Source organism: Myxocyprinus asiaticus, chromosome 12, assembly GCF_019703515.2.
Source record: "Myxocyprinus asiaticus isolate MX2 ecotype Aquarium Trade chromosome 12, UBuf_Myxa_2, whole genome shotgun sequence".
Lineage (NCBI taxonomy): Eukaryota > Metazoa > Chordata > Actinopteri > Cypriniformes > Catostomidae > Myxocyprinus > Myxocyprinus asiaticus.
The window spans coordinates 17342158-17414246 of record NC_059355.1 but is presented as its reverse complement, the minus strand read 5'-3'; the positions used below and the strand labels follow the sequence as shown (position 1 = coordinate 17414246).

Sequence of the window (72089 nt, the reverse complement as noted above, 5' to 3'; positions counted from 1 at the left end):
CCTTCCTTGTTGTAGTATTTTTCAAAGTCTGGATTTCCTAGGAATGCCAGACATTCAGCGGGACAAAAGGACACTTTTTTCCAGTTCTACACATCTTTGTGAATAATATTGTGCACAATGCATATAATCATAACGATTGGGGACTACAGTGAGCTTCTTCATAGGTGATGGTGAACATAACACGCAACCAGACATTCCTGATTGTTTTACTGTGTATTCAGCCCATCTAAACCAGTCATTTTGGTGTGCATTTTCTAACAGTCTTTCCTTTCTTATTAGTGGGTCTGCATCATAAACTGTATCTTCATAAATCATTGTTAATGGCGGTTGTATAGGCTGGTATGAGGAAGGTGGTGGTTTAGTAGCCTGATGTTGCACTCTTATGGTCTGATCGTTTTCTGTATGCTTAGTCTTTGATTCTGTTGGCTGTTCCTCATAATCATAGTCATCATATGAGGGGTCAAAGGACCTCTTTTTAATAGATTTATTTACTTGAGTACCTTGTGTTGATTCAGTGCCATTATGGGGACCACTGGATTTGTGAAGGGGACCATTCAAGGTCAGCAGGGTTGAGCGTGGGAAACTCAACATTCCATGGGTCTTCTGGAGATTGTTCTCTGAATGGCCTTGGGTCTGGGGTAACTGCTGCATCAGGTGTACCAGCATTACTATCAGTGTCAGAATTTCTCTCACCTTCCTGTCCTGTCTCCACTGTCTGCAGTACATCTTCCTGCATCTGCCTTTCATCTCCTGTCTCAGCGTCTTCAGTTGTCCTAGAATGAGGTGTAACAACATTACTACCTTCTCCTTCCTGCTCTTCACTTCCTTCTCCTTGTTCTTCCCTGGCTTGGTCATGAACTTCAGTTTCTCTTTCAACCTCAGGGGAATTTACATCTGAGTCTTCCTGTTCTTCTTCTGCTCTATGTACCTGGCCTTGTGGTAGTGTTGGCATATGTGCTGTGATGCAGTGATTTAAATTATACCACGTTGTGTTACCTTCTACCTGTACTGCTGTTGGGGTTGCCCTTACTACTTTAAAAGGTCCTTCCCTTCTGGGTTCATTCCATCTCCTCCTAAAAACTCTCAGGTACACTTGGTCTCTGGGCACTATTGGACAGGGCGCTTCTTCTTCTTGTCTGGGTCCCCTGTTCAGTTCCTGTGAATAAATGGCTTCATGTATAGCAGTTAGTTGTCTCATGTAAGCCCTTAATTCCATCTGCAACTGTTCTAGGGGTGGGCCTTCATAGGGACCTCTCAAGTACTGGCATGGATCTTCCTGTAAGCATTTCATGCGGTGTTAGGTTAGTGAATCTGTTGGTCTGCATGTGGTACTGCATTAATGCAAGAGGTGTCAGCACAAATCTTGAGAATCTTAGCTTTAAGAGTTCCATTTACCCTTTCTACCATTCCCTGTGATTGTGGGTGATAGACACATCCCAATCTTTGTTTGATCCTTAGCTGTTGTATCACTGTTTTCACTGTTTTTTGAATGAATGCTGAGCCATTATCAGAACTAATTTGAGATGGTATGCCAAATCTTGGAATTACTTCTCTGGTCAGAAATTTTATCACAGTTTGAGCTCCCTGCTCTGCTGACGGTACTGCTTCTACCCATCTACTGAATCTATCTATTATCACCAACATGTATCTTTTGCCTCTTACTGATTTTAACATGTCTACATAGTCCATTACCAGATGTTTAAATGGTCCTTCTGGAACTGGTATGTGACCTATTGGTGCAGATGTGCCCTTCCTGACATTATGTTTAGCGCAGATTTCACATTCAGCTAAAAATTCATCTACCATTGCCTGTAGATATGGGGACAAATATCCCTGTCTTTTTATTTTTCTAATCACCCCCCCCCCCCCCCCTTGCTCAGTGGTCAAAACCATGCGCATCTGAGATAGAATAGTAAGCAGTGCTGTTGGAGCAACCATGTGTCCTTCATGGGACCGCCATATACCATCTTCATCACTACTTGCACCTCTTTGTTGCCAGACTGTGTGTTCATAAGGGCCAGCTTGATGTTGCATTCGTGCAATATCATCCAATTGAGGTTGGGGCTGAATCAAAATTGTTACAGGTGCCATTACTGCTACTTGGCATCCTGAGGCTTTTTTGGCATATAAGTCAGCAGCATTATTACCTTGGATGACAAAATCATTGCCTTTCTTATGTGCTTGGCATTTAATGATGGCCAATCTCTTTGGATGCATCATTGCTGAAATTAGCTTAGTTATCTGATCACTATGCTGAATTGGAGTCCCATCACTCTTTTTAAACCCGCTTTGTTACCAGACTGCCCCAAATAGATGGCACACTCCATGTGCATAGGCTGAATCTGTGTAAATGTTTACAGTTTTGTTTGTAGCTAGCAGACAGGCCTCAGTGAGTGCTTTTAGTTCAGCCAGTTGTGCTGAGCATGGTTGTTCACAATGCTGGACCACAACTGGAAAATTATTTTGTCTTCTCTCTTGACAATGGCATACCCAGCATGATTCCCCAAATGGTCTCTAAAGCATGATCCATCAACAAAATATTCTGTGTCTGCATCATTGATTGGTGATGATTCTAAGTCTAGTCTTAAACGAGTAAAAGCTAGGGACTCAATTACACATTTATGAGGTGTTCCCTCTCCTTCTAGAGGAATGTAATTGGCTGGATTTACTGTTGTGCATCGCCTTATGGTAACATCTGGGTAAGTTAGCAGTGTTGAATATGTCAAACACCTAGCTTGAGTTAGAACAAATCTTCCTTGTTCCAGCAATTCTGTAATTTTATGGTAAGTGTAAATCACTACTGGGTACCCCATTAGTGGGCATGTAATGCGCTGTTTGTATTTGGGCAGTTCACGTGTGAGGTTTGCTTTGTTAAAATCCCCAAGAATAATAATAACTGAGTCGGGTATTGTTGTTCCATGTCTATGATTTGATCAGCCAGCTGTTGCAGCGCTGTGTTCAAACACGTGTTTGGCACGATATACACACTCACCAGAATAAACGAAGAAAACTCCCGCGGCAAGTAGAAAGGCTTACAGTTAATAAAGAGCGCTTCCAAATTAGGACAGCACATCCTCTTTAACGTTGTTACATCTGTACACCAACTTTCATTGATGTAAAAGCATGTTCCACCGCCTCTCGTTTTCCCCGTTAACTCTGCGATGAGATCCACTCTGAACAGCTGAAAGCCCGGCAGATGTAACGCGCTGTCTGGAATGGCTTCACTCAGCCAGGTTTCTGTGAAGCACAAGGCAGCAAAGTTTGAAAAGTCCTTGTTTGTGAAGGTGAGGAGATGTAGTTTGTCCGTTTTGTCAGGGAGAGAGCGGAGATTTGCTAGATGAATGCTCGGCAGCGTTGTTTGAAAGCCGCACCGACGGAGCCTGACCAGCGCGCCTGCTTGTCTCCCTCGCCTGCGTCTCGTAGTACGTTTAAACAACACAGCCGCGCCTACTAGAATGTCAAACAAAATGTCCGAATATTCAAAATCCGGGAAAATATTGACTGGTGTATGCTGTCGAATGTTCAGCAGTTCGTCTCTGGTAAAACTGACTGAAAAAAGATTACTAAACACAGGACAAACAAACAAAAATAACAAAACAATAGAAGCGCTCCACACTGAGGCGGCCATCCGCGGCGCCATCATGATGTATAATTATTAGTGGTGCTTGCGAAGCAAAGCATCACTATTGTAATCTCACATACTTATTATTATTATTCTTATTCCATACAAAACTTCGGCACCTAACTCATCCCTCACCGTTTGTAGTAGACCCATGAATTAGGTGTCAAATCAACTGGCCTATTGACGACACCTGTGCTATGACTTTTCTAAGGGATTGGGGGTATGGTGCACCCCTGGGGGGCAAAAAACGTCCCAAAAATTTCCCATAGGCATACTATGGCAAGGGTCTCACCCATGAAAACCTTTTTACCCCCTACTATGGCAGTCAATGCAAGAAAACTCTTGGGAGATATGATTTGACAACTGTCAAATCATATCTCCCAATCATAGAGACATGGGGGCAGGCTCATTTCAATCGGGCTACCAATCAGTCTTTAAGGATCATCTTGGAAATGGTGTAGTCATGCCCTAGCAACCATTTACGGCACCCTAGCAACCACCCCCATGGACTTCCATTCAAAATGGCTCATAAGGATATCTTCAGAACAGAATGTCATAGACTCTTTTCAGTCAGATTAGTAATCAGCCAGTAAGAATCTCTGTGGTCACTGGCTATACACACCCTAGCAACAATTTAGAGCACCCTAGCAACCAGCCCTATTGACTTCCATTAAAAATGGCTGAGAGGGATATCTTTGGATCAGAACATACTACAGACATGGCAGTTGGCTTATTTCACGTGGGTGAGCAATCAGTCTTCATGTATCCATTTGAAAAACTACTTAGCCACACCCTAACAACCATTTAGAGCACCCTAGAAACCATCCCCACTGACTTCCATTCAAAATGGCTGAGTGTGATATCTTCTGATCAGAATGTCCTAGACACATGTGGGTGCTCTCATTTGATTCAGGCTAGCAAGCCGTGTTCGAACATACCCTGTGTTTGGGGGTAAAATGTACCCCAGGGGGTAAAAAGGGGGGCAAAGAAAACGTACCAAAAAGTCCCATAGGGTACTATGGGAAGATAATTTTTTTCCTACTATGGCAGTCAATGCAAGAAAATTTCCAGATAATATCTGCCAATCAGAATGACATAGATACATGGGGGCGGGCTCATTTCAATCGGGATACCAATCACTCTTTAAGTATCACCTTGCAAATGGCATAGCCACGCCCTGACAACCATTTATGGGACCCTAGCAACCACCCCCCCATTAACTTCCATTCAAAATGTCTCAGAAGTATTATGTCTTTTAAGTATTAAGTATTAAGTATTATTATATAGTCTTCAGAACAGAATGTCGTAAACACTTGGGGATTGGCTCTTATGAGTCAGGTTAGTAAGCAGCCAATAAGAATCTCTCTGTTCACTGGCTAGCCACGCCCTGGCAACCATTTAGAGCACCCTAGCAACCAACACTATTGCTTTCACTTAGAGTGTGATATCTTCGGATCAGAATGTCCTAGAGACATGGCAGTTGGCTTGTTTTAATTGGGTGAGCAATCAGTCTACAACTATTATCATGGGAACTACTTAGCCATGCCCTAGCAACCATTTAGAGCACCCTAGCAACCAAACACCATTGACTTCCATTCAAAATCACTAAGATGGGTATCTCAGGATCAGAATGCTGTAGAAACTTCTGGGTTGACTTATTTCACTCAGAATAGCAAGGAGCCTCATTAGATATCACTCTGGTAACTGCCTAGCAACTACATGGGGTTAGAGGTGGAGTGGTGGTGGCGTAGTGGGCTATAGCACATAACTGGTAATCACCACCATTGTGTCCTTGAGCAAGGCACTTAACTCCAGGTTGCTCCAGGTGTATTGTCCCTGTAATAAGTACACTGTAAGTCGCTTTGGATAGAAGTGTCTGCCAAATGTAAATGTAAAAATGTACAAATGTAAATTTCACTCAGGATGGCAAGTAGCCATGTTAAGTAGCATGTTAAGTAACACCTTGGTAACTGCCTAGCAACCAGATGAGGTTACCCTAGCAACCAAGTAACAAATCACATATCTCTGCACCAGAAAATCGTAGAGACTTCCGGGTTGACTTATTTCACTCAGGATAGCAAGGAGCCTCATTAAGTATCACCATGGTAACCGCCTAGCAACCAGATGGGGTTACCTCTGCAACCAAGAACAAATCACATATCTCTGCCCCAGAACATCGTAGAGACTTCCGTTTTCATTCATTGGACTCAGGGTAGCAAGAAGCCTTTTGAGTATAATCTTAGTAACTTCCTAGCAACCAAATAGGGTTACCCTAGCAACCATGTAACAAATCACATATCTCTGCACCAGAACATAGTAGACACTTCCGGTTTCATTAATTTGCCTCAGGGTAGCAAGGAGCCTTTTGAGTATCACCTTGGTAACTGCCTAGCAACCAGATGGGGTTACCCTAGCAACCAAGTAACAAATCACATATCTCTGCACCAGAACATCATAGAGACTTCCGGCTTTGTTCATTTGACTCAGGGTAGCAAGGAGCCTTTTGAGTATCACCTTGGTAACTGCCTAGCAACCAGATGGGGTTACACTAGCAACCATGTAACAAACCACAAATCTCTGCACCAGAACATCGTGGAGACTTCTGATTTCGTTCATTTGATTCAGGGTAGCAAGGAGCCTATTGAGTATCACCTTGGTAATTGCCTAGCATCCAGATGGGATTATCCTAGCAATAAAGTAATAAATCACATATCTCTGCACCAGAACATCATAGAGACTTCCGATTTCATTCATTTGACTCAGGGTAGCAAGGAGCCTATTGAGTATCAAATTGGCAACTGCCTAGCAACCAGATGGGGTTATCCTAGTAACAAAGTAACAAAACATATATCTCTGCACCAGAACATCATACAGATTTCCGGTTTTGTTAATTTGATTTAGGGTATCAAGGAACCTTTTCAGTATCACCTTGGTATCTGCCTAGCAACCAAATGGGGTTACCCTAGCAACCAAGTAACAAATCACATATCTCTGCACCAGAATATCACATAGACTTCCGGGTTGACTTATTTCACTCAGGATGACATGGAGCCATGTTAAGTATCACCTTGGTAACTGATTGGCAACCAAATGGGGTTACCCTAGCAACCAAGTAACAAATCACATATCTCTGCACCAGAACATCGTGGAGACTTCCATGTTGACTTATTTCACTCAGGATGGCAAGAAGCCATGTTAAATATAACCTTGTTAACTGCCTAGCAACCAGATGGGGTTACCCTAGCAACCAAGTAACAAAACATATATCTAGACAGTTACCAGGGTAATACTGAAATGGCTCCTTGCTACCCTGAGTCAAATGAAAGAAACCGGAATTGTCTACGAAGTTCTGGTGCAGAGATATACGTTTTGTTACTTGGTTGCTAGGGTGAGCTCACTTGGTTGCTAGGCAGTTTCCAGAGTGATACTAATGCTTGCTGGCCTGAGTAATACGAGCCAACAATGAAGTCTCTATGATATTCTGATCCGGAGATATCCATCTAAGCTCATTTTAATTGAAATCAATGGATTTTGGTTGTTAGGGTGGACTAAATGGTTACTAGGGTGTGGCTAAGTATTGTCCAGCATGACATTTAAAGGCTCCTTGCTGGTCTGAGTCAAATAAGCCAAAGTTGATGTCTCTACGATGTTTTGGTGCAGAGATATGTGTTTTGGTATACAGTTGCTAGGGTAAGTCCATCTGGTTACTAGGAAGTTGCCAGCGTGATCCTAAAAAGGCTGCTTGCTGGACTGAGTGTAATGAGACAAACCTGAAGACTCTATGTCATTCTGATCAGGAGATATCCATCTAAGCCATTTTGAATGGCAGTCAATGGGTTTTGGTTGCTAGTGTGCACTAAATGGTTGCTTGGTTGTATGCAGTTGCTAGGGTGTTAAAGTGATAGAGTGAAAGAAAGAATAAAAAGAGTGATGTAATGATAGATAAAGAAAGTGATGGAGTGATAGACAGAAAGTATGAGTGGTGGAGTTATAGGGTGTAGCTTGAATCCTCTAAAGCAGAGGTTTTCAACTGGGGGGAGCCAGAGAGCCCCAGGGGAGGCGAAGCGCAGGGAAAAAAAAAACATAACGGTTCACATCTGTACACATCTGTCCTGCTAGCTTGCATGTTAAAGTGTGTGTTATGCATATGCGTGTTACAAAATGGATCGCTTTGTAGTGTCTACAATACAAAAGTCTACAGGAGAGGAGGCAGATTCCCTTCACCTCCACTTACTTATGTGAGTGTGGGTTTTCCGCTTTGATCCTGCTTAAAAGCAAATACCGATCAAGGCTGCAGGTGGAGGATGATTTACGTTTATTCCTTTCTACTGTGCAGCCCCACATCGATCACCTGTGTGCATCAAAAAGTTGGACTCATTGTTCCCACTGATGTAGGGCGATGAAAATGAAGAGGCAAAATCGGCAATCAGATTTTTTTCTTTTCTTTTTTTTTTTTTTTTTGCTTAACGTAGGCCTATATGGAAGTGATTTTTACGCATTTGATACTGTGACAAAACAGCGCTGTCCATCTTGCTGATGTTGTTTGATGTCTGATGTTGATGTTTTCAAAGTTGAATTGGCTTAAGTAGCCTAAAATCTCCAAAATAGCTCTTATTCAATTGAGATAACATTAGTAGCCTGTGGCTGTTAATGAACATGTTTCCAGTTTAGTTATTTGACTGTCGAGGGTTATCTGTTCAGTGATCAGAAAATAGAGCTGTCCATCATGCTGATTTCGTTCTATGTCTGATTTTGTTGGCTCTTTGGTTATAGGGCTGTTGAGAATACTTCGTTTAGTTTTTTGACTGTGGAGGATTCTGTTCAAAAGGCTAATTTTAACAGTTTCCCAATTGCTTGAATGTGGTAAAAATGTGTTGCAAAGTATGTGTTCACAATATGTTTTTAAAAGAAAGACAAACGTGTTTGAAATGTTTTGAAATAATATAACCTATTTCAAAATGAAACTGAATTTAAAATGGAATGTTGATAGCTTAATAAAAAAGTTTATCTTAATAAAAAAATAAAAAATTATATTGATGAAATAATAGTATTACTACTACTACTAATAGTAGTAGCCTAGTAGTACCTATAATAATAGACTAATTAGTGGTTGTGGAGGGGGGGGGCATGGCTGTCTCGAAAGGAGTTATAACAGGAAAATGTTTTCATACCTTGAATGGAAGTCAAAGTGACATGAGGCCATTTTAGAAGTCTGGAATACTGGATACTGGAATACCATAATTCCGATCAGTTAGAAAAGATATAGCACACTATTTGGGATTAGTCTGAAGGTCTGTGCCGAGTTTGGTGCATGTAGCTTAAAAGTTCTAGGAGGAGTTACAGTCAGAAATTTTAGTCTCAGAAGCGGAATAATAACTAGATAAAATGTGAGTGGTGCTTGCCGTGGCAAAATTTCTCACGAAAATGTCCCACCAACTGCCCCAAGTTGAAAGATGCCACCGCCATGAGAGCAGGATGTTCTGGTGCAGAGATATTGGTGTTGTTCCATGGTTGTTAGAGTGTTCCATCTGGTTGCTTGGCAGTTACCAGGGTGATAATTAACATGGCTACTTGCCCTCCTGAGTGAAATAGGTCAACCCGGAAGACTCTACGATTTTTTGGTGCTGAGATATGTGATTTGTTACTTGGTTGCTAGGGTAACCCTATCTGATTGCTATGAAGTTACCAGGGTGATACTTAACAAGGCTTCTTCACGTTGTTCACAAGAACAACATAGAGACTTCCGGCTTAGTTCATTTGACTCAGGATAAGAAGGAGCTTTTTGAGTATTACCTTGGTAACCGCCTAGTGTTGTGGAGTATTGAAGACTATTCTTCCTTCTCAGTAAGAAAACTCTCGAAATCAGGAGTTCCAGGTGTCAAAGGTTAGAGTTTATTGAGCAAACCCAAGACATCAGCTGAGATCTGACTCTCTTGGTCCAAACCCTCATCCTTTCTACAGTTTGTTATCTTGCATTACCTCATTCATACGCCCATCTTATTATTTTTAGTGTTTCAATAGTCAATGGGTACCATCTTCCACCATTATTTCACAGAGCCTCTGATTTCTTTTTAATGGTGGAAACTTGACTTTTAGTTCATTTTTAAAAAATAACCTTTTAAATTCATTTATTGTAAAAGTATACATTTTGAGTAAATAGAATATAACAGTCTGAGCATAATACAGTCACTTTGACCATTGACTGTGTTAATCCTTAACTATTAGCTGTGTTTCCCAGTGTCTAGGAGTGCATTGTACCATTGTTTTTGCTACAGCTGAGTGCACTGTGTGTTTCTTGCAGCATAAGCACTATGGGCCTCATGTTCTCTCTCCTGGGTCACACAAAGTCCAGGCTATTCTATATAAGTACTTTTCTATGTTTGATATATAAAAATACACTATGGTATAGAAAAATATACTATATATTCCCTCCTTTGAGACTCCCTTAGAGTTTCACCCCTATCGCCCTTTCCCAGAGTGCAATCTCACAAGCCAGTCTACTTCTGTCCTTCCATGTGACCAATGTAAGTCACACATTCCTCTTAACAATGACTGCTCTTATGGAACTGCACTCCGGAGGAGAAATAAGACCAAACATCTCCTTCCACTTTGGCTAGAAAGGAGTAAAAATTCTCATCTCCCTAACTAAGTTCTTTAATTAATTAATTTACATTTTTTTATTTTATTTTTTATTTTATTTATTTATCACACATTATACATTTGCACACATACAGTGTAATTCTTTTTTTTCACATATCCCAGCTAAGCTGGGGTCAGAGTGCAGGGTCAGCCATGATACAGTGCCCCTGGAGCAGATGGGGTCAAGGGCCTTGCTCAAGGGCCCAACAGTGGCATCTTGGTGGGGCTGGGGCCTGAACCCCTGACCTTCTGATCAGTAACCCAGAGCCTTAACCGCTGAGCCACCACTGCTCCCTCTTTCTGGAGGGTAACAGCAATCAAATTCTTGGATAAACCATGTACGTGCAAAGTTTGCCTTGCGTTATGTAGAGTACATCAGCGATTAGACTTATTTCAGTAGATTAACATTCTACCGTGATTAAACAATATCAGTTGACTATGCAGCATATAATACGTCCCACAGTGCCAGAGGAACTCACAGACATTTCCAGTAGCCTGGCGCGCTATCTGGTAGTGTTGGAGCAGACAGCAAGTTTTTAAACCACCAGTAGAGACTTGCTCTTGCTGCTAAGCACTGAGGTGCTCGTCGATCCTCTCTTTATTTTGTTATGTTTTATCCTCTGGCCCTCCAGTGGCATTTCCAGTGTTTTTCAGAGTTCATAAATGCATACTATACTTCATTCAACAGCAATTTACTTGGTTAATAGTACCTTCAGAGATGATTCAAACAATAAATTATACAATTTAAAACATTTAAGAAGTGCATATAATCAAAGTAAACCTTCTTATCATTTATTTTTAATTCTGGTTACATTACCTGGTTACATTACCTCGTAACACGGATAATGATCTGCTTCAGACCTTCATCATTCCCTTTTCATTCACATGACTTGATTAAACAACAAACATAATTTTAAAGAAAATAATAACTTCAGGAAGATGTATATGCCAAAATAATAAACATAATAACCTCTACCTTCCTGCCTACTCTATCCAATCTAAAGTGCTACCTAATTTTATTATAAAAGAAAATACAATGAGTATGCTGACTCCCTTGCTATCCAAAAACAATAGAAAATTGAAAATAAAGAGTCAAAAAATAAGAGGCTCCCCTTCCCTACCATTCTTGTGTAATTCCAGGGTTTTACTAGAATTCGTCCAGCTCATTCAGTCCAGGGCCTATGGTACACATGGTGGCCCCAGTATCAATTCCAGATGGCTTTACAGACTCATTGGCCATCATTGATCTAAGGAGAGGCACAATACAACAAAACAACAGCACAAAAATAACAACAGCCACAGCTATTATTATTCCTACTTTATTGTTGGGCCTCATGTATTCAGATAGAAGACAAAGGCAGGCCTAACACAGTCGTAAATCCTAACTCAGGCCCACATACCAAGTCATAAATTTTACTGCTAAAAATCGCGACAAAATAAAACAAAGGGAGTGCAAAACAGACTACAAATCCCATGAAGCCTTGCTCACTAAAGGATCGAACTCTCAACTCCTATTGGATGAGGCACACGACAGAACGCACCTCAACCATGACATCATCAGGAGTAGAAATACCTCTGAAATGCTTCCGGGATTTGCTTCCAGCAACTTTGCTCGCCGTGTGTAGACACAGCTCATCGCTGCTCTCAGGTGTAGCCTCGTGGCACAAGGAAGTAACATCCGACTTGAAACTGTGGCCATACAATCTCCATCTCGCTGGACGAGCTAAGATTACTCTGTGTTCCACCGAACACTCTAACGGATCCGAAGGATCAGAGCAATCCGCATCTTCATCCATTTGCCTGCAGAAGTGAAGAGAGAAAAGATTTCTCTTCCCTCTTCAATCAAGTCGATGTCGCTGATTTCTCCGCCAGCCCACCGAGAATCAGCAGCCTTACCACCCGCCGACAGAGCGAGGAAACGGCCTCCCGTCATCACCCGAGCCTCGAGGAACCGAGTCGAAGTTAAAGGATGGATGAACACACATTCTGCATCCTCATGCGATTCAAGTAAGAGGTTTACGTCTGGGCAGAGATAGAATATTATAGTGTGTTTTTCTTGTGTATCAAGGTTATTGCTTGTACAGTTTATGGACCGCCGTGTCTGCTCATTGCGATTAATACTCAGGGTATTAATTATCACGAATGAGATACACACACACACACACACACACACATACACACTCACTCTCACACACACACACCCTAATGCATGGGCTGAGACTCAGGAACAACCTCTGTGGTCGTGAACATGGGCAGAGACTCGGGAACGACCTCTGTGGTCGTGGGCATGGGCGGAGACTCGGGAACATCCTCCGTGGTCATGTCCATGGGAAGAGACTTGGGAACGACCTCTGTGGTCGTGGGCATGGGCGGAGACTCGGGAACAGAAATTTTTCTTCTCCTTCTCCTCCTCCAGATGGCCGAAGTTGACAACACTGGCTCTGGGACGGACGAGGCTGGCAACGCTGGCTCTGGTACGGACGAGGCTGGCAACGCTGGCTCTGGGACAGCGTTGGCTCGTTGGCCATGGCAGGTGTGGGCATTGGCTCGTTGGCCGTGGCAGACGTGGCTGTTGGCTCGTTGGCCGTGGCAGACGTGGCCGTTGGCTCGTTGGCCATGGCAGGTGTGGGTGTTGGCTCGTTGTCCGTGGCAGGCGTGGGCGCTGGCTCGTTGTCCGTGGCAGGCGTGGGCGCTGGCTCGTTGGCCGTGGCAGGCGTGGGCGCTGGCTCGTTGGCCGTGGCTGGCTTTGAGACCACTGAAGCCGGGGTCAGCGTAGGGAGAGGAGGATTCTCAGATTCCAGAGTGTCCTGGGTTAACCTCACATATTCCCTCCATGTGTAGTCTCCCATCTCAGGCAATTCCCTCCACCGATAATAGGTTAAACCTATTCGATATATTGCCTTGAGATGGGAGTCCTCAAAACCTGTGAGGCTGGCAATGGCGCAGAAGAAACGGGAGTATTCCCTTATGGGTAAATCCGCCTGGCTCAATTAAGTGAACATGGCTGCTAGATCCATTTTTTGGTCAGTCTTTCTGTGATGAGGCAGGCAAGGAATGAGGATCTAAATACAGCTTTATTAACAAAAGGATAAACAAAGAAACTTGTAATATAAAAAACAAAACACGGGAAACTAAGCACAGAACATGTAAAGACTGAGAAAGAAACCAGGGGAAACAAGAGCTTAAATACAAATGGGCAAACAAGGAAACGAAGAACACCTGGGGAAAACAATCGGGGATAACCAATCATAAAAAGAAACTACAAAGGACTACAAAACTAACAGGAAACAGGAACGGGGAACTAAACAAGAATTTCAAAATAAAAGTCTAAGCAAAAACACAGGGAATATGTGACAGCTACCTTCTACCTGCACTGCTGTTGCGGTTGCTCTTACTTCTTTAAAAGGTCCTTGCCTTCTGGGTTCATTCCATCTTCTCCTAAAAACTCTCAAATAGACTTGATCTCCAGGAACTATGGGACATGGCACTTCTTCTTTTTGTCTGGGTCCCCTATTCTGTTCCTGTTAATAAATGGCTTCAGGTTTAGCAGTTAATTGTCTTATGTAAGCCTTTAGCTCCATCTGTAACAGTTCTAGAGGTGGGCCTTTATAAGGACCTCTCAAATATGGTACTGACATGGGTCTGCCTGTTAGCATTTCATGTGGTGTTAGATTGGTGATTCTATTGGTCTGCATGCGGTAAGTCATCAATGTAAGAGGTAGAGCATCTACCCAATTGAGTTTGGTATCAGCACAATATTTGTTGATCTTAGCTTTGAGAGTTCCATTCACTCTTTCTACCATTACCTGTGACTGTGGATGGTTGACACACCCTAGTCTTTGTTTTATTCTCAGCTGCTGTATTTCTGTTTTCACTGTTCTTTGAACGAATGCTGAGCCATTGTCAGAGCTAATTTGAGATGGTATGCCAAATCTTGGGATGACCTCTCTGGTCAAAAATTTGATCAGTTTTAGCTCCCTGATCTGCTGATGATACTGCCTCTACCCATCTGCTGAATCTATCTATTATCACCAACATGTATCTTTTTCCTCTTATTGATTTTGTCATGTCCACATAGTCCATTACCAGGTGTTTAAATGGTCCCTCTGGGACTGGTATGTGACCTATTGGTGCAGATGTACCCTTTCTGACATTGTTTTGGCCACAAATTTCACATTCAGCTAAAAATTCATCTACCATTGCCTGTAGATATGGGGACCAATATCCCTGTCTTTTTATTTTTCTAATCACCTCCCTCCTTGCGCAGTGGTCAAAACCATGCTCATCTAAGATTAGAATAGTAAGGAGAGCTGTTGGAGCAATCATGTGTCCTTCATGAGATCGCCATATACCACTTACATCTCTGCTCACACCTCTTTGTTGACATACCCCGTGTTCATAAGGGCCAGCTTGGTGTTGCATACATGCAATATCATCTAATTGGGGTTGAGGCTGAATCAAAACTGATACAGTTGCCGTTACTGCTATTTGGCATCCTGAGGCCTTTTTGGCGTGTAAGTCTGCAGCATTATTACCTTGAATGATAAAATCATTGCCTTTTTTGTGTGCTTGACATTTGATGATAGCCAATTTCTTTGGATGCATCATGGCTGAAATGAGCTTGATTATTTGGTCACCATGCTGAATTGGTGTCCCATCACTCTTTCTGAACCCTCTTTGTTTCCAAACTGCTCCAAATAGATGGCATACTCTATGTGCATATGCGGAATCTGTATAAATATTAACAGTTTGATTTTTAGCCAGTAGAAAAGCCTCAGTCAGTGCTTTTAATTCAGCCCAGTGCTCGAATTGAGGGGGGGCTGGGGGGATCCAGGACCCCCCATAAGGCATTAGGGACCCCTTATAAGAAATAAAAAATAGACTTAGGGGGTCCCCAAGATACTTATATTTTAGTAAAAATAATAATGACAAATCTGATTAAATTCATGCAGTGGATACGGTAAATTTCGTGAATTCATTATTTACAATAATTTATATTATGTTTGTTTATAGGCTAGTTGTCATGTCTCTTTAAAATGTAAATGCCCCGCCCCACATCTAAAGACCACTAAGCGCATGACATCATTGACATGACTGCTTGCTTGGTGCCGCTCTGGTGAGGCTAACTTTAGCTAAAAAATGGAGAATAATAAACCACCACTCGAAGTCAGGAATAGAAAGCTTCTTACTGACTTTTTTGAGGGGATATTTTCTTTCTCTCTCTATCTTTCTACTAAATCTATCCACTCCATGTCGGGGCCTTTGTATTCCTTGCATAAATTGTAAACATTTAGGCTCACTAATTTTTTATAATTGATAGGCCTGGTTCTACGGGGGTGCTAGAGATCACGATGAAGATGAGTGACAGCTTTTTAGTGATTATAAAGACAGCGCTCGTTGTGCGCTTTCTATGCTATATATAATCCATTCAGAATTTGTATAAAACTTGTTTTTCATGCTGCTAAGAGGAGGACCAATGGCCACGTACACGCTGCAAAGTCTCAGGAATTACATCCACATATAAATGCGGGATTCACTCTTGAAATAGCAATGATTGACATATTGATAACCATAGCATTGCTTGTTCCTGAATAAAGCAGCCTTTTTGACTGAAATGGTTGAACAGTCTGCTGACTGACTCACTCATAACAGTCCCTTGCCGCCACCTACTGAAGTAACAATGTAACTACACTGAAATCTTTGAAAAATCCCCACCAACACTAACACACAGACTGACAGCCTGTCTTGTCACAATTTATATTTTTAATATCTAATAAACTAGTTTCATGCATTTAAACAAGTCTTTTGGAACAAACATTATTATCACAAAGTGTCACATCAATCATACAGTTGTTTTTAGGGTAGTAAATACTACATTGGTAAATAATGCTAGAATTATTCTGTTGGATGTACACTACTGTTCAAAAGTTCAAAAGTCTCTTCTGCTCACCAAGCCTGCATTGATTTGATCCAAAATACAGTAAAACAGTACTATTGTGAAATATTATTACAATTTAAAAATAATAATAATAATAATAATAATAATAATAATAATAATACAATAGTAAAATTGTATTTATTCCTGTGATCAAAGCTGAATTTTCAGCATCATTACTCCAGTCTTCAGTGTCACATGATCCTTCAGAAATCATTCTACTGTTTTTGAGACATTTCAATGTATTCTGAAGTCACATGCTTTTATGGGTCTTCAAGTGCCTTATATGTAGTACCCTGGTATATTTACCATAGTTGCCCTTTTGGGTCTGCTGCTTTGCCACCCTCTAAATCGAGTATTACTTGGAGTAAGCCATTTAAAATAAGAATAGTAGCTTATCTCTCTTTGTAATATAACATTGGACTGAAAATGTATATATTTTTTTATTCTTTATCAACACAAAAGCTTGTTCTTTTACGTAAGCCTGTTTTTAATAAATAGTATATAGTTATGCATATTATGATCAAATAAATATATTGTATATTTTGTATAAATTGTATATTGCCAGACGGAATTCAGTTTTTGGCAGGCTTGGTTCACAGAGCTGTTCTTTAGTGTATTTTCCCCATTTATTTACTGTTTTTTCTACATCTTTCCCTAATCTCCTAACCAATACACGTTTGCTTGTGGCTCTTGAGGTTCTTGAGATTTTGTGGCAGTCATTTGTTTGATTCCCCTACTGTTTACGTATATTCCTTCTGGAGAGCACCATATCTGCAAATTCATTTTATATATAGCATTCCTCCCTAACAGGTTATCAGGTGTTTGTTCTGATATTAGAATGGGAATTTTTATTTCTGCGTCGTTTACTTTTATGCTGACTGGAACTGTCATTGGAATTAGCTGCGTAAGTCCCCGAGTCCTGGGTCTCTGCTTAAAACAATTGCTACCCTCACCTTTCCTATAGTCCCGTTTGTTGTGAATACTGGTGTTATTTCTCCACTACTGTCTCTATGGAATAACACCTTACTTTTCCACTGCACTGGTCGTATGTCTGAGCTTATCATAAGGTAGCCATTTCTTAGGATTGTTACTCCTCCTGTCCCCTTTGGCCATCGGCTCCTCGAATTCCTTCTGACATAACACTGTACACTGGGCCAATGGGATGATATTAATTGCCCCAATTGAGTAGGACTCAGCATATAAAGTTCCTCCAATTGTACCAATGGCTCAAAGGTCAAATGTTTATTCACTATAGCTTGTCAGTCCACACATGGCCATTCCTGTTCTATTTCCTTCAAATTTGTGATTGTAGCCAATTTATTCAGAAACTCTTTTTTATTTTGTTCTGTCAATTCCCTTGTCTGGCCTAAATAGTCTACATATTCAAACTCCTTCCAGAAATGATTACTAATCCCCCGTGTCTCTATTAATATTCTTTCTAATTCTATTTCTTCTGCTTCAGCTATTCTAGCCGAGCGTATTTTTTCAAACTCGGCAATGACCTGAGTCCACATTAGATTTTAGTTTGGAGGAAAACAGAGAAACAAGCCCTCTCTGTGTCTCTCTGTGTTTCTCTGTCTGTTAACAGCCCCTCCCTTCTCGCTCTCTCTGTTCTCAGTCAATCAGCTCCTCCCCTCTCACTCTCTCTGTTCTCAGTCACAGGTCCTTATGTCACACAATCAGCCTTGCATTCTTCACCCTCGCTGTGTGTGTGTGTGTGTGTGTGTGTGAGAGAGAGAGAGAGAGAGAGAGAGAGAGAAACAGGTGTTTTTTCTTAACTTTAATTTTGTTTCTTTATTAACAATTGTGTTTCTTTATCTGGATCACACCGACTACAGTTTGGATGATGTCCAAATATTCGACAAAGCCAATATCTTGGAACGTTTTTAGTTCTTGGAATGATTTTTCTAACTTCTTTCACACTTTTTTCATCATTCATTTTATAACTATCAAATACTAAGCCTAAAATACCCATTTCCCTGTCTGTCACTCACTTGACGTTGTGTCAATGTAGTGACACTAGGGGTTCGATCTTGAGAGCCCCAATCACCTTTGCTTAAAATAGAAAAGGCCAATGAAAATTGGCGAGTGGAATTTGCATGCTACTCTCCGCCTCGGACATACGGGTATAAAAGGAGATGGCGTGCATCACTCATTCAGATTTTTTCTTTGGAGCCGAATGCTTGTGTGTTCATTCTCTCACCCTTTGCTACACTGCTGGATTCTTACGGCACATACGTATCAGCGGTCACCCTCACACGGTTGAGTGCTGTGTTTCCCCTGGGCGCTTCGGCAGCCTGAGTCTGCAGGTGCTAAAAGAGTATATTAGAAAGAGTATATTTCCTTCTAAAAGAGCTCACGCAAATGCTTGGCTTATTTTTAAAGATGTCCTTCCACGTTTGCACTACTGGATGTGGCCGTTATCTCTCCCCTCTGGATACCCATGAAATCTGCCTTGAGTGTCTGGGGCGCCAGCATTCCGAGGCGGCTTTCATGGAATGGTTATGTTATCATTGTGAGAACATGCCCATGAGAACGTTGCGGTCTTCGCTCACTTCCTTCTTCATGAAGCAAGGAGCCACCGTTGCTGCTCCTCAACCCAGTCCGTCCTGGGCTGATGCTCAGCCGGCCGGGTCGGCACCGTGGGCGATCTGGATGTGGACATGGGAGTGTTTCCGCTGGCTCAGACCTCCCATCCCCCAGCACGCTCGTTCTGTCCGGTCAAGCTGTCGAGCGATGCAGGTGGTCTGCCTCAGGGCGGGTTTAATGTGTTCGCGGCCATCGACCTGAAGGACGCGTACTTTCACGTATTGATCCTTCCTCGACACAGACCCTTTATTCGCTTTACTTTTGAGGGACGAGCATACCAGTACAAGGTCCTCCCCTTCAGTCTGTCCATGTCCCCTTGCGTCTTTACCAAGGTCACAGAGGCTGCCCTGGCCCCGCTAAGGAAGACGAGCATACGCATTCTCAATTATCTTGACGACTGTCTAATCCTAGCTCACTCGCGAGATCTATTGTGTGCACACAGGGATCTTGTACTTCAGCACCTCGACCGACTCGGGCTTCAGGTCAACTGGGAGAAGAGCAAGCTCTCCCCTGTGCAGAGCATCTCTTTTCTCGGTATGGAGTTGGACTCAGTCGCTCTGAGTGCATGTCTTATGACCGAATGTGCTCTGTCAGTGCTGACCTGCCTGAAGACCTTCAGGTAGAAGGTAGCAGTGCCAGTGAAACAATTTCAGAGGCTCCTGGGACATATGGCATCCTCGGCGGTTCTCCCCCTCAGGTTGATGCATATGAGACCGCTTCAGCACTGGCTACAGACTTGAGTCCCGAGGTGGGCATGGTGCCACGGCACCCGGTGTGTGACCATCACACCACAGTGCCATCAGACTTTCAGCCATTGGTCGGACCTGCCGTTTCTACAGGCAGGTGTTCCCCTAGAGCAGGTCTCAAGGCGTGTCGTGGTCACGACGGACGCCTCGAACTCGGGCTGGGGTGCCGTGTGCAACAGGCAGGCAGTGTCGGGGCTCTGGACGGGGCCCCGACTCCAATGGCACATCAACTGCTTAGAGTTGCTGGCAGTATCGCTGGCCCTGAGGAGGCTCCGGCTTTTGATTCAGGGTCCGTGTTGGTCCGAACCAACAACACAGCGACCGTAGCATACATAAACCGCCAAGGCGGCATACGCTTGCATAATATGTCGCAACTCGCCCACCGCCTCTTCCTTTGGAGTCAACAGACTTGAAGTCTCTGCGAGCCACACACCTTCCGGGCGCCCTCAACCATGCAGCGGTCATGCTCTCATGGCAGGTAACACTCCACGGGGAGTGGAGACTCCACCCCCATGTAGTTCAGCTGATTTGGGAGAAATTTGGGGAGGCACAGGTAGACCTGTTTGCCCCCCAAGACTCCTCTCACTGCCCCCTGTAGTACTCCCTGTCCGAGGCCCCCCTCGGCACGGATGCCTTGGTGCACAGCTGGCCTCGGGGGCTATGCAAGTATGCATTTCCTCCTGTGAGCCTCATTGCACAGACTCTGCAAAGTCAGGGAGGACGAGCAGCAAGTCTTGTTCATTGTGCCGTACTGGCCCAACCAGACTTGGTTCTCGGATCTGATGCTCCTGACAGTAGCACCTCCCTGGCACATTCCCCTGAGGCAGGACCTTCTCACTCAGGGGCAAGGCACGCTCCAGCACCCGCAGCCGGACCTCTGGAATCTCCACGTCTGTCTCCTAGACGGGACGCGTAAGACCTAGCAGGTCTTCCGCCAGTGGTGGTAGACTCAATCACTCAGGCCAGGGCCCCTCTATGAGGCAGCTGTATGCCTTAAAATTGTGTCTTTTCACTAACTGGTGTTCTTCCCATGGGGAAGACACAGAGAGATGTGCCATCGGGTCTGTGCCGTCTTTTCTTCAGGAAGGGCTGGAAAGATGGCTGTCTCTCTCTACCCTGAAAGTGTACATGGCTGCCATAGCAGCTTACCACGATACACTGGATGGCAATCCCTCATGACAGCGTGACCTGATCAACAGGTTCCTCAAAGGCGCGAGGAGATTGAATCCTCCTAGACCGCACCTGATCCCCTCTTGGGATCTCTCTGTGGTCCTACCTGCCCTACAGAGAGCCCCGTTTGAGCCCCTGGAGCAGGCCGAGCTCAGCACTCTGTCTCTGAAGACGGCCCTCCTGGTGGCACTCACTTCCATCAAGAGGGTGGGGGACCTGCAGGCACTCTCTTTTACCAGCGAATGCCTGGAGTTCGGGCCGGCACACTCTCACGTGATCTTGAGACTCCCGGTTATGTGCCCAAAGTTCCCACCACTCCTTTTCGGGACCAGGTGGTGAACTGCAAGCGCTCCCTTCAGAGGAGGAAGACCCGGCCTTGTTGTTGCTGTGTCCAGTTCATGCCCTGCGCATCTATCTGGACCGCACGCAGAGCTTTAGATGCTCGGAGCAGCTCTTTGTCTGTTTTGGAGGACAGCAGAAGGGGAAACTGTCTCCAAGCAGAGGTTGGCCCATTGGATTGTGGATGCCATTTCTCTCACATACCAGTCTCAGGAATTGCCGTGCCCCTTGGGAGTCCGGGAGCACTCCACTAGAGGCATTGTGTCCTCCTGGGCACTGGCAAGGGGGGCCTCTCTAGCAGACATATGCAGAGCTGCAGGTTGGGCTATGCCCAATACCTTTGCGAAGTTTTATAACCTACGCAAAGACCCGGTTTCGACCAGAGTGTTATGCGGTAACAGCAGGTAGACCGGGTGGCCAGTTGGGTGTACCGCTTGCATTGCGTATTTCCCCATTTTTCAAAGGTGATAATGTGCACTTTTTGTCCACAACAATTTTTTTTTTGTTGTAATTAAATGTTTTTATTAAATCTTATAATAACAAGAAACACACACACACACACACACACACATATATATATATATATATATATATATATATATATATATATATATATATATATATATATATACACATACACACACAATGCCACAATCACCTCTCCCAAAGCATCTGCCTCTTTAGGGGGTGTGTGCTACTCCCAAAAATAGTACAAAGCAGGTGACGCAGTTGTAAATACCTATAAAACTGAGGTCTGGGGATCCCAAAATGTTGGACCAAGTTTTCAAACAATTTCAACACTCCACTTTCATATAGGTCACCGAGTGTAGCAACTCCCCTCACAATCCACTCTGGCCAGCAGAAAGGGGACTTGCCAATACATAATCTTTGGTTCTGCCATATGCTCGAGGCAACATTTAAATAAGTGTACAATTTAAACAATCTGGACACTTTAGTCCATACCGAGTGTAAATGCGAAATAACGGGGTGTAACTTAACTTTTCCAATTAGTTTGATAGAGATGCTTTGTAATGACGAAATAGGGGCAAGAACTGCCTGTTCAATAACAAACCAGGTGACCAATGAGCCAAATGTCTGAGACTGAATGCATAGTAATAAAACAAAATCTTGGGTAGGCCTAGCCCACCTTTGTCTATCGGCCTATGTAACTTATTAAAATGCAATCTGGGACATTTACCATTCCAAATGAAGGACTTCGCTATGCTATCAAATTAATTATAAGAGAGGGGGACATCTACAGGGAGAGATTGTAGCAGGTGGTTACATTTTGGAATACAATTTATTTTAATAACATTAACCTTCCCAATCATCGATAAATGTAATGAAGCCCACCTGCACACATCGCTCGAAAACCTTTTTATTAAAGGGTCAAAATTAACACTAACTAAATCAGACAAATTTGCTGGGAATAAAATCCTCAAATACTTAATGCCCTGTTTGGGCCACTGGAAGGCGCCCAGCTGGAAAGCTGTTACTGGACAGTACGCTGTCAGAGCCAAAGCTTCGGATTTAGACCAACTGACTTTGTATACTGAGAACTTGGAAAAGGAATTAATAATTCTGTGGAGGCAAGGCATAGATCTAATAGGTTCAGAGACAAATAATAAAATATCATCTGCGTAAAGCAAAAGCTTATGCGCCACACCTCCTGCAACCACCCCTGGAAAATCATCCTCCTTTCTTATCACAGCTGCTTATGGTTCCAGGGCAAAACAGAACAATAATGGGGGAAGAGGGCAACCCTGTCGAGTGCCCCTATCCAGAGTAAAATAATCTTAAATTAATCCATTTGTTTGTACCGCTACTACAGGGTGTCTATAAAGTAACTTAATCCAACCAATAAACATACTCCCGAACCCATATATTTCCAAAATCTTAAAAAGATAATCCCATCCTACCATATCAAATGCCTTTTTGGTGTCAAGTGAAATAGCAGCGACCGGAGACTGATCATTCGCTACTGACCACATGATATTGATGAGACACCTGATGTTATCAGAAGAGCTGTGGCCCCGAATAAACCCCACCTGATCTATATGTATAAGAGATGTCATAACCTTACTTAATCGGTTAGCCAAAAATTTTTTACCAAATTTTTACATCTTGTTGGATCAGGGAGATTGGACGGTAACTTTTACACTCGCTTGGATCTTTGTCCTTTTTAAGAATCAGACTGATCCGGGCTTGTGTCATGGTTGGTCTTTAATTCTTTAGCACTGTCCGGTGACGAACTCAGCGGAGGAGTAATGCCACCAGGCCCAGTACTCGTGGTATTCCCCTTTTCAGGTGTGCCTGTGTGCTTGGGCTCAGTACTCCATGCGTGGTGATTCCCCTTTGGTAATCCCGTATGATGAGTTCCAGGTTTCCACAAACCTGTGTTTCTCCTCATCAGAGCTTTCTCTGTCTCGGCCACTGTGCTGCATACCCTCTCTGTAGATAGGGTCCTCCTGTGGTATCATTCCATATGTGTACTTTCCCATTGGTAAGTCCATGTGAGGTATGCTCCACATGTTAACCTCCCTCTGGCAGGATGTGGTCTCCGTAGTGCTCTCCTTCCTGGAGAGGGAAGAGCACTTCCCAGCGCTATTCTAGAAAGTGCTCGGCAGGAGACTGCTTAACAGCAAATTAAGAAAGGCACCGCCGGTAGCCTACTTGGGTAAATGCCCTCTCCCCCCTTAACATGACTAGGGAGATGCCTTACCTAACTCGCTGGAAGGTCATGACATGGTTGAGCGCTCGCTACGAGGCACGCAGCAGCTTGCCCGTGTCCACTCTTCTGTGCCTCGTGACATGGTTCAGCGCCTGCGGCGTTTCCTATAGGAACCCCTAGTGTCACTACATCGACACAACATCGAGTGAGTGACAGACAGGGAACGTCTTGGTCACTGATGTAACCTCTGTTAACTGATGGAGGGAATGAGCCATTGTATCCCTCCTGCCGTGGCGCTGAACCGGCCGCTGACATGGCCGGGACTCTCAATCGGCTCCTCAGCATAAATCTGAATGAGTGATGCATGCCATCTCCTTTTATACCCGTATGTCCGGGGCGGAGAGTGGCATGCAAATTCCACTCGCCAATTTTCATTGGCCTTTTCTATTTTAAGCAAAAGTGATTGGGGCTCTCAAGATCGAACCCTAGTGTCACTACATCAACACAACGTCTCGTTCCCTCCATCAGGGAACAGAGGTTACATCAGTAACCAAGACGTTCTTTATACCACAGTTCTCATGAGAAAAACAATTACATGGATTTATATCAGCACACTCAACCACACACTCACAGTCTAATTTCATACACATACAACATAGCACAGCGCAGTCGGTGTAAACACAGCACAGTTAATACAAACAATGCAGTTAGTTTTACAAACAACTCAACACAGCCAACACATACATGTATAGACAAACCAGACAAACAAACATTGACACTCTTCAGCCCAGGGCAACCTGCCAATTCATCCCTAAATGCAGTGCTATTTTGAAAACCAATGCCAACCATCAAATTGTGGGCTCATTGTTTTTCAGCCAGCTCAAAGGCCACCATTCAAAATGGGCTCCTTCGTTCTTACTGGTGTCACTACAGATAGCGGTATCCGCAGGATTTCAATACACCCCTCTCTGGGTGAACACGCCTTCTTGCGTGACCTATCAATTCAGCCCATTCCCCCCTAGGAATGCAGTATCCATAGGATTTTTAAACTTGCCAATCCAGCCCCCCCAGTGGTGCTATTTTGAAAAGCAGTGCCAACCATCAAATTGTGGGCTCGCTGCTTCTCTGCCAGTTCAAGGTCCTCTGTTCAAAACAGGCTCCCTTTCTTCACTGGGTCCACCACTGAGAGCTGTATCCGCAGAGTTTTACGCACTTCAACTTATTTACAATACTTATTTACATTTGCATGCACAGTTTTTGAAACCTGGAACCCAGTTCTCTATTTTATTCAATTAGTCATTTAATTAAGTTCGAGACTGGAGAGGCCTTTTAGAATTACCACCACCAGGGCCAAACCTACAGCAGACCACACAAAAACACAATTTTAAGCAAAACTGCTAACCTCAGTTTTTGGTGCCAGTGATTTTGTGCAGTCTGTGCCAGCGGACCTGCAGTGGCTCCCCACTCTCTTGGCCCCGTTCTAGTCCCTTCGTGGTCACCAATGTTATGTCGTGGAGTATTGAAGACTTTTCTTCCTTCTCAGTAAGGAAACTCTCGAAGTCAGGAGTTCCAGGTGTCAAAGGTTAGAGTTTATCGAGCAAACCAACAAACCAGAGACATTAGCTGAGATCTGACTCTCTTGGTCCAAACCCTCATCCTTTATACCAGGGGTGTCAAACTCAGTTCCTGGAGGGCCACAGCCCTGCAGAGTTTAGTTCCAACCCTGCTCCAAAATGCCTCCTTGTAATCTTCAAGCACTCCTGAAGACCTTGATTAGCTGCTTCAGGTGTGTTTAATTAGGGTTGGAGCTAAATTCTGCTGGACTGTGGCCCTCCAGGAACCGAGTTTGACACCCCTGCTTTATATATTTTGTTATCTTGCATTACCTCATGCTTACACACATCTTATTATTTTTATTGTAGTCAATGGGTACCGTCCACCACCATTATTTCACAGAGCCTCTGACTTCTTTTTAATGGTGGAAACTTGGCTTTTAGTTCATTTAAAAAAAATAACCTTTTAAATTCATTTATTGTAAAAGTATACATTTTGGAAGGTCACGTGATGCCATGCAAGAAGCAGACGTGTGAACGATGAGCTCTGCGCACTTTGCTAATTTTTTTATTATTCTCATGTTATAATTTGATGAAATTTGATACACCCAGTTATACATTTGCTCTTTGATGTAAAACATGGCAAAGAAGTCAAAATCATCGGGCTCTGGAGACATTAAAAGACACTTACGTGTTCAGGATGAAAGCCCCGACAGGCCTACAGACCGGGGACTCGATTTGGATGGTGCGGCGGGAGAGGAGATCCAGCATCAGTTGTCCAACATGTCGGTGATGTTGACAAAGGTCCTTGCTGTCTTGGAGGATCTCGCTGTAATACGTTGATCGATTACGGCGATGGAAATAAAATTCTCTGAGTTAGTTACAAGAGTGTCGGATGCTGAGAAACTAATTGATTATTTGGAGTCATCGGAGAGGGAATTAACCGCTAATCCGCCCATGACCAAAGTTGATCTGGAACGTATTCTTGAAAAGCTTGAAGATCTTGAGAATAGAAACCGCAGGAATAACGTCAGAATTGTTGGAATTCCTGAGCATGAGGAGGGCAGAGATATGGTGAAATTCCTAGACGAGCTCTTCCCGAGCCTGCTCGACATAACAGGCCACAAGCTGGAAATTGAATGAGCTCACAGAGTCCCAGCTCACAGATCTGCTGAGGGAGACAGGCTCCGATCGATTCTGGCCAAATTTCTGAGGTCATCCGATAAAGACCTTGTGTTGCGCCAGGCGAGGAGCAAAGGGAAGCTTTCTTGGAGGAATCATAATATTTTCTTGTTCCCGGACTTTGCGAGTTCGACAAGAGAGAAACGCGATCAGTTCAAGGAATGCAAGAAACTCTACATCAGCGAAAGATCTCGTTTGCTCTAATGTTTCTGGCCAAACTGAGAATAGAAACGAAGAACGGTTGCAAAGTATTTACATGCCCCAATCAGGCAATGTCTTTTATTGAATCAATGGGTGAGTAAACCATTGGATGTTTCTCGTATGAGTGGGTCTGACTCGCTGTACTTACTCTGGCTTTTGAGGAAGCTGGGTGTCATTTTGGTTTCTTTTTGCATTGGCTCCGCCTAGCAGCTGGAGTTTGTTTTGTGAATAACACTTTCCATAAAGAAGTTTTTGCATTGATGAAAGATTACTTTTGCCTTGAAGTTCCCTGCCAGTTTGAGAGTGGACTCTACGGATGACCACACAATATCAACATGCTCACACAAAGGATGTCTTTTATAAAGTTGACGGATTGAGTAAGTCATGGTATATACTTTTATGCAGCCTCTGAGTGAATTGACTTGACCATCCGGGGAACCGGGATGTCGGTTTTGTTTCTTTTTGTGTTGGCTCCGCCTAGCGTCTGGAACTTGTGCCGTTTACGGGACACTGGAATGATTACGTCATCCGCTAAACTCATAACAGCTGGCTCACTGAACATTTGTTTGTCTATCTGTGAAACTGAACGGTTTCATATCTGCTGAAATTTGTTTTGTGGAGGATCACACCTTTAAAACAATTCTGTGAATTAATCTACATGTCTGTGTTCATTCTTCCTTTTGGCTGGGGGTTATTTTACAAAGTATTTTCTGTTATGTAATTTTGCTTCACAAATTTGTGAGGCAAAATTGAGCAATCTGATGGCAAAGTTGTCGTGGGGGCTCGTGGGCGTTCATGGACCTTTTGAGTTTAGAGGGATTGTCGCTGGTTGGCGTTTTTGTGTGTGGGGTTAATGCGCACGTTTTTCTTTTTTCTGTTTGTTTTGTTCGGGGGGAAGTTCGGGGTTTGATTATTTCAATAATGGGGAATGTGGTCTGTATAATTTTGTTTTTGACACACAGCTTTTTTATTTTTTATTATATCAATTTATCAGTTGTTAATATGAGTGTACTATCTCTCTCCACATGGAATGTGAATGGGTTGGGGCACCCCATAAAAAGAAGGAAGGTTATTACTTTTCTTAAACGTAAGAAATATGATATAGTGTTTCTTCAAGAAACGCATCTTTCCCTGCAGGAAGCTAAAAAATTTGGGAAGATATGGGGTGGACATGTTTTCTTTAGTGTTGGCTCAAGTAAGAGCAAGGGAGTCAATATTGGTAAATAAACATTTACAATTCAAATTTCTCAAACAGATTAAAGATAAATTAGGAAGAGTAATTATTGTTTTAGCTGAAATTCAAGGGCATAGGTTGATTTTGGCTAATATTTATGCGCCTAACGCTGAAGATCAGGGCTTTTTTATAGATCTTGAAGGGATGTTGCAAACCGCTGGTACCCCTCATGATAAAATATTGGGAGGAGAATCTTTTGATGGACTCAGTCCTTGATCACAGTGAAGCAAAAGTGTGTAAGCCCCCTAGAGCAACCTTGACACTTCACAGGATGTGTAAAAATCTTGGTCTTACAGATATTTGGAGACTTTTGAACCCATCTGGTAGGGACTATTAATTTTTTTCATCAGTCCATAAAATTTATTCTAGAATAGATTTTTTTTTTTATATCCAAGTCCCTCATTTCATCTGTTGTTGATTGCTCAATTGGAAACATCTTAGTCTCAGATCACGCCCTGGTGAGTTTAGAGGTGGTGCCACATACGGAGAAAAAGAAATCATATAGTTGGCACCTTAATGTGTCCCTTTTGCAAAATCCTGATTTCCAACAAATGCTAAAGGCTGAAATCAGTGTTTATATGGAGACCAATTGGTTCTCAGTATGCACTGTGGGCGTGGCTTGGGAGGCACTTAAGGCGGTTCTTAGGGGTCGGATCATACAGTATGCCTCATTCATCAAAAAATCCAAAGCACGAGAACTCGTGGAGTTGGAAGGAAATATTAAAAATGCCGAAGCAGATCTGAAGCGCCATTTGTCATCCGATGGCCTCAGAGAATTGACTCGATTGAAATACAGATATAATACTATTTTGTCACGGAAAGTGGTTTTTTTGGTTATTCAGGGCAAGACAGTCATACTTTGAGTCGGGGACAAAGCAGGAAAAATTTTTGGCTAGATATATAAAGCAGAGAGAGTCTTTTTCTACCATTCCCTCAGTGAAATCTGCTGGTGGTGAAATATTTACCTCGGCCATTGATATTAATAATGCTTTTAAAGAAATCTACTTTGATCTCTATAGTTCCACATCTTCGTCTACTGATGAAGATATTAAAAGCTTTGTGGAACCATTAGATCTCCCTAAACTGACGACTGAGCAAAAAAATTCTCTTGATTCTGAGATAATCTTGGAGGAGCTTGGCGAGGTTATTAAGGCCTTACCTACAGGCAAGTCTCCGGGGCCTGACGGCTTTGCTACTGAGTTTTTCAAATCTTATGCTACAGAACTGGCTCCACTTTTGTTAGAAGTTTATACTGAATCATTAAAGAATGGAAAGCTTCTGCCAACCATGACACAAGCCCGGATCAGTCTGATTCTTAAAAAGGACAAAGATCCAAGCGAGTGTAAAAGTTACCGTCCAATTTCCCTTATCCAGTTAGATCGATTAATCGATTAAGTAAAGTTATGACATCACTTATACATATAGATCAGGTGGGGTTTATTCGGGACCGTAGCTCTTCTGATAACATTAGGCGTCTCATCAATATCATGTGCTCAGTAGCAAATGAACAATCTCCGGTCGCTGCCATCTCACTTGACGCCGAAAAGGCGTTTGATATGGTAGAATGGGATTATCTTTTTAAGGTTTTGGAAATATACGGGTTCGGGAGTACGTTTATTGGATGGATTAAGTTACTTTATAGACACCCAGTAGCAGCGGTACAAACAAATGGACTAATTTCAGATTATTTTACTTTGGATAGGGGCACCCGGCAGGGTTGCCCTCTTTCCCCGTTATTGTTCTGTCTTGCCCTGGAACCATTAGCAACCGCGATAAGAAAGGAGGAGGATTTTCCAGGGGTGGTGGCGGGAGGTATGGCGCATAAACTCTTGCTTTACGCAGATGATATTCTATTATTTGTCTCTGACCCCAGTAGATCTATGCCTTGCCTCCACAGAATTATTAATTCCTTTTCTAAGTTTTCAGGATATAGAGTCAATTGGTCTAAATCCGAAGCTTTGGCTCTGACAGCGTACTCCCCAGAAACAGCTTTCCAGCCGGGTGCTTTCCAGTGGCCCAAACAGGGCATTAAGTATTTGGGTATTTTATTTCCAGCAAATTTGTGTGATTTAGTTAGAGTTAATTTTGACCCCTTAATAAAACGGTTTTCGAGCAATGTGGGCAGGTGGGTTTCATTACATTTATCTATGATTGGGAAGGTTAATGTTATTAATTTTATTCCAAAATTAAATTACTTACTGCAGTCTCTCCCTGTAGATGTCTCCCTCTCTTATTTCAAGCAATTTGATAGCATAGCAAAGTCTTTCATTTGGAATGGTAAGCGTCCCAAATTACATTTCAGTAAGTTACACAGGCCGATTGACAAAGGTGGGCTAGAACTATTCAAGATTTTATTTTATTATTATGCATTTGGTCTCAGACATTTGGCTCATTGGTCGCTTCCACCTGAGAGAGCCCCTCCCTGGTTCTGTATAGAACAGGAAGTTCTTGCCCCTATTTCACCACTGCAGAGCCTTTCTATCAAATTAATCGGAGAAGCTAAGTTACATCCCGTTATCTCGCACTTGAACTCGGTATGGACTAAAGTGTCCAGACTGTTTAATTCTGACATTTTTTTAAATGTTGCCTCGAGCATGTGGCTGAACACCAAACTATGCATCAACAAGTCCCCTTTTTGCTGGTCAGAGTGGACTGGGAGGGGGGTTACTACACTCAGTGACCTGTATGAGAATGGAGTGTTGAGATCCTTTCAAAATTTGGTTCAACTTTTTGGGATTCCTAGATCTCAGTTCTATAAGTATTTACAGCTGCGCCACCTGCTCTGTACTGTTTTTGGGAGTGGTTTACACCCTCCTAAAGCGGCAGACACTCTGGGAGAGGTGATTACTGCTTTTGGAAAAGATCATGAGGCATCGTTGTATTAGTCCCTACTAATTCAGAGTCTGGGAGATGGAACTTCAACTTCCCTTAAGAGATTATGGGAGAAAGATCTAAATTTGGTATTGGAGGAGGGAGAGTGGGCTGGGATTCCAAAAATGTAAAATCTGCATCCAGAGACACAAGTGTTCGCCTCATTCAATTTAAGATTTTACATAGAGTCTATTGGACCCCCTCTAGATTGCATAGGCTTGGTCTTAAAGACACACCCACCTGCTGGCGATGTCAATTAGAAGATGGAGACACAACCCATGTCTTTTGGGGATGTGTTAAGATGCAGGAATTTTGGATGAGGATTCAGAGTTTTATGTGCGAGGTTTTGGCCTCTCAAATTTTATTTTGCCCCAGACTCTGTATCTTGGGAGATAGGGCAGTCATTAATTTGGAGAATAAGCACATGAAAAACTGGGTCCTATCTAGTGTTATGATCGCCAGACAGATCACTTTGAGGAGTTGGAAGTTGGCTGGAGCGCCCCCTTTTCAGGAGTGGTGTTCAGAGATGGCCAGAGTGGCAGCTCTTGAGGAGGGGTTATCCAGAAGACTGGGGAGTCTGGACATGTTTGCGAAGAAGTGGGGCAGATATCTGTCTTTTTTGGAGGGCTCTTGGGGAGGGACAGTGGAGAGAGAGGTGTAGGGGTTTTATGTGTGTGATTGTTTTATTTATTTTATTTTATTTGTATTTTTTTATTAATTTATTTATTTATTTTTGTTGTGTGTCTATGGTTGTGTGACCACTGGGGTGTTGTTGGGGGTCGGGTGGGGGATTGTGGGGGGGGATAGTGGGGGTTATATATTGATTCTGTATATGTGTGTTCTGCTATGTATATATTTAATGGTTGAATCAATAAAAAATGTTAATCGGAAAAAGTATACATTTTGAGTAAATAGAATATAACAGTCTGAGCATAATATGGTCACTTTGACCATTGACTGTATTAATCTTTAACTATTAACTGTGTTTCCCCATGTCTAGGTGTGCACTGTACCATTGTTTTTGCTACAGCTGAGTGCACTGTGTTTCATGTAGCATAAGCACTTTGGGCCTCATGTTCTCTCTCCTGGGTCACACAAAGTCCAGGCTACTCTGTATAAGTACTTTTCTATGTTTGATTTATAAAAATACACTATGGTATAGAAAAATATACTATACTAGCAACCAGATGGGGTTACCCTAGCAACCAAGTAACAAATCACATATCTCTGCACCAGAACATTGTAAAGACTTCTGGCTTCGTTCATTTGACTCAGGGTAGCAAGGAGCCTATTGAGTATCACTTTGGTTACTGTCTAGCAACCAGATGGGATTATCCTAGCAATAAAGTAACAAAACATATATCTCTGCACCAGAACATCATACAGACTTCCGGTTTTGTTCATTTGATATAGGGTAGCAAGGAGGCTTTTCAGTATCACCTTGGTAACTGCCTAGCAATCAGATGGGGTTACCATAGCAACCAAGTAACAAACCACATATCTCTGCACTAGAACATCGTACAGAGTTCCATTTTTGTTCATTTGACTCAGACAAAAAAAAAAAAAAAAAAAAAAAAAACGCATTTTGGGCCATAACTCTTGAATCATTTTGCTTCAAAAGATATAGATTCAATCAGTGGAGTCATATGGATTCATTTTCTGATGCATTTATGTGCTTTTTACAGCTTCAAAATTTTGGTACCCAATTTTCAACAAATTTAGTTTAGGCACGATCTATTCTGTCACTTTGTATTATTTGGCATCCACTGGATCATTTCTGTCAATTCTGATTATTTTGGTTATTTCTTCACATGTGCTTGGACCCCGATGATTGCTGCTTGCGGCTATATTTTTTCTTATTATTATATTTTCTGCCCTAAAAGTGTCTGGGCGTCAGAGACCGTAGGTCGTAGAGACCCCAAACTGGCAGGATGGTTCCAAATCCCCCCACTACTCAGGCGTACAGACACACATCCGTCGAACACTAGGTGGTGCTATTGCAAATACATTTTGGGCCATTAATCTTGGGCTGTAAGGGCTAGATCCAAGATTCCTTGCATCATGCCGAAGAGTTTTGTCCTCTGTCAGATTTTTGATCTGCCCATTTGTTTTCCCGCTATTTTGGATTGTTTGAAAAAAATTCAAAACAAACTCGTCCTAGGCTGTTTGCCCGATCGGAACCAAACCAGTGCAGAAAAATTCACCAGAGTCCCAATATGAAAAGTTAACAAAGGAATTTTGAAATTCTGATTTATTGTCAAATGGTACACCAGTGGGCATGAAAGTTTTACTAAAATGGTTATAACTTCTGAACGGATTGAGATATTATTCCCAAATTTGGTACACGTATGTGTAAAAATATTACACACCTTTGCCTCTTGGTGGTGCTATAATAATTAATAAACTAAAAATGGCTCTAACTATGGAACCGTAGTTCCGATCGACTTTAAATTTTGCATGCAGTGTCTTTGTCTAAGGTGCCATTAAGGTCAATGAGGTCAGTCGCATATCTTTAAAAACATGGCCGCCATTGACCAATCAGACTTCAGCAGCTTTTATATAGGGTTAAATAAGGCTCGGAACTAAACTTGGTAGGTCTATTTGTCTCTTGGCCCAAGAGGTCTGTGCAAAATTTGAAAAAATTGGTCACCGGGAGGCGCTATTGCATTTTACATTCATGTAAATTGTTGTATATACCGTTGTGTTTCAAAAAGAAACACATTATTCAGACCATGCTGTAAACCTCCTCATTCTAAAGAACTCTGCCTTAAATACCATTTGTTTGAAACAAAACATTCAATAAATACTTGAGATTATTTTAAAAGATTACTTTATTGAACTAGTCATAGGCCTTTCACTCAATTGGAACCAAATAAGTGCAGAAACATTCTCTGGAGTCCCAAAATGTAAAGCTGTCAAAGGAATTTTTAAATTGTAAGTTATCGTCAAATGGTATGCCAAAACGTTCATAATGGGTGTGGCCTAAAAGTGTCTGGGCGTCAGAGACCGTAGATCGTAGAGACCCCAAAATTGGCAGGATGGTTCCACATTCCCCCCACTACTAAGGCGTACAGACATACATCCGTCAGACACTAGGTGGTGCTATTGTGAACAAAATAAACAAAAATCACAATTTGGGCCATAACTTCTGGGCCATAAGGGCTAGAAACTAACTATTTTTTCCTGTGATTCCTTACATCATGACGAAGGGTTTTGCGACCTTCAGATTTTTGCTTCGCCCCTTCGTTTCCCACTATTTTGGATTGTTTGAAAAAAATTCAAAACACCCTCGTCCTAGGCCATTCGCCCAATCGGAACCAAACAAGTGCAGATAGATTCAGCAGTGTCCCAATATGAAAAGTTATCAAAGGAATTTTGAAATTGATTCATCGTCAAATGGTATGCCAAAATGTACATAGTGGGCAGGGCCACCTTTACTAAAATGGTTATAATTCTTGAATGGAATGAGATATTATCACCAAATCTGGTATACTTATGTATGAGGTCATTCTGAGGACACACAAATATTGCGCACCTCTGCCTCTTGGTGGCGCTATAATGGTTAAAAACAAAAATGGCTCTAACTATGGAACCGCTGGTCCGATCGACTTTAAATTTTGCATGCAGTTTATTTGTCCAAGGTGTCATCAAGGTCTATGAGGACAGTTGCATATTTTGAAAAACATGGACATCTCGACCAGTCAGCTTTCAGCAGCTTTCATATAGTCAATTTGTATTATTTGGCATCCACTGGATCATTTCTGTCAATTCTTGATTATTTTGGTTATTTCTTCACATGTGCTTCAACCCCGATGATTGCCGCTTGCGGCTATATTTTACCCTTATATCTGGTCACTTTCAGTTGCATTTTTGCCCTTAGCTCCCCTTTATTTCTGACCCTGAGTTCAATGATAAAGCAGCTAAACTCACTGCACTATAGGGATGGAAATACCACTTATTTTCTTTTCGATCCAATACCAACAATTTCAAGTCCAATATCGTCGATACCGATACCAATACCGATGCTTCTATTACATTTTTATTACAATTACATTATCATTTTAAATTGATAATATAAAATATTATTTTAGTCATAATTAAAAAAAATTACATTTGTGAGCCTAAACAGAAAAATATTAGACTTCTGTTTTGTTTACCCTTACAAAAATTAACCATTTAATTTTTAGTTAAAACAGTTAGTTACCACCTGTGGCGGCTGGTGGAAAATTTTCTAGGTTGGGCTGTACCACATACAACAATTTCAGCAACCATCCCAGTATGATTTAATGCAAAACAGTGAAAGTTAAAGAAAAAGTTTAAGAAAAATAGTTGAAGGGATAGTTCACCCAAAAATGACAATTCTGTCATCATTCACTCACCCTCATTTTGTTCCAAACCTGTATGACTTTCTATCTTCTGTGGAACACAAAAGAAGATATTTTGAAGAACGTTGGTAACCAAACAATATTGGTGTCCATTATATGGACAAAAAAAAAAAAAAAAGACATTTGAGGATATTTGAAAAAGACATTTGAAGACATTGAGACATTTCTCAAAATATCTTCTTTTGTGTTTTGCAGAAGAAAGAAAGTCATACAGGTTTGGAACAACATGAGGGTGAGTGAATGATGACAGAATTGTCATTTTTGGGTGAACTGTCGCTTTAAGAGGAGGGAATATTCAAAATAATAAACAGTCTTGTAAATGTCAATTGACCTCTTACACATGGAATTATATGGGATTTATTTTAAAATGTCAACTATACACAAAAACACCACACTGGGGCTCAACATGAACAAATGTACACTACCATTCAAAGTCTGAGTACATCTGCTTGACACCTGGTTATTCATTAAACAGCTATGAGGAATTAATTTACCGGTCTCAATTAAAGTTTGATGCCTCCATGACAAAGGTAAACAAAAGAGACTGAGGACAACTATGTACATGAAAACTCAATGTGGTGAAAAAACCTGCATGTTTTCCTGACAGCTTATTTGTACAGGAATTTAGCTCTTCTCTCCTTCTGAGTGGCAAACTTCTCAATTACTTTCTTATTGAAGTCAAGAATGTCCCTGTCAAGTTTCTTCTCCATGAAAAGCATAGCCAGAGCATTAAGGCGATCTCGTGTCATGGTGTTTCTCAGGAAGGTCTTGATCCTCTTCAAAGTAGAGAAGCACCTCTCTGATTCTACTGTTGTCATGGGTGTGGTGATATGGATTTTGAGAAGACTGCCAGTCTCTGAAAAAGTACTCTGAAGGTTGGTCTCCATGAAAAACTGGTACAGAGGCATTGCACCACTGCTAGCTTTTATACAGTACATATGTAAAAAGTGTAAGAAATGTATATATATATATATATATATATATATATATATATATATATTTTTTTTTTTTTTTTTTTTTTTCATTTTTTTTTCATTAAAAATAATATGAATGTTGTATTTATAGTCCCACATAAACTTACAAAATGTATATCAGGGTAAGTTTCTTGCTGACATGGTGTATAGTACGCTACTAAGAACCATGGTATGGTAACTTGATGTTAAATATGTATTTAAATTAATAGATGCCATTAATGTTCCTTTTATTAGGCTAATATGAAAAGTTTTAATACTTTATTATTATTATTATAACTAATAAACTAATTCATTATACATAATAAACTGTTAAGCATTGTAGCTAATATGAGTGCAGTAATGTTCACGTTAACACGTTATCTTGTATTACCATGTATAAACTACATAAAAATATAAAATCAAATGTTATACAATAAATATAATTTTTGTTTAACTTAAATAGAGTTAATATGGGTTTGATTAATTGCTTGACGAGCTGCTGGTGTGCGCGTGCGTGCGGGGTTCGGGAGCGCGGGTGTCTCTGCTGTGCTTAGTCACGCTGAGTTTCTGCTTTCAATTTTCACACACACACACGCGCGCGTAGTCAGTGTGCGTCGCCGCTGATGATCCGTAAGTGTGAAGTTATTACGGTATGTGGTATTAATGAGAATTTAGACGTTAAATTACATATTTTCAGTGTCTTCTATGAGTCTGCTTAGATATATTTGCAGGTTGTCGCAGTCTGTTGCTTTATTGCTGATATTAAACTTGAACAGTAATAACACTGTTGTGTTGATAGATATATTTACCGCATCATGTTAATGAGGTTTGTGATCGTGTAGAAATGTCAGTGATTAATAGTTTGACACAACAACATTTTGCACAGAATATTGTAATACCACTGAAGCTTTAGTTTGAGTAAAAATAAGCGTTGTAAACTAATTTATTAAGTAATCTTTAAGCGCGGCGCTGCCGCTGTGCGTCACCGACGGAGATGTGCTGAAGGCCGGATTGAGTCTGAACTCCAGCCCGGGGTTTTTAGGCGTCTCTATGTTTTAATGCGAAAATGTGCGAATATGTCATATCATAGACACACTTTGAACGCTGTGTTGTATTTTTTCTTGCAGTGATCTGAAAGAGCATAATGACAGAGCATCAGTGAAGAGGGAATTTAGAGACATTTATCAAACTGTTTATGAAGTTTCAGACTAAAATTGTAAAATCAGTGTTATGTTAATTGCTTTTAGAATTAAAAACTGTGAGATTAAAGATTTATTTGCAGAATAGACATAAATATACATATTTCACAGACCTTTCCTGATCTGTGTCAAACTTTCTCTGCAATTCAGTGAAAATATTGCGATTCTGGAGATTGTTCATTACCTGGGCAGTTTGTGTATGTGTGTGTGTGTGTGTGTTATGTAGGCCTAGAACACACACACACTGGTCTTCTTTGTGGACATCTCTCACACACCATTGAACTTGAGTCCAGCTGAAATCGCTCTGTCACTGTTGTTCAGTCTACAGCAGTGATTCTCTTCTGGAGACGGGTCACTGGTCTGTTCTGATAGGTCACAGATAGCAAGGATTAACATTGTTAATAGCAAATAATAAAATGCAACTAACCATATAGGCTAACTGTGTATAGTTAATATAGCAAAGTAGAGACTTATCAACTTTTTTAAGCGAGAAGTATACATTTGGATATGATGCATCCAGTCAAACTACAGTATTTTGGCGCAAATGCACGTCACTTGGTAGAAGCTCGTCAAATTATACAGAAGTCGACGTGGACAGGTTGTGTGACTTGACACAAAGGACTCGTGAATGTTTCAAAAACGACTCGAGTCTCTTAACCTTAACTTTTAATATCGTAAAGGAAGAATTTGTGTCTTATTTGTAGGATTTTATTACATCTGCTTCACATTTCCCCGTGTTTCACTATCGATCGTACCCTTATTATAGAATTAGATGATGTATTTCCATGTAAACCCCGAAATGTGATAAGAGTCCCATTAAACTTGACGGCACCCGCCGTGCCATTTGTGCTCACATTTGGTTGTGCCCTCAGAAGCAGAAACTTTAGGAAGAACACTTCTCAAAGGTTAGTCACATAGCTAATATTATACTGTCGCAAACACTGGGTAGTATAGCTTCATAGCTCATTCCAGAGGTTGCATCATTTTAAACCTTGCACTTTTATTAATGTTTTCGTAGTATATATGGTCCATTACCGCCACCTACTGAGCTGGAAAGTGAAACGTCACAAGAAAGTCTTTCAGTGGAGTTAAAACATCAGCTGAAGATAATGAAATTGGTTAAATTTAATCAAAAAGAGGTCACACACCTTATGTAGGATGACATCCTAAACTGAGTGTATTTTAAAGATAGCTTACCCTATGAAATTTACTTGTAAACAAACAAGTTATGTCTAATTAATTGTTGAGGTCTAACAAACATGTGAAATGCAGTTTTGCCCCCATTAATGATATGAAATGTACAGTATGTATCGTGATAAATATCGATATCGAACTATTTGAAAAAATATTGTGAGTGGTTTTTTTTTTTTGGCCAGATCGCCCAGCCCTACATAATGATATTGCATCGCATTGCATTGTATATGTCATATTGCATTGCTTATATGCACATTCTGAGCCTTGTTGAACTGACCATGAGAAAAACTGCGGCACCTTTATTACGTACAGGATAAGTTAATTAAGTCTGTGAAATCATAAAATAAAATGAATAATTTTTTACAAGTTTAGGTAGAATCCTTTTAATATCCCAGATTTTTCAAAGATCATACATTTATAATTTTTTATTAGAGTATTAATATATAAGATGAAACATTTAGTAACTTGAGACTCGACTCAGACTCGTGACAAAAGACTCCAGACTTAACTCAGACTCCAGCTTAAAGACTTCAGACTTGACTCGGACTTCAGATGAAAGACTCATGAACATCTCTGGTTCAGATATCCAATGTAAATCTCTTCTGTGTTTGTTTTTACAGGACTCATAGTGACCAGAGGAAACCATTAAACTACTAAAAAAGAGACAGAATGATACACTTTTGTCACTGTTCTGCCGTTTGTGTACTGTGAAACTGCAGTGTGACGCTCACCCATAACGAGTCTGATATCTGTTCAATCATCTCAAAAGTTACTTAACAGTCAAATGACTTGCAGCCCAGTTTCTCATGTTGCTTTTCATCATGTAACTGCCTAGGAAGACATCTCATTATTATTGGGCTGTTAAATATAATATATTCTAGATGTTTCTTTTTCTCTCGAGGAAAAGACACAAATATGTGAGCGACAGACTGGTCGGCTTCTTCTCACCTGACAGGATCACTGCTGCTGTGCTTTTCCTGGTTCTTGCCATCACAAATCAAATCTGCATGTGTTTTATTTGAGCAGTACGAGCGTCAGGTGAAGGTGTACCACTAAATCAAATTCCCCTGCCAGATTATTCATGAAATGTCATCATTCGAGAGACATCACGGACCTAAATCTCCCAAAGATCACGTGTGTAGAAGACCGTGATCAGTGTGAATAATCATGAGCTGTGTGCCACGACCTTTTCTAACATTAAATCTGACCTGAGTGACCCGTAAGACTCACCTTGTCTTTCCTCAATCTGCTGAACATCGTTTGCTTGCACTGGCGAGCGAGGATGCGTGTGCCGGGCTGCAGCCGGTGATGATGTACGAGGCGTCTGGTATGACGGAATGTAAGGCGGAGGTCACTCCGTCCGCTCGGAATGGGCACCGCGTGTTCAGCTACACGCTAGAAAGCCATACGGCCGCCGCCTTCAATATCATGAACGAGTTGCGACTAGAGCGACAGCTCTGTGACGTCACGCTGAGGGTGAAATATAATGATCTGGAGGCCGTGGACTTTGTAGCTCATAAGGTGGTTTTGGCGTCTTCGTCGCCAGTGTTTCGTGCCATGTTCACTAATGGACTGAAGGAGTGCGGGATGGAGGTAGTGTCCATCGAGGGAATTCACCCTAAGGTAAAAGCAGCTCTGAACCAGGAACTACCAGCCCAATTGTTTTTTTGTTCTAGATTTCACTGTCTGAACATTCTAAAATCTGTATGTCATTCAGTAATGACGATGAGTTTGTAACTGTGACTGTTGTTTTTCAGGTGATGGGGCGATTGATTGAGTTTGCATACACGGCGAGCATCTCTGTGGGAGAGAAGTGTGTGATTCATGTGATGAATGGCGCTGTCATGTATCAGATCGACAGCGTGGTGAAGGCCTGCTGTGATTTCCTCGTACAACAGCTCGACCCGAGTAACGCCATTGGCATTGCAAACTTTGCCGAGCAGATCGGCTGCACGGAGCTTCATCAGAAAGCCCGAGAATACATCTACATGAACTTCAGTCAGGTCAGTCATGTTCATCATCTGCTGTAGTTTTTAGTGTTCTTTTTTTTTTTTTTTTTTTTTTCTCCCCAATTTGGAATGTCCAATTCCCAATGCACTCTAAGTCCTCGTGGTGGCATAGTGACTCGCCTCAATCCTGGTGGCGGAGGACGAATCTCAGTTGCCTCCGCGTCTGAGACAGTCAATCCACGCATCTTATCACGTACGTGGCTTGTTGAGCGCGTTAACGCAGAGACATAGTGCGTGTGGAGGCATCCACGCACAACTCACCACGCGCCCCACCGAGTGCAAACCACATTATAGCGACCACGAGGAGGTTACCCCATGTGACTCTACCCTCCCTAGCAACTGGGCCAATTTGGTTGCTTAGGAGACCTGGCTGGAGTCATTCAGCACATCCTGGGATTCGAACTCACGAACTCCAGGGGTGGTAGTCAGCGTCTTTTCTCGCTGAGCTACCCAAGCCCCCCAATTTTTATTGTTCTGATTAAACCTGGACATCTAAATGAGCTTCAGTCAGGTGCTGAAAGTATGTGACAGTTCTTTTTAAGCCTGTCGTGAATAATGAAATAATCAAGTGATTGCAGTTATTTGATCTAAAAGCGTTATAATGTTTCATATTTTGTTTTCTTTCCTAAGAAGGAAATACATACATTTTGACAGGAAAAGAAGAATATTTAGATTACAATTTCAGCACTTCAAAAATGTGATTAATTGCGATTATGAAAAATTATGCAATTAACCGTGATAAAAAATTTAATCGATTGACAGTACTAATGATAATTAGTCATCAGTCATGGCAATTATTTGTTTGAAAATTAATCGTCAGCCAAATTTCATAATCGTGACAGCCCGAGTTCTTCTAAACGTTCATCATCTGCTGTAGTTTCTCTGAGCTGTGGTTGACGCTCTGATTAAACCTTTACGACAGTCTGAGAGTTACGCAATCACACAAGAGTTTGACCGGTTTTACAGCATACTTCCCTGGACAGCTGTGATTCACATTCAGAAGAACTGCTGTCACATAACATCAGCAGTTATGACTTAAGTCTTATTCCATTAGTTTTACACATGTAAATTGGAAACTTTGTGTGACACAGCAAGATGTAAAGTGTGTTTCTGTGTTTTTGAATCAAAACATAACTGTATGCTGTAAGATTCTCGGTGCACTCGTGGCTTGAGAAACTAATCGGCGAAACGGGAAAATGTATCGACCGATGCCAGTTGTTTAAAAATTCAGAGTATTGCCCCATTTATCGCCCTCTGGAAATTATATACTGGCAACAACAGTGATGCGTCTGATGCATGTCTAGATCATTGAAAATAGCTAATTTGGAACACAAAAATGCATCCTGTAAGAACAGCCCTACTCTACCAGATTGATAAAATGCTAAATGGTTCGCTGTGGATTATAGGCTAATGAAAGTCTTGCTAAATTATATGGAAATAAAAAAAAATTTATTGACTTCTAAAGCCACTTTTTGTATTATTTAATCAGTGCTTTACTTGTTTGCAACAATAATGTAATGTCTTTGAATTATCTGAATTATTATTTATAATTATTATGATTATTATATATTGAATTCTTTATTTGGTGACCTGTTTCAGCAAATATTGATAAATGCGATTGATTGTGATTAACTTGAGTGACTAATCATCATGTTGTGTAATTAATTTGTTTAAAAATTGTAATCAATTGACAGCCTTTAAATAAACGTAAGACAAAATAATTATTCAGTGCTGTAGTTAATTATTTGAAAAATCAACTTAACTCTTAAAAAAAAATGTGATGCTGATCTGCTGGATTGCCTCACAGTGACTGGATGGGACAAGTAGCTGATCATCCAATAGCATAATTGACATGTACTGTAACATGTCAATGGGTTGATGTTTCTGGTTTCTAATGTCAGAAGTAGTGGTCGACCGAAATGGGTTTTTTAATGGCCGATGCCGATATCCAGAGAGCAGGGTGGCCAATAGGCCAATTCAATGCCGATATATAACACAATTTAATATAGTAAATAACATAAACATAAAATTGCTAAAAAAAAACAAACAAACAAACCAACTGTTATTTAGCACTATATTTACTCAATTTCACACAAAACTTTAGATAAAAAAGAATCTAAAAAAATAATATTGTATTTTAAATGGTAGGTAGCAGTTTCTTCTGATTTCTGTTTGGTCATCAAATTTTAGTAATTTATTTGAACGAACACATTTTTAATATATTAGGAAGGTCATAACAGTACACACAGTAGTCCAGCAACCATAGATGACATGTCCATGGTAGCAATCGCATTTTCTCAAAAATTACAGAATCAAACCAATTGTACATACAGTGCATAGTGAATAAGACATTTACTTATAGCACATGTGAAGCGCTTTTACTTTAAAGTTGCACCAGAGACTATTTAGCAGAGACTGGCCACATCTATTAAAATGAATGGGAAAAATCTGAACGGCCAACTGCAGTCAACGGATGTAGATAGGAAATCCCGCCTTACAGGTAAAAGAGCCAATCACCTTTTAGATACAGACAGCTGGGAAAATTGCGTTTTTTTTTTTTTTTTTTTTTAGCATAATCTGAGGTAAAGGAGCACCATATTTGAAATATGTTCTTTGATCGTAATCTTGACCAACCGTTAGAGATTTTTGTCTTTCTCCATTCAAGTAGATAAGAGCTGCACTTTCATGACTGGAAATAGCCTTCCAGGAGCATTCCAAACAGTATGTTTTCTGACAGTGGACTGACTTGCTAGAAAGACTTTGGTTGCACTCACGTGCTCACTTGACAGTTTAAGAGGCCTGGATCGCCTGCTTGGATTGTCGTCTTGATTTGTGAGAACTTTTGATCCTGATCCTGAAGTTTTTATTCTGGCTCATAGAATACGCACTTCAGAGGAAGACATTAGATGAGTGCTAGATGGGAAGAAAAGGCTGGATTTTGTGAGGTTCGTGAATTACGTCTGTTTAAATGAGATATTTGCAGATGGTATATAATAGCAGTTTTATTTATATTTGCCTTTTATCATTAGAAAAGTGACAGGGAACTGTTGAGGAGAGACTGTTAGAATATGTGCTTCAGAGGAAGATTTATGAGCGCTCCACATGATGTTGGATCTGCTGAAGTTGTGTGAGGTTGGTTTATTACATCTGTTTAAACGAGATATGCGCATATTTGCAGATGGTATATGATATTAGTTTGATTGATATTCGCCTTTTTATCATTAGACAAGACAGTTAAAAGTTACAGGGAACTGTTGAGGAGAGAGAGGGAGAATGAAACAGGTGAGCACTTTAAAATTATGAGCTCAAACGCATCTGCCTCTGATATGTGGACCGTTTAAATGAGACTGTGTTGTACACCGGTCTATTATTGTAACATGACGGAACGTAACAACAAAACGAACCGTGACTGGTCATTTACATGTCCCAGTCACTTCACATGCAAGCAGGCGATTCTCGGCGCCATCAAGAAACAAATCGGCCAAAGGGGAAAATTTATCGGCTGATGCCGATAATTTAAAAAAGTCAGAATATCGGCTGATTTATCGTCCTCGGCGATATATCAGTCAACCACTAGTCAGAAGTCCAAGGATTTGTTACAGTTCGGTTTAAACTCTTTTTGGACAGGAGAGGAAGTTTTGAGTTGTGAAAGTTTCAGTATGTTTTCATAATACAGCAAACTGTTTTATCTAAAAAGATCAAGAAACATTTGATTCCTCACAAAATTAACCGTTTGATGCAGCCCTCTATATAAATCACTTGGATATGCGACTAAAATATGAATTTTATTTGCCACTGGTGAGTAAAAATTCAGATTTTTCTCACCAGAGCTTGAGTTGTGTAGTGGCGAAGAAGAACTTGAGCACCCCGATCTTTTTACTGAATAAGAAGCCGGCGATTAGGAAGCTGGATTCAGCCTCGTCATTTACAGCATGTTGCGTCTCATGAGCATGCACCCTGAAGGAAACTGACCTTATTTGGCTGCAGTGGGTCCGGATCTGTCGTGATCGTGCTGTCTCCATCACTTTAGTTGAGCCTTGGAATGTCACGGACATTGCATTTAACGACATCAACTCTGATTATGGTTAAACTGTTTCCCAGAATTTTCATTCTCAACATTCTCCATTTTAAAGCAAGCCTACAGACCAGTTACGCACCTGTTGGACTTCAGTTTGAAGGTAAAAGTGTTGCAAAACTCGAGAGCTTGTAGATTTAAATTTGAGAATGTGTACAATAAATATTTGTACAAGCAAGTCATACACATTATACAAGTCAAAGTTTCCTTTTGCTTCGTTCCTTGTATTTTGTATCCAAAGATGAGACCCAGGCACCCCATTTTCATTTCATGTCTCTTTTAATATCCTTTGTTATTTACAGTCAGTTGATGATCAAAAAGTTAAAAATAAACATTATTTCTAATCATACATTGCACAGATGAGGGAAAACAACAGCGCAACTTCTCTCTCATTAATGTGTGCTCACTCAACTGTAAACACTTCTCTTAAAGAGACAGTACCAATTTAGTGCTTGTTATACATTTCAATGTAAACTCAATGTAAATCACACAAGTGAATGTAAAAAATTCAACAAACTGTAATGTAGTAAGTGTAATAATAAATGTGTAAATGCATGCATATTTAAAGGTACAATCATACATTGAAATATTTTAACTACAGAAAATATATGTAAATATGAAAGAATTTCACAAATACAAATCTTTAACAAATCTATGAAAGGGTTTGGTGATTTTTTTTTTATTGTCTTTTGTTCTTTTTGCATAGTAGTTTTGATATAGTAGCACTTAAATTGTTATGTATATATATATATATATATATATATATATATATATATATATATATATATATATATATATATATATAAATTTATTTATATATGTTGCCCCCTTCTCGGTTTACTTAATATCTTTTTTTAGTTTTCAGTTGTATTATGCTTACATGTTGTCAAAAGTCTGGCAGGTAAAAACAAAAATTTACTAGCCAATGGCGATTAATTCTCCAACATGTCCGTAAAGGGTTGTGAGGCCCGCAAATGTGTGTGAGATTCAGTCTAAAGATTGTCTGAAATGTATGTGTGTTTGTCAGGTGGCCACACAGGAGGAGTTCTTCAACCTGTCTCATTGTCAGCTGGTGACGTTGATCAGTCGTGACGAGCTGAACGTGCGCTGCGAGTCGGAGGTGTTTCATGCATGTGTGGACTGGGTTCAGTATGACCGCGAGAACCGCCGGCCGTACGTTCAGGCGCTGCTGCAGGCAGTCCGCTGTCACTCGCTCACACCGCATTTCCTGCAGCGGCAGCTGGAGCACTTTGAGTGGGATGCTCAGAGTAAAGATTACTTGTCACAGATCTTCCAGGATCTGACGCTACACAAGCCGACGAAACTCATCCCCTGCCGCACGCCCAAAGTCCCACAGCTCATCTACACGGCCGGGGGGTACTTTCGTCAGTCGCTCAGCTACCTGGAGGCGTTCAACCCCTGCACAGGCGTGTGGCTGCGGCTGGCGGATCTGCAGGTGCCTCGCAGCGGTCTGGCAGCGTGCGTGATCAGTGGGCTGCTGTACGCGGTGGGCGGGCGCAACAACGCGCCTGACGGCAACATGGACTCCAACACGCTGGACTGTTATAACCCCATGAACAACTGCTGGCTGCCGTGCGCACCTATGAGTGTCCCACGCAACCGCATCGGTGTGGGCGTGATCGATGGCATGATCTATGCCGTGGGTGGGTCACATGGATGCGTCCACCACAACAGTGTCGAGAGGTGAGCGGGGGGGGGGGGCACATTTCTCTTACAATGGTTTTATGAGATTGGTTTGTTAATGTGTTTTGTTTTATATTCTGCAACAATATACAAACAGACTTGCATGTATTTTAACTATTTAGCTCGTAAGGCAGCATTCAAACGATCTTAAGGTCAGTGATTCTTGAGACAAGGGTCAAAACAGAAAAACTGATTTCATGAATCAAGGAAGTTTTTGGATGAACATGTTGTGAAGTATTCACCTGTGTTTGGGTGCAATCTCCTGCTTCCATTTTCTCATAAAATGTGTTTTTATGAAGGTAAATTAGTGCCTAAAAGATGTAAAAGCATAAATGAAGTGACAAGCATCATAGAAAGATTTGCAAGCGCAAAGAAAGATTTGTGAAAGCATAAATCAGATTGCAAGCATAAAGAAAAATTTAAAGCACAGAGAACGTTTTGTAAATCTGTAAATCGTTTCAAAATCAAAAAGATTTGCAATATTCTAATCCTTTGCATAGGTGTAATTTGTGTGTTGTGATTCTGCAACTTCATATTAACAAGTAAATTTGATTTCTGATGTAATTTTTTTTTTTGCGCTTACACTTTTCGCCTAAATCTGGCCAAAAACATTGCAAAGCTGCAATCAGCGTTGTGCAAGCAAAGAAAGGGTGTCGTGAACAGCAAAAAGAATAAACCGCATAGATTCAGTCTGTCTGTGTACAAATAAACAATTGCAAATGTGTAAATGACTTGTTTATGGCAAAAGTATTTTCCTTAAATAATTAGGTTTTCGTTGACCAGCTTACTCTGACCTGATTGGTTATATAACATGATAGACAGCTTCTTCTTCAAATGGCTCAGTGTCGTTTCACAGGCAGAATGGAAACTTTTCTCTCTTAAATAGAAATCTTAAATAATAGCTAATTTACATTTCTTTTATTGTGTGTGAAGCATCAGTTTCTGATATAAATATGAATCTTGTTATTGTTAATTATTTTAATTATAATTACGATGGATGGATAGATAGTTTAAGATTTCTATTTAAAGGAGGAGAGTTGCCGTTCTGCCTGTGAAACAACATTGAGCCATTTGAAGAAGAAACTGTCTATCATGTTATATAACCAATCAGGTCAGAGTAAACTGGTCAACAAAAACCTCATTTGATTGGATGCAGTCCTCCTCGTGTTGCAAAACTCTTTTCAGTGAGAAAGTCATGCCAAAAGTGTGTGCGCAAGACTGTACTATACATCGGATTATTTAAGGAAAATACTTTGGCCACAAACACAAGTCAAGTCATTTACACTTTTGCAATTGTTTATTTTTACACACACAGACTGAATCTACGTGGTTTATCTGTTTTGCTGTTCATGATACCGTTTCTTTGCTTGCACATAGCTGATTGCAGCTTTGCAATGTTTTGAGGCAGATTTAGGCAAAAAAACGGAAGTCAGAAGAATACAGATCAGATTTACTTTGTATTAATATATAATATAATAGAGATTACAGGAGTTATCTTTGATCTTCTGCTGTAGTTTGTCTTTATTTTATTAGCATTCTAAGTTAAGCATCACTTGTACAGTTGCTTCCAGTGATTTAATCAAACCTCTAGCAGTATAAACATTCAATGTGTAAGTGGTCCTGTGCTTTTATGCTCCAGACATCATGTGTGTTGTTGAGGAGAGGTGTGCTGTTACTTTACTAAGAGATCACCTGAAAAAAAAAAAAACATAGACTTGCATATCTAGAGAGCAGAAAATCACAGAGACTTGAGGGTGATAGTAAATAGCAACACTCTAGAACCCATACAGAACATTTTAGTAACCGCTTAGCAACGCCATGCAATTATTACATGTGTGACGTTGACAAGCATGCACGTTTTCTTAAGGAATGTTAAAGTCTAGTTTTATGCAACTGTCTCCTTTGACAGAGTTTTGATTTGTTTATGATCACAGTGGAGTGTTCACGTCCTTCACCTTATTAAATTACAGCGCTGGTCAGGTTACCATGACAATACATTCTTTGATGTTTTTGGAGATAAAAGATGAGGAAGTGGAGTTATGTCAACACTGATGATAAATAATGAGTTGAAGGAACAGAAACCAGATATTAATAAACACTGAAACACTCTGGACTGTACAGGAAGTTATAAAAGACACAGCTGTCTGTCTTTCTGTCGTGTCAGGGTAATCACTTACCGGTGTGTTCTGTTAGATTTTCACAAGATTTGACTCAATTATCCACTTGATAACCAACTTAAATTACCAAATGCTACCAATGCTAGTTCTAATGAAGAAATAGGACTGTGAATAATAAATATTAAACGAGTAGGTTAGGTTTATTAGTTGTCATTGTTTAAAGGGATAGTTTACCCAAAAATGAAAATTCTCTCATCATTTACTCACCGTCATGACATTCCAGGTGAGCATGAAAAATAGAAAAATATCTCAGCTCAGTAGGTCCTTAAAGTGCAAGTGGATGGTGATCCGACTTTTGAAGCTCCAAAAAGAACAGACAGTCAGCATAAACGTCACACATACGTCACAGCTGTTAAATTAAGTATTTTTTTTAACTATAATCCATCGCTTCCGGTCAGTATCAGTATGTGCTTAAGAAGACATTCATTTTATAGCTGGAGTCGTATCAATGACGTTTATGCTGACTGTCTGTGATTTTTGGAGCTTCAAATCTCTGATCACCATCCACTTGCATTTTAAGGACCTACTGAGCTGAAATATTTCTATTTTTCTTCAAATGTGTTCTGGTGAAGAAAGAAAGTCATACACAACTGGGATATCATGAGGAGGAGTGAATAATGAGAGAAGTTTCATTTTTGGGTGAACTATCCCTTTAAGCTTGCAACTATACATGTATGATTAGCCTATTTGATATAAGGATAACTTGTATAAGTATGAATATCCAAGAATATGTTATAAATGTGAACATACAGTATCATTTTGTTTTTGCAATTTGTTTGTTTCAGGTACGACCCAGAGAGAGACTGTTGGCAGTTGGTGGCTCCCATGTTGACGCGGCGTATCGGAGTGAGCGTGGCCGTGATAAATCGTCTGCTGTATGCGGTGGGCGGGTTTGATGGGACACACCGGTTGAGTTCAGCTGAATGTTACAACCCCGAGAGAGACGAGTGGAGGAGCGTCGCATCCATGAACACAGTGCGCAGTGGTGCAGGTGAGATCACATCATACACGCACGTCTACTCCTACAGTAATGTGCACGAGTAATCGAGTACTCATTCTGCACCAGCAACTTGATTATTAAAAACACTACTCGAATATCGCATTCATTTTCCCTTCCGCATTTGCCTGCCGTAGGAGCTCTGAATTACACCGTTTTCCCTCCGAATCTCTCACAAATCTCGCAGTTACAGTTGAGTCCACTCGGGGGGCACTGTGGATGTGTGTCTTCGAGGTGTTGGAAGAGAGGAGGAGATATCATGGCATCTGTGCTTCTAAAGCATAGCCATGTTATATTACAAGGCAATATTTGTAATATTTAGATTTATTTATTTTTTTTCAATTAAAATGTTTTATTGACTCAAACATATAACAAAGAAAAAACACAACATTTATACACTGAGTCAACATTTAACCCCCATTATTACCCCTCCCCCTCCCCAATCACCAACCCCACCCCGACATCTCTTATACATATAGATCAGGTGGGGTTTATTCGGGCCGAAGCTCTTCTGATATCATTAGGCGTTTCATGTGGTCAGTGGCGAATGATCAGACTCTGGTAATATTTAGATTCTTATTGAATTCTACTATATTTGTATTCGGTTCTTGTTGGGAGTCATGCAAACCAACCTATGAGGATCAGCTTTTATTGGCGGAAAGAAAATGCGATGCGAACTCTGAAGCTGATCAGACCAGTATGTGTGTATGTGCGTGAAATCTCTTAACACAGGCAGAGTGCATTTTATAAAAAGCAAACTTTCACCACTTGTTTTTCTGAATAATAACATGTTAAATGATAAAAATGTAATAGCCTTATGTAGACTCAGATTTCATGTCTGTGTGTTACCCTCATGCCGTCAGTATTGGTTTCTATGTAAGCTCTGGGTGAGTGCAAATATTATTTATTTTTTTATCTTTTTTTTTTTTTTTTTTTACATTTTTATTAATGCATATTGTTCATTTAATTTTTTTTCCCAAAAGAAAAGCATATTTTGTTGATGTTATCTTATTTTGAAACCGTTTCTTGGTAACGTTTATGAATAAAACAAAATATGAATTTCACATACGTGTCATACGTGTTATTTTTAATGCGCATTTTAATTTACGAGTAATTGGGTGCTCGTTTTTTGTGAGTTAGTGTACTCGGCTACAAAATTACTCAAATGCACATCCCTGGAGTGATGATGCATGCCAGACACCATTTGTTCTTATGTGTAATTGAACGCCATGCTCTGATTGAAAGATGTAGAATGAAGAATGAGATTTGAGAGCTGCAGCAGAGGGGACGATTTTTGGTCTGTTCCTCACACAACTATCTTAGGACTTTAGAAGATTTGGAATTTTGCACACAATACTCCATGTTATCATGCGTGTCATGTGATCTGTGTGTGCAGGTGTTTGCGCGCTTGGGAACTACATCTACGTGATGGGCGGATACGATGGCACGAATCAGCTGAACACAGTGGAGCGTTACGATGTTGAAACGGACAGCTGGAGTTTCACCGCGTCCATGCGACACAGACGGAGCGCACTCGGAGTCACCACACACCACGGACGCATCTATGTGCTGGGTACACGCTCACATTTAACATGTTATTCACTGGACACCATTTCAACGTTATTGGTAAAGTGAGAAAGAGGCAGAAATCAACTCAAAATTATCAGCTAAATCTTCATGTGGCAGCTCCACATAGAATTTGTGCTGAAATCTGCTGGAGTTTTGTGGTCACCTGTCCCATGTGTGTTTATTAAATATTGTGGCTTTTTACACAGCTCTCTGGAATATGTGATTCTGATTGGTTGGCATCATTCAGTGTTAAAATATATTTCTGAATAATGATTGTTGTCCACAGCAATAATATATAGATATGTGATCGCTCATCAGGAGAAACTCTGTTTCTTACGTAGCTGTGCTTGTGTTCTGTTTCTCAGCACTTTCTGTAAGATTCCACTTAGATCAATATTTCATGTCCATTTATTTGTTTATGTAAGAAGCAGTGTAATAAGTGGGATAAAATACAGTCAGCTTTTTCTCTAGGTTTATGTTTGATAATGACTAGGAATGCTCCAATCGATCAGCCACCGATCGAATGATATTCACGTCCTATGGCTCGATCGGTGATCTGTAATTTGGTTGATCGCATAAACCGATTGCTCATGTCGCAAAAGACAGGCCGCTCCTTTAAGACTTCAGCAGCACTGTCATGGTAAAACGGAGTGTGGGAATACTGGCATAGTGTTTTAAGACAAACTTTATTCAGAACGATGCAGTGGGAGAGGTATGGCGAATATGAAAAGTTTGTGTACTGTACTGTTAATGTGGTGTTACACATGCGACAAGACAAAGGGAAAACAGTGCGAGCTGTGAAACGGTCCTTACTTTCTTTCATGGCGGCAACCATGATCTCAGTAATAATTGTGAGTTACAAAATGTGGTGTAATTTAAACATCTTTATTAAATATCTCCCGATTAATCTGCATTTACAATAGTACCTGTAAAGTCTAGAAACATGTGTTCTTTCTCTGCTTTCCTTTCATCTCTTGCCCTCATGAGAGAGCGCGTGTTCCCCTCATTAAAGTTCAAGCAGAAACAAGTGAAAAATGAACTATTAATACAGTCATCCAACTAAATGAAAAGGCAGGGAAGGAATTTATAAATATAATTATAATCTTTATACAATATTAAGCTAAAATATAATGTATTAAATATAATGCAAAAATAAAATAGAAATAAACGAAGGAATAATAATTATGTGAAATAATGACAATGAATCAATAACCAAAACACATCACATTTAATTGCACCTATGGGTCATCAGTTTGTCTTCAGATTGACACTAAGCTTCATTTTTTTAAAAGGCTATCTATCTTAATATAGAGAATAGTTTGTTAGCATACACTTGTTTTAAAGTCTTATTAAAAAAATACATAAAGCTTTTTTTTTCTGATTAACAATTTTTTATTGATTTACATATTGAACACCGAGAAACAAAATTTATATATACAGAATCAACAATTAACCGCCACCATCACCCCACCCCGGCCTCCAACAACATCCCAGTGGTCGTACATGATTACAGACACACATATATAATATGTATATATTATAATATGTATATTATAATAATAATCACACCTCTAGCAACGTCAGATATCCGCCCCATTTCTCTATAACCAAATTCAATTTTCCTAGTCTTCTAAATGACCCTTCCTCAAAGGCCACCACCCTCCCCATCTCCGAGCACCACTCCTGAAATGAGGGCGCTCCAGCTGACCTCCAACCCCTTAAAAGAATCTGTGTGCCGATCATGACGCTGGTTAGGACCCAACTCTTTGTCTATTCTCAACATCGATTTTCTCCTGGATCTTAAAACACCCCCAAAAGACATGGGCTATGTCTCAATCCTCTAATTGGCATCCCAAGCAGGTGGGTGTGTCTTTAAGACCAAGCCTATACAATCTAGAGGGGGTCCAATAGAATCGATGTAAAATCTTGTATTCCACAAGGCGCAACCTTGCATCTCTAGATGCACATTTTTTAGAATCCTAGCCCACTCTCCCTCCTCCAATACCAAGTTTAAATAATATATATCTTGAGAGAAGTTGAAGCTCTGTCCCCCAGGCTCTGAATTAGCAGGGAGTAATAAACTGAAGCCTCATGACCTTTCCAATAGCAGTAATCACCACTCCCAGAGTATCTGCCGCTTTAGGGGGGTGTATGCTACTCCCAAAAATAGTACAGAGCAGGTGGCGCAGCTGTAAATATCTAAAGAACTGAGATCTGTGAATCCCAAAATGTTGAACCAGATTTTAAAAGGATCTCAACACTCCGCTCATATAGGTCACCGAGTGTATTAACCTCCCTCACAATCCACTCTGACCAGCAGAAAGGGGACTTATTAATACATAATTTGGGGTTCTGCCATAAGCTTGAGGCAACATTTAAATAAATGTCAGAATTAAACACTCTGGACACTTTTGTCCATACCGAGTGTAAATGCGAGATATCGGGGTGTAATTTTTACATCTCTGGTTAGTTTAATAAAAAGAATTTGCAATGGGGAAATATAGGCAAGAACTTCCTGTTCAATACAAAACTAGTGATGGGCTTTCTCAGGTGGATGCAACCAATGAGCCAAATGTCTGAGACCGAACACATAATAATAAAAAAAAAACCTTGGGTAGGCCTAGCCCACCTTTGTCAATCGGCCTATGCAGTTTACTGAAATGTAATCTGGGACGCTTACCATTCCAAATGAAGGACTTCGCTATGCTATCAAATTGCTTGAAATAAGAGAGGGGGACATCTGTAGGGAGTGACTGTAGCAGGTAGTGGAATTTTGGAATACAATTAATTTTAATAACATTAACCGTCCCAATCATGCCCACATCGCTTGAAAACCTTTTTATTAAAGGGTCAAAATTAACTCTAACTTAATCACCCAAATTTGCTGGGAATAAAATACCCAAATACTTAATGCTCTGTTTGGGCCACTGAAAGGCACCCAGCTGAAAGGCCGTTATTGGGCAGTACACTGTCAGAGCCAAAGCTTCGGATTTAGACCAATTAACTCTGTATCCTGAGAATTTAGAAAAGGAATTAATAATTCTGTGGAGGCAAGGCATAGATCTAGAAGGGTCAGAGATGAATAATAAAATATCATCTGCGTAAAGCAGAAGCTTATGCGCCACACCTCCCGCCATCACCCCGGAAAATCATCCTCCTTTCTTATCGTGGCTGCTAATTGTTCCAGGGCAAGACAGAACAATAATGGGGAAAGAGGGCAACCCTATCCAGAGTAAAATAATCTGAAATTAATGCATTTGTTTGTACTGCCACTACTGGGTGTCTATAAAGTAACTTAATCCATCCAATAAAAGTATTCCTGAACCCGTATATTTACAAAATCTTAAAAAGATAATCCCATTCTACCATATCAAATGCCTTTTCGGCGTCAAGTGAGATGGCCGCGATTGGAGTCTGCTCATTCGCCACTGACCACATAATATTGATGAAACGCCTAATGTTATCAGAAGAGCTGCGGCCCAAATAAACCCCACCTGATCTGTATGTATAAGAGATGTCATAACTTAATCGGTTAGCCAGAATTCTTGACAATATTTTTACATCTAGCTGGATCAGGGAAATTGGATGGTAACTCTTACACTCGCTTGGATCTTTGTCCTTTTTAAGAATCGGACTGATCCGGGCTTGTGTCATGGTTGGCGGAAGCTTTCCATTCTTTAATGATTCCATATAAACTTCTAACAAAAGTGCAATCGGGTCAATTTTCTGAGGCCATCAGACGACATTCGGCGCTTCAGTTCTGCCTCGGCACTTATAATATTCCCTTCCAACTCCACGAGTTCTCGTGCCTTGGATTTTTTGATGAATGAGGCATACTGTATGATCCGACCCCTAAGAACCGCTTTAAGTGCCTCCCAAGCCACGCCCACATAGGATACTGAGGACCAGTTGGTCTCCATATAAATATTGATTCCAGCCTTAACATTTGTTGGAATTCAGGATCCACAACAGATGAAATGAGGGACTTAGGGATATATATATATAAAAATAAATCTTATGGACTGATGAAAAAAGTGTAGTCCCTACCAGATGGGTTTAAAAGTCTCCAAATATCTGTAAGACCAAAATTGTTTTGCACGCGTCGTCGTCATCCAACTCGCCAACTGGATCCTTGGCGCTTTCAACGTTCTGCGTCGTGCTTGTTGAGAATGCACAGAACGACTGCTTCATTCGGGACGTCATTCAGGTAAGTCATCTTTATCTTAGTGAATCCAAAGAGTCCGTGAAAAATGGACACCAAACAGATGGATTGGTACTCATAAAAACATGTAGTGTCATTTTTATTAACAGTAATTTTCACTTCGGTGAGAAACTGCAAAGGACATGACAACGTATAAGTTACAAAACGTTGTAAAACCTTAACATTTTGGAATTCTTGCTTGTCTGTGTGATATCCATTAAAGCAACATTATAGACTACATATAGACTGAAATCACGAAATGGCCTTAAACAATTTTAAGGCCATTCCAAGATTTAATGGTTTACAACAATACAAATGCTTGACTTACTCCTCGTTTCTAAGTCACGCTGGAACAATGGGTCTACTTAAATGTACTAAAACTGCAAAATGCTGTGTTTTTAAATACTATTATTACATGCGGATTAATGCCGACAGCACTGCATGAGTTAGAGGTGCCATCTAGCGGCTGTGTGTGGAGCTCTCCTGAGCCCACAGTATTAAGTTTTTACGCATGCAAATTATTGCTGAAATTAATTATTGCTGATGCAAAGTAGTGAAGGAATGCCATTTGTTAATCATATTTAACACCAGCATAAGACAGCTTTGCACAAAGTATTAACCTATTTGATTAAACATTGTTAGTTGACTATTAAAATGCTAAAAAACAAAATTTACTGATAAAACTAAAATTACCAATCAGAATTGAGTAATTACAATGGTTCGTATTTTGTGTGGCCAAATGTGAAATATTTATTTCAGGAAAATAGTTGCTTATAGGATTTAGCCTCCTTCCTGATGTTGACTTATGACTTATAATTGATTTAACATTTTATTATTAACATTAGAGACTATTTGTTGTGTTGTATTTGTCATTTTACTGTCAGATAAATGAATTACATTCATCTTTGTTTCAAGCATACCATAAACTTACGGCTAGGATAGATGTGAACAGCCCTGAAGTAAAGACAATTGATGAAGGGGTAAAAAATCATTTTAAATGGAGTTGGTTGCAGGAGAGTGTCCAGGTTGAAGGGTGCACCCTTTCACTGAATTGTTTCAGTAAAATCAGTGAACCAGGCAAGGCAATTTGCAACATATGTAACCAACCTATTAATTATGGAGCAAATGGTAAGACTGCACTGTGGAAACATATGGAGCATCCAAAAGACATAAAAAAAAATTTGAGAATCCAACAGCAAAACATGCACATTGAGATAGCACCCACAGATTATGCTATTGTTGTGGCTTCTCACAGCGAACGTCCAAGGTCAATTCCTCCTCTGTGTGACCTAATATAATATATGGTGTGTATGTGGCACGGGTGGGGGGGATGTTGCTGGGGTTGCGGCCTTCCTTCCTTCTTTTTTGACCTTGGCTGATCACATGCCTGATTTGACATTGACATATTAGAAAAAATAGATTGTGTCAAAAACAAAATTATAAAGACCACATTCCAACATTAGAGCAGCAAACAAACCCCGAACTTCCCCCAGAACAAAAAAAAAAAAAACAGAAAAAAGAAAAACGTCCGCATAAACAACTCGCACGACAGAGCCAACTGCCGTCCATCTCTCCAAACTCAAAACAGTCCATGTACACCTATGAGAGCCCCCGCGACAAATTTGCAGTCGGATTACTCAAGACCGGTGCTTCTATACAAATTTTGTGAGACAGAATTACACAGCAGAAAATAATCTATAAAACAAACTCACACAAAGACGTGTAGATTCATCCACATAACTGTTCCAAAGGTGTGTTCCTCCACAAAACAAACTCCAGCCGCTAGGTGGAACCAGCACAAAAAAAAAAAAAAAGGTGCCCAGTTTCCTCGGACAGGCAAGTGAATGTTCAGAGAGTCAGGCCCACTCGGCTGTTACACGAGTGCAAAAATATGCCCTAATAACTCCAATGTTTTGCAAGAAATATTCCACAGAACAAACTCCAATCAATAGGAGGCGTAAGAACAAAGAACGTGCAGATTCATCCACATAACTGTTCCAAAGGTGTGTTACTCCACAAAACAAACTCCAGCCGCCAGGCAGAACCAGCACAAAAAAGAAACAAAGGCGCTCAGTTCCTCGGACGAACAAGTGAATGTTCAGTGAGTCAGGTCCACTCGGCTGCATAGAAAGTATCAAACAATTACCTACTCATTCCATTGACTCTATGCAGGACATTGCTTGCTGTGGGCAGGTAAACAGCCATCCTTGGTATCCATTCTCAATTGGGCCGGGAACATCTGTGCAAAAGCGACCTTCCGTTGATATTAGAGTTTCTTGCCTCCAAAAAATAACGCTTTTTTAATAAGCCTTTTAAACTATTTATTTATTTATTTATTTTTGTCAGTAAAAACTAGGCAAATTGATATTACTGGGAAGAGGAAAATATAATTAATAGTGACTGTGTGCAGAAAGCTTACATATAGCCAGTTATGGCAGAGATCCCGATAAAAGGTGAAATGATCTGTGTCTGACGATCAGGTGATAAGATCGGTATTGGCTGAAAAAAATCCTCATTGGAGCATCCCTAATAAGGATTATCTCTTGTAATATATGATGATTCTTTACACTAGCAATAAGAGCTGTTTTACATTTATTCATGTGTAGACTTGCAGTGCATTCAAGCTCTGCACTGATATTATTGAACCAAAGTATTTCATTCATTCTACTGAAATTAATTTGCATGTGTAATTCTCTCTGTCTGTAGGTGGTTATGATGGAAACACTTTTCTGGACAGTGTGGAGTGTTTTAACCCAGAAACAGATACGTGGACTGAGGTGACTAAAATGACTTCTGGTAGGAGCGGGGTCGGGGTCGCTGTAACCATGGAGCCATGCCAAAAAGATCTCAACCCGTGTCAAAAACATTAGTGCCCTAATCTGTCTCTCTTCATTAAAGGGATAGTTCACCCAAAAATGAAAATTCTCATTTATTCACCCTCATGCCATCCCAGATGTATTTGAATTTCTTTGTTCTGCAGAACACAAACAAAGATTTTTAGAAGAGCATCTCAGCTCTGTTGGTCCATATAATGCAAGTGAATGGTGACCAGACCTCAGAAGGTCCAAAAAATGACAAAGGAGGCATAAAAGTAACCATATGACTCTGTTGGTTAAATACATATCTTCTGAAGCAATATGATAGGTGTGGGTGAGAAACAAATCAATATTTAAGTCCTTTTTTACTATCAATCTCCACCTTAGACCAGCCCCAACCAGTGGGTGGCTGAAGGTGAAAGTCACAATTTACAGTTAAAAAAGGACTTAAATATTAATTTGATTAATAACCCACACTTATGATATTGCTTCAGAAGATATAGATTTAACCACTGGAGTCTTCTGGATTACTTTTACATGTATACTGCCTTTTGGGCCTTCAAAGTTCTGGTCACCATTCACTTGCTTTGTGAGAACCATCAGAGCTGAAATAGTCTTAAAAATCTTTGTGTTCTTCAGAAGAAAGTAAGTCATACACATCTGGGATGGCATGAGGGTAAGTAAATGATGAGAGAATTTTCGTTTTTAGGTGAACTGTCTCTTTAATTACCTTTCTCTGTGTGTCATTAGCACACAATAAATGTATTCAGACTTCAGTCACAGTATAAATGAAACGGGATCTTCAGCGGAGCTTGAAATGTCATGATTTGACTATCAAATGAAAAATGGGCTTGAGGAGTTTTTCTGCACGATTCATTTCTTCAATTGCCAATGTCTTAGTCGAGCAGAGAACCCTCAGTGTGAAGATGAATCACAGCAGAACTTACAGAAGACCAAGTCATACTGTGCTTTACGTTCACATTTGCGTGGATGTCCAGCTCTGCGTCTGTGTTTAATAAAGCTCATGACCCCCCCGCATCAATATCTGCTCACCGCAGACGGTGCAGTGTCAGTGTGCCACCAACACAATACTGTCATATAGGAGGTCTGAACCCAAAAGACCCGACTCTCAGCTAATAAAGTTTAAAATCACATTTGACTGCGGTCAAGCTGTTTGCCTAAAAACACCCCAAACGTTTTGTATTCTGTTTTTTACATCAAGATTTTGATGACCCTTTGACTCAAGATTTTGAAGTCAGTATCTTTCACAGAAATTAGCTGAAGATCAACCGGAGAACTTCAGAAATGTATAAACCTACAAGAAAAAAAAAAAAAAGAGTTTTGAAGCAATTCTGGATTTCTCAACTTGTATTCCAGCCTACAGATGCATTTGATGCCAACAAATGTAGCTTTTGCTCAAATGAAAGATAATTTTCACCACCTATGTTTGTAAAACCAATTTAAGCTGCTATTTCCAGGGAGTTTTGTACATTGGTGTTGCATGAAGTCTTGTACATTGTTTTTCTTTTATTTATTTGAGACATTTTTTTGAGAGACTTTGTTCTTGGTTGATTAGCTCATGTTAAAACTCGATGGACTGAACTTGGGTTCGTCTTTACAAATCAAGCTTTTTGTTTACAAAGAGATTCGTCATTGATCACTGAAGTATAAAAGGTTGTTTAAATTCTGCTTTGTAAATTTTACAGCAACCAGTACATTGTACAAATATTGTATATTAAAAGCTGACGTTTCTTGTGGTTTGTCTTGATTTGTGAGTCTCGTGCACCGTCATGAATGAGCCGCTCAGTGGCGCCAAACCTCAAAATATTAGAGGCGCAAGCTGAGTACTTGCCTGTATGATGCGCAAACACGATAAATCACGATATCTGCTTAAATAAATATAAACGTTTGAAATATGATCTTACTAAAAAAAATTATATTTAAGTTTTGATGTTGACGTAATACTGAAGATAATCTTTATTTCAAACAATGAAGAGTCCTAACACCTGCTTCTGTGTTCAAACAAAGGTACGATTATACTAAAACGTTTTTGTAGAACCGATGGATGTAATGTTATAGATGTATATAGAGCACTAAGATTTAGACTGTTTTTAGTTGAGGATTTAATCTGATGCCAGTTTGTGCGTGCGGTACAAATTTCACAGCGGAATGTCAATCGGACAGTGAAATATAAGTATTTAATATTAATGTGTTGCCAGTATGTTTAAATCTGTTTATATTACGGTTTTAATTATTGTTTGCTTCGTCTCTGACCCATTTTGTTACGCTGAAACTTATTCTTGAACGCGGCCACCCACAAAATCACCTTTACACCGAAGAAAAATGCCTGCTAATCAAAGTGGTTTAGTTTTACAAATATTTTATATGTCAGTATTCAGATTTAAAGCCGATAAGATGGTAAGACACTTCTAGATCTGCCGGGAGACAAACAGTGAGACAGATCTCACTTAAAGTGAGTTTAAGATCACTTGCATTTGTGATTCCAGCAAATTTTCAACTAGACGTTCTACGATTTCATACGAGCAGGTTTATATATGAAACAATATCATGTTCATTGTGTTAAATTAGCCTAAGGCGTCTCATTTTTTCATTTAGTCTAAACTCATTTAGTTTCTGATCAATAGTAATCCTTACAAAAAGCGCAGACACAAAGTAAATGCACGCTTTCCTTCGGTCATGAATTAGCAGCTTGTATTCTGAGATGACTTAAAAAACATTACATCAGGAATACATCTAACATTCATTGATTAAGCCTATTTGATCTGTATCAGACAAAAATTCTCTATTTACTGTATTAACTGTATTTTAACTATAATAATTATTTTGCGTCATGATTTCCTGTGATTTAGTACTAAAATACCTGTCATAACTGAAGGTTTTAGGAATAAAGGTGTCAGGATTTTTCATTGAGCACTTAATTCTTCTCTCCCGCTCTCTATCCGTGGCAGATGTGAAGATGATTCCTGTGAATGAGTACAGGTGTTGTGCTGAAATCGGTGACTAGAGGCCGCAGTTCAGTAAGTTTTCGTGTGAAGACGCGTCCGGTGCTCGTGCTCAGTGAGCGTCACCACGCGCTGACAAGTGACGCGGGAAACAGGCGCATTGAGGGGACGGGGCTGTATAATACGAACAGATTTCTTAAAGACACATGCTACGACAAGCAATATATAGTGTGTTTTACTTTTAATATTGTTGTTCTTAATTACTTGTATTATTCCGTTTTTTATCGTTTAGTTGTGCACGAAATACATTTATTTGTAACATTTGTATTATTGTCTTTGTTCTTCGTCATGCATCTATTCACCGCACACTTTGGTGATATATCCTCTCAGAGTCCCCTACATTGGTCTATGAAAAGCAGGTACACCAATGCTGACAGTGGAATATTAAATTATATTGATATTAGAGGCTGCTGAAATCTGTTACCCCTCTTTAATTTCAACTTGTTGAAATTTCAACTTCAATTTTAAAATTAATTAATACAGGTGATGTCTAACAAATATACTGGAAGTACCTTTGGATAAAAATTTCTGCTAAATAACTCCTTACTAATGAAAATGATGTGAAAATTCCAGGTTGAAGAGTGTACATGGAAGAATGTATGGAATTGTTTTTCCCTTACACATGTTAGATTTTCAAAGATATTAATTGGTTCAACATTAATTGGTTCAATCATTACCAAAAAATCATAATAACTATACATTGTGCTTGTTTTCAATGGTTATTTTACTTGCAAAACAGTAATAGTTTGAAGACTTTAAAGTATTTGTTTAACTTTTGTTTTCAGTATTGTACAAAATTCAAAAACATTTTGAGCATATTGGGTGTTTATTAGGTGCTGTTTGTTGGACTATTTACTCAAGCTGTTTGATAGAATTTTTTTTTGCGCCTTTCATTTAGTCTTTCTGATTTTTTAGTACAGATTAAATGTGACAACTGCAGCAGATGGTTCCATCAGGATTGTGTTGGGAATGACAACAGTTTCCTTTGTCCAGCATGCATTTCACGTACATATGTACAGTACTGTATATAGACTTCCATTTGTATATTTGTTCTGTAAAGATTGAGCAGGGCTGACAACAATTTGATTTTCAATTATTGTTAGAGTTGCATTATATTTAAGTCTTCTTTTGTTTTGTATTGTTTTGCAGCGTGTACTTTTATCTTACACCTTTTTTCAGGAGATTGTTGAATCTAACCTAAATCATAAGCAACTCAACTTTGCTTATGAAATAAAATTGAAAACTCCTCTGTTCTTGCTCAAGGACTCAAAGTTAGCAAATGAAGCCTCCTGAGGGAATCTCAACAATAAAAGCTTATAAAATTTGTTACAAATTCTTAGCAGCAATAAGTACAGTATAAATCACCTGAGAATTTTCAGCAGTATTGTAGATGCCGTAAGCGCCCCCCATTAGGCTACCAAGTGCTCTTGTATGCTTAATGCCACTGGCAATGAGGCAGCATCTGAAGAGTTGTGTATTTTTTGGACCTGTTTTATATTACTCAAGCTCATTTACCAGGGCGTCTCCCGGCGATGTCAGCTGTAACATAATGAGGGCTGTCAATGTCAGTTTCCTGATGACCCTCCCACATAAACATGGTCATATACCACAGGAATAAATCTTTTAGAGGATAATACAGAAGAGATTAGACATCACCTGAATGTGTTTGGTGATCAATAGACACACTTAGTTGAAATTAAAGAGGGGTAACAGATTTCGGTAACCTCTAATGTACTGTCAGATATGGTGACCCTTGTCAATTCTCTATAATTTGTCATATACAACAGGAATTAATCTTTTAGAGGATTTCACTGAAGAGATTATACATCACCTGAATGAGTTTGGTGATCATTAGACACAGTTGAAATTAAAGAACAGTAACTGATATCGGTAGCCTCTAAAATAAATATAATTAAAATTCCACTGTCAGCATTGGTGTACCTGCTTTTCATAGACCAATGTAGGGGACACTCAGGGGATATATCACCAGAGTAAGTGTGGTGAATAGATGTAAGACGGAAAACAAAGACAAATATAGCTGTAAGCAGCGATGATGGGCCCAAGCACCATGGGTCCATTGCCATCCGGTGGCTTTCAGAAAACAATGCAAAATCCAAAATGGCCGACTATCTATCTATCTATATTTATATATATATATATTCATTTATAATTGATAATTTTAAATTATTTAGCTAACTGATTAATTTTAAATTTTTGCTATAATTTAATATAATTATTTATTGAAAAAATATGTAGATCTAAAGAATATATTGTAATGAAGTCATTTACCATTTTTATTTATCCTTAAAATGGCTTTAAATTAAATTAACAAATGTAATTCTAGGCATTAGGTGTTAAGCTGGTCTAAGTAGAGTTTAATATGAGCACAGAAGTCATTTAGGCTTGTAATTTTTTTGCAGTTCTGTGGCAATAGGTCTCATTTTCTTTTATTGTACATTAACTTTGAGTCTACATTTGTTACTCATACGCACAGCTGTTTAAATAGACTTTAAATTAATGTTGGGCAAATGAGGACATAAATGAGGTTAGAATACTGCATGTCCGCCCATAGAATAATTATTAAAAGCAAAAACTACCAACTGGTTACCAAAAAACAACTACTGATCAATGACGTTGCCACAACGTCGTCATGACGGACTGGCACCATTCCAAAGTTACGTTATGGCAACAAATCCAGGAATGTCACTTTTCCGGTTGTCACAACATAATCAGTTACATTATCACAACTAATGTTTGGTCATCAAATTAGTTAGGTGTAGTTTGGAAATGGCCACGTAATTTGGCTAGCTGGGATTACAAAATGGCTGAATTTGCTGCTGCTTTTCTCACATTTTGGGGGGGGGGGGGGGGTTTGCAGTGAAAACTCACAAATCATCATTATATACCTCTGGAATTGTGTTAATTACATTTTAAATGCAAGTCCATGTCAATATTTTAGTGCATAATAACTGAATATGCAGTTAGCAACCCAAAAAATAAATAAATAAATAAATAAATAAATAAATAAAAATGCACACAAAAATAGCATACATTTAGGTGAAAGCTTGAAAGACCCTTAATTATTTTTGTATTATAATTTTCTTAATTTTTTTAGTTACACATGCTTCATATACATAATGTACGAAAGAGGGATCCCTTTTAGACACCACACCAAATATCATCTGTGTTATTTTGGAAATCATTCATGGGGCTTGGATGCCCTCTATTGGACATTTCTTGTCATTGCCACTCATTACATATACACATTATGACACAGTTTTCTATTATCTTTACATTTCAGTTGATATTTTTATTATATTTTATTTATATAAAAAATTAAGACATATGTTTATTAACAATAAACTTTAAAAACCAAGCTTGCAAAATATCACAAAACATGTGAATATGCACAAAAAGGAATGATGACATTTAATGCATTGCCATGGCAACATTAAGATATCAACAATCCCTTCAGAATTTTAAATCTGCACTCTTGACATTATTCTAAAATCTTTAGAAGCAATTATTGTTAACGTAATAGGGATATTTCAAAGTCTGTTAAAAGTGACACTGCTTTCCGCCAGTTGGTGGTGCAATGGCCGTGACCCACAATTGTCACATCAATGTGATCAGCCTGCAAGGACAAACATTTGGCAAAATTTTTATGTAAAATCACGGCATGCTTGCAGAATATATGAGACATTTCCTTATTCCATTTTTTTTTACGTTATTTTATCGCTTCACCATGGCAACACCTTTCGATATATCAAAAATCCCTTCGCAATTTAGCAACGTCAATGTTTTGGCATGATGTCACCCACATTTGGTACCTGTAACATAAAATACCTGGGAGGAGTATATCAAATTCCTGAGCATGCATTTTTCAAACAATCCATAATGGCCAACTTCCTTTTGGGCAGAGCTTATGACTGTCAGTGCGAAAGATGTCTGGCTTCATGAGATCTATAAGTGTACAAAGTTTGGTGACTGTAGCTCAAAAGGGATGCGCTACAGAGCCCCCGAACATGCCCATCTTCTAGGTGGTGCAACAGAGCCCCCCTGCATGCCCATACCCCAAAAGTAACGAAAACATTGAAAATAATAATAATAATAATAATAATAATAATAATAATAATAATAAATATAGCTGCGAGCAGCAATGACGGCCCCAAGCACCATGGGTCCATTTCCACCCGTTGGCTTTCAGAAAACAATGCAAGGTGGACACAGCAACAACTCAACATTAATGTAAACTTGGACCCTAATCATACAGTGAGTAATGGATATATGCCACCATTCCAGTTTGACTACAACTTCACAAAATTTTCCATCAGCAGTGTCTAAACAATTTAAGCAATTTGGGTAAATGTAAGATAACTTTTCAAAGTCTGTTGTAATTGCCACACCTTCTGTTGCCAGTTGGTGGCACTATGACCGTGACCCACAATAGCCACATCCATGTGATTAGCTCCCAAGAAAAACATACAACTCAATCTTAATCTAAATCACACAATGAACGCAGAAGATATGAGACACTTCCTGTTTGCCTATTTTTGCCATTAATTTAGTGAATCGCCATATCAACACCATTCGATATTTAAAAATCTGTTCACAATTTAGCATCTTCGATGTCTTGGCATAATGTTGTCTAAATGTGGTGACAGTCTCATGAATCTATCTATCTATCTATCTCAATTTTTTATTGTAATTTTAAATTGTTTGCTAACTAATTAATTTGACATTTGTTATATAATTTAATATAATTATTTATTGAAAAAAATATGTAGATCTACCATCTACCATTTTTATTTATCCATAAACCGGCTTTAAATTAACAAATGTAGATTTTAATATGAGCACAGAAGTCATTTAGGCTTGTAATTTTGTTGCATTTTTTTCTCTGTGCACTGTCAAAATAAATAAAGTACATTAAATTTGAGTCTGCATTCGTTATTCATACACACAGCTGTTTAAATAGCCTCTAAATTAATGTAGGGCAAATGAGGACATAAATTAGTTTAGAATACTGCATGTTCGCCCATAGAATAATTATTCAAAGCATAAATTACCAACTGGTTACCAACAAACAACTATTTGTCATGGTTCTGGCATTTGTGCCGGCTCATACTGTTGTTTGTTTTTCTCTCTCCCTCGTGTCTCACAGGTGGAGCCGGCACACGATTAGCATTTCCATGGGACCGGTGATCGATCTCGGGGAGATGCTGATCACAGCAGTGATTTACTCGCCCGTTACAATCTGCTTCACTCTGATTGCACTCCCTACTTATTCCTTGTGTGTCACCTCGTTATTTGCCCGTTTATTGTTCACTGTCATGTTAACTGTGCTCTCTTGTGTAGTTGGAGCATGCTTAATAATAATAATTTTCTTTATTTATCACACATTATGCACATATATAGTGAAATTCTTCTTTTTCACATATCCCAGTTAGGCTGGGGTCAGAGTGCAGGGTCAGCCATGATATGGCACACCTGGAGCAGATAGGGTTAAGGGCCTTGCTCAAGGGCCCAACAGTGGCATCTTGGCGGTGCTGGGGCTTGAACCCCCAACCTTCTGATCAGTAACCCAGAGCCTTAACCGCTGAGCTACCACTGCTTGTGTGTCTGTTTGTTGCCCCTCTGTAGAGGTGTGGTTACCTTCCTGTTTACCGTCACCCTCACCAGTTGTGTGCCCAGTTCATGTGGAGGAGGATTCCTCGGTTTCTGCCCGTGTCTCGGGGACAATATCATCTGGGCTTTGCTCGCAACACACCAGCTTCAACGGACTCTCTTCGGATTGTTCCTGACTTCCACAAAGCATACACTTATCAAATGAACACACCCAAAAAGGTCAATGAGAATGAAAGGATGAACAAATATTTATTATGCATGTTACACCAGCAGAGAAGGCTTTCCGAACAAATACATTGCAGCTCGCTGGATTTCAGCCTTCTGCAGCTGGTGCCAGGTGCGCCTTATCTTGACATTGAGAACTTTGTTAATAAAGCCATTGAACCGTCATCTCTGCTTTTGTGTCCTTTGTCCCCCCGTGACACTATTGATCCACAACCTTGCCACAACATCGTCGTGATGGACTGGCACTGTTCCAAAGTTACGTTGTGGCAATGAATACAGGAATTTCACTTTTCCGGTTGTCACAACATAATCAGTTACATTGCCACAACTTAAGTTTGGTCATCAAATTACGCTGTATTTAGGAAATGGCCACGTAGGTGAGGGTATTGAAAGACCCTTAATTATTTTTGTATCATAATTTTCTGCCTAAGAGAATGCAATAAAACGTATCTATGTTTAAAATAGACATATGTAAGGGGGGTTAGAGGGAAAGGAGCAGGCGAGAACTGGCTTGACAATTTAAATAATAATTTAATGAATAACTTAACCAAAAACACACAACCATAAACACACACAGGGCAGCTGCCTGTAATTCTCTCTCTCTCGAACCGTCGTCCCCAGCCGCCTTTATCCCTCACGCGCCCCATCAGGCTGATTGGGGAACGGGCGTGCGTCATTCCAGCCCGGCCCCGCCCTCCTTGGCTCTACACTCCTCCCGGCGTTGCCTCAGGCCGGGGAGCCCCTTGCATGATGTACATCCCCCCTTCCTCTCCGGGGGGTGTGCCTTGCGCCCCGACTGCCGGCGGGTCATCCCCGCCTTCCTCAACCTGGGAGGAGACAGGAGAGGAAAAACAACAACAACAAAAAACAAAATAGGCGAGGGAAAGGCCAACACGGAGCGACAGAGAGAGAGAGGAGAGAGAGAAAAAGAAACTCACTCACCGGTTCTCTGATGCGCCGTCACATGGTCCTCGATCACTCCTCCACCCTCTCAGGTGGACGGCAGCTGCTCCTCCCCGGGCGGACCGGAGTCAGACCTCCGACCCCCAGCGGACAGAACGCCCCTCCATGTTCCCGGCGTCCCGTGGGGACACTCCTCTGCCCCTGGCAGCGGCCCTACCACTCCAGGCAGTCGGGGAGTCGCTTCCCTCCTCCCCCCGCGGACGGCAGTCTTCTCTCGACCCCTCTGTGTTCCCGGGGGACGGCAGGGCACTCCTCCGCCCCCGGCAGCGGCTCCCTCGCTCCAGGCGACCGTTCCCTGCGTCCGGGTGGTCGGGCAACTCCGTCCCCCGTCGGATGGCAGCGGCGCTCCCCTGGGTGGACGGTAGTGTCGAGGACTCTGCGAAGGGAATCCCTCCTCCTTCCCGGGATTCGGCACCAGTGTAAGGGGGGTTAGAGGGAAAGGAGGAGGCGAGAACCGGCTTGACAACTTAAATAAGAATTTAATGAACAACCTAACCAAAAACACACAACCATAAACACACACAGGGCTGCTTCCTGTAATTCTCTCTCTCTCGAACCATCGTCCCTAGCCGCCTTTATCCCTTTATCCCTCGGTGTGCGCTACAACATACAATAAATCTTTAAGCTAAAAGCACAAATGAGGATTGAATAATTAGGCCTGTTGCCATTATTACATTGTCTGATATTTAAATCTGTTTTTTAAGTCTAGGCCTTCAGTGCGATTCATGCCATTAAGAAAACACAGTTTCACAATGAATAAGATGCCATATGCCCATCATACATTACGTCAACTAATAATACCAACTGACATTTTAAAACACGTCCACGCACGAAAGCCAGAACCAAGGAGGCCTAATACCAAGAAAAAGTTCTAATAATATTTGCAATTGACATTTTGCTTGCAATATATTTTGTTTCGTACACGGTTACTTTTCAAAACTTGATCCGACACTGAATGCTCAAGCAGCCTAATTTACACTTATAAAACTCCTGATGTTGCTATAACAATGCAAAAAGCACTTACTAATTTGCTTGAAGTGAAAATCAGCCCTCCTTTCTTGTTTAATTAATCAATCGCACAATCATGCAGAACATCTTAGGTTTTTAAATCCATAAGGATCTCTTTCTCAACTGGAATACCAGCAGTGACAGCCGACTTGTCAGCAAGATCTCGTGCTCTTCACTTTCAAATTATGTACATCACTTAAAACGTGATTGCGTCACTCATGGCCTGGACTGGGACATATCCTAAAGACCACACCCACAAGAAAAAATAAATCAATCTGATTGGCTGATGAATCTGACAATCTGATGTTAGATGCCTATACCTGAAACTTCTCTCCAGTGTCCCTAAAGGGGACTGAGTGATATACAACCCCTTGATGTTCTTCAAAGGTTATCTTGTGGTCTTGTGTGTTCCTAACTTTGTTTCCGCCCAGCAGGTCAGAGATGGTGCTGTCCTTGTGTTGGGCTTAGGAAACTTCATATAGGGTATGTGGTAAGTCTGTTGTAAGTGTAGAGGGTGTGACGACTAAGCATGGCTCATCCTTAGTCTTCGGGGGCACGTATGCCTGGGACAATGCATCTGGACCCAAGTTGAGACATCCCTTCCAGTGATGGACCTGGAAGTTGAACTGCTGCAACCTCAGAGTCCACCGTGTCAGACGAGAAGAGGTTTTTGGGCAATTAAAGGCCCAAGACAGAGCTGCATGGTCTGTGAACACCTCAGACTGTCTTCCAGGTAATGTCTCCATTTTTCAACTGCCCAGACTACCGCTAAACACTCCTTTTCAGAGGTCGAATAGTTGAGTTCAGCTCCTCTTAGGGTCCGGGAAGCATAGGCCACAACTCTCTCGCCTTCCGCTGACTGTTGTGTAATGACAGCACCCAGGCCCACATCACTGGCATCGGTATTTACCTGAAAAGGCTGGTTGAGATCCGGCTGTACTAGGTAGTCCATTCCCACTTCACCCCTTTCTTCTTCAGTTGGTTTAACGGGGTGGTTATGTCAGCGAAATGGGGTATGAACTTATGGTACCAGCCGGCCAACCCCAGGAAACATTGCAGTGCTCTCAGATCCTGGGGTGGAGGATACACTGCAACCGCAGTGGGTAAGTATCAGGTATGGTCTTGCTGTTGAGCTTCCTATAATCCACACAACCTATAGGAGCCATCTTGTTTGGGGACAAGAACTACAGGTGAGGACCGAGCGAAAACAAGGGCTCTATGATGTGGTCCTGTAACATCCGATCTACCTGGTCTTCAATTATCTTTTCTTCAAGGGTGACACTCTGTAAGGCCCTTGATTTAAAAGGTATGTCCTCTGCCAATAAGATCTTATGTCGTTCCACAGAAGTTTCCCCCAGAATATTGGAGGTAGCATGTGGCCAGGTGGAAAACAGCTTCTGCAACTCCTTTTGATTGTCTGAGTCCCAGATGGGTACGGCTTCTGTGGTCATGGCAGGGTGTAGTGAGAGTTCACCTGTCGGAGGTAGGGCATAATAGAGACTCAGTGTAGCCAGCTGGTGAGAATAATCACCTGTATCCATTGTAGTGGATCCCAGGGTGATAGAAGACTGCAGGAATGGGTAGTATGTGTATCCTGCCTCTGCTTTCAGGCCATATCTTACCTTGCCTACATCTACTATGGCTCTGGAAGCAACCAGAAAGTCCAAACCCACTATAAGGGGGAATGCCAGGTGAGTATCATTCATTATGTCCCAGACAGTCTTTCTCCACCTTGGATCCAACTTTCACCAGCTGTTCCACGGTGTTCACTGTGTAGGGCTTTACTGGTTGTTTAGATCAGTGTTACTATCAGAAATAATTGATAATTATTTCTTTAGTTATTAATTAATATTTAAATTAATTAATTGAATCTAACTCATTAAAACCTCATATGGGGCTCCAGTAAATGTAGTGCGCTACATTTAGGAGTGGGTTTTGTTTATTAGCAATAATGAATAATTATCAAAGATAATTATTAATTATTAATTATTAAAATCAATAGAACATTGATTAGAATCAATGTTAGCTTTTTTAATCCTTAAAATCAACAATTGTCAAAGATAATTATCAATTATCAAAAATCAATAGAATATTAATAAGAATTAACATTGACGGGGCACCACCCTGGAATCAGGGACTAATAACCAGATAGTATAACAGTCTCAATATTAGATTGTTTTCTTAGGAAAATCGACATCCAAAGAATATCGATTTTCGGAAAAAAAACAATGAATGAAGGCTTGAATCCAAGCACTGACATTCCGGCAGCATGACACAGGTGTATGCAAAACAAACCAAAACACTTCTCTTTGTAATATAACAAAGTTTATTTATGCAGTAATATCAATTAATAATTAATACAATGCAGTCAATAAACTTCCGACTTACAACTACAAACTAAACAGTGATATGATTAGATATGGAAACTAAAATAATCTTATAACACATAAGGTGTGTGTGTGTGTGAGAGTGTGTGTGTGTGTGTGTAAGGAGGGACGTGCACAAAATGGCGGACATGACTCTCGTGGAGAGTATGTCACGCGAGACTTCCAGCCAGGGAATATGGCCGCAAATGTGGGCGGAGAGAAACCAGTCAATGGTAACTTAGGGACAAAGCTGAGCTTTATCACGAAGCTATCTACTAGCCAAAAATGTGTGCCAGAATGTTTTTGAGGGGTTGCGTGTGTGTGTGTGTGGTTAGTACGAGAGAGAGAGAGAGAATTAAGTGACGGCCCCAAAGCCGATTTTGCCATCATGGGAGAGAAAGCAGTTGTTAGTTTATCACTCAGAGACGCGGTGGACGGCTCGTAAACCGTCCCGCGGTCTTTGAATCTTTAATGGATAAACTCAGTTTGCCGGTCTCACCCGCGATGGCGGAAATGCACAACAGCCCAATGTGGTTGGACTACACTACAGCAAATCAAATTTGTGATAATTAATACCCTGAGAATTAATAATGAGCGGACATGGCAGTCCGTAAACTGTACAAGCAATAACCTTGATACACAAGAATAACACACTATAATAATCTATCTCTGCCCAGACATAAACCTCTTACTTGAATTGCATGAGTGCAGAATGTGTGTTCATCCGTCCTTTAACTCAGACTCAGTTCCTCGAGGCTTGGGTGATGACGGGAGGCCGTTTCCTCGCTCTGTCGGCAGGCGGTACGCCTGCTGATTCTTGGCGGGCTGGCGGAGAAATCAGC

The 72089-nt window shown here is 40.5% G+C and overlaps 1 protein-coding gene across 2 annotated transcripts; it reads left to right on the top strand.

Moving 5' to 3' along the window:
• Window positions 1–36632: 36632 nt before the first annotated feature.
• On the top strand, window positions 36633–59791 carry LOC127449191 (kelch-like ECH-associated protein 1B). 2 transcript variants are annotated; one of them, XM_051712444.1, is made up of 7 exons: window positions 36633–36743; window positions 39107–40109; window positions 40244–40489; window positions 45598–46274; window positions 49237–49442; window positions 50845–51021; window positions 57925–59791. In XM_051712444.1, exons 2-7 carry the CDS (start codon window positions 39795–39797, stop codon window positions 58086–58088), a joined length of 1785 nt encoding a protein of 594 aa, XP_051568404.1. In that variant the 5' UTR covers window positions 36633–36743; window positions 39107–39794; the 3' UTR covers window positions 58089–59791. The 2 variants fall into 2 exon arrangements, with proteins under 2 accessions (XP_051568404.1, XP_051568405.1); XM_051712445.1 differs by having other exon boundaries at window positions 36651–36723.
• The last annotated feature ends 12298 nt before the right edge of the window (window positions 59792–72089 follow it).

Bases quoted from the DNA above. Each gene is read 5' to 3' on its own strand.
- LOC127449191 (XM_051712444.1), top strand. From the start codon at position 39,795: ATGATGTACGAGGCGTCTGGTATGACGGAATGTAAGGCGGAGGTCACT. The intron at 40,110-40,243 runs GTAAAAGCAGCT...GTTGTTTTTCAG, and splicing joins TCGAGGGAATTCACCCTAAG to GTGATGGGGCGATTGATTGA. The intron at 40,490-45,597 runs GTCAGTCATGTT...TGTGTTTGTCAG, and splicing joins TCTACATGAACTTCAGTCAG to GTGGCCACACAGGAGGAGTT.